The sequence below is a fragment of the Erythranthe guttata genome, chromosome 9 (genome assembly GCF_056151865.1).
Source record: "Erythranthe guttata isolate IM_541 chromosome 9, IM_541, whole genome shotgun sequence".
NCBI lineage: Eukaryota > Viridiplantae > Streptophyta > Magnoliopsida > Lamiales > Phrymaceae > Erythranthe > Erythranthe guttata.
Window position 1 is genome coordinate 6,592,116 of NC_142541.1, and position 72,089 is coordinate 6,664,204.

The 72,089-nt window shown below is 36.2% G+C and overlaps 2 protein-coding genes across 2 annotated transcripts; both read left to right on the forward strand.

Moving 5' to 3' along the window:
- Positions 1-498: 498 nt before the first annotated feature.
- On the forward strand, positions 499-2,247 carry LOC148767956 (uncharacterized). Its single transcript, XM_088822710.1, has one exon. The coding sequence runs from the start codon at positions 499-501 to the stop codon at positions 2,245-2,247; it is 1,749 nt and encodes a 582-aa protein (XP_088678836.1).
- Positions 2,248-33,134: 30,887 nt separating this feature from the next.
- Positions 33,135-34,746, forward strand: LOC148767957 (uncharacterized). The gene is made up of 2 exons (XM_088823276.1): positions 33,135-34,472; positions 34,620-34,746. The coding sequence occupies exons 1-2, from the start codon at positions 33,223-33,225 to the stop codon at positions 34,726-34,728; spliced, it is 1,359 nt and encodes a 452-aa protein (XP_088679402.1). The 5' UTR covers positions 33,135-33,222; the 3' UTR covers positions 34,729-34,746.
- Positions 34,747-72,089: the final 37,343 nt, after the last annotated feature.

Sequence of the window (72,089 nt, forward strand, 5' to 3'; positions counted from 1 at the left end):
ATGGTCCATTTATGTAGAACGAACATGTTGTTTTGATTATGGACTCTAAACCCTTTTATTACTATGTTTTATCAAGGTGACACCACTTATAGCCATTACTAGGGATTTATCGAGTAGTTAAATATATGTTCCTCCATCCCACTAAATCATTCGCTCGAAAATTCTTCCGAAGTCAACCCCGTTTTTAAGCCTTAGATTATGTGGAAAAAAATATCGGTTCGCTAACCCTTGGAGTCTACCCATATATCCCAACACTTATATAATACCTTTAAAGCTTCCGTGCATGGCAAACCCTCTCGGTTTGCTATACGTTTTCTAGGGGGTGTCACAGACATGGTATCAGAGCAAAATTTGTAGAAACTTTATACGAGCATCGAACCAGAATTCGGAAACCTCGAAGCGAGAAGACTCAGTCTGTCCGGTAATTATATGCTTACTTGTGTTTTATATTATTTTCTGTTGTTCTAAAAATTATTTTTGCAACACACACACTAAGACATGACAGGAAGACCATCTCGGAACACCGCCACCGCCAATAATCTCCCGGACACCGCTAACCTTATCCGCGAACAAGCGCAAAATCATCATGACCAGATCCAACAACTCCTTCAAAGCCAACGAACCCCACCTACGCCTCAGCCAAACCCCCAAAGCCTATACGAACGTTTCCTCCGTATGAAGCCCTCTGAGTTCCACGGTGATTCCGACCCGGTCGTAGCCGAGGAGTGGATCAAATCCTTGGAGGTGATCTTTGATTACATGCAAATGGATGACCGTGAACGAGTGCACTGTGCCCTCTTTTTACTTCGCAACGAAGCCCGGAACTGGTGGGAAGGAGCTAAGGAAGGTGTTGAACTCGAGAACTTGTCATGGGAAGCATTCAAGGTCCAGTTCTTCGAGAAATACTTTTCCAAGGACGTCCGGGCCAACAAACTCAAGGAATTCTTGGAGCTCCGCCAAGGGGATCTTACCATGACCGAATACGTTCGGTTATTCGAGCGAGGATGCCTGTACGCCCCATTCATCGCCAAGGACGTTGAGGAAAAGAAAAATCACTTCACAAGGGGTTTACAACCCGAAATTCGAAGGGACATCCGCATGTCCGACGCCACTACCTTTCGCCAAATGGTGGACAAGGCATTAACGGCTGCTCAAGACGAAAATGAAATTCAGCAAGGGAAGCGATCCCAACCACCCACACTACGACCATGGAAGAAGGCCAACTTTGGGAATCATAAATTCAAAGGAAAGAAGGTCCAGAGTCCAAACCCTAGACCGGTAACACCGACGACCAAGCCAACTTGCTCGAACTGCGGAAAGGCTCACTTTGGAATCTGCGTAACGGACACCGAGTTGTGTTTTCGATGCAAAAAGCCAGGCCATAAGGCGAGAGACTGCCCCAGCGCTCAAACTCGAGTCCCAGGCCGCGCGTTTGCCATGACCCGAGAGCAAGTACGTCAAGATCCGACGATGATCGCAGGTACCGTCCTTATTCTTGGAGAACCCGTGTATACTTTGATTGATTCTGGTTCTACACACTCCTTTATTTCCACCAATGTGTGCGTACGCCTTGGATTAATACCAACTCGAGTAAGCCACGAATATCGCATCTCTATGCCCTCGGGCGAAGAAATGATCACCGACAAAATGGTGAAGGATTGCCCTATTCAAATTCAATCCCAACCCATGGGGTTCGATCTCATCATCTTAGCAATCGAAAATTTTGACCTCATAATGGGAATGGATTGGTTGACCAAATTCAAAGCCCAAATCAACTGCGCCTTAAAGACCGTAAGCTTTTCTCTCCCAAATCACACCCTCTTAGAATTTCAAAGCGACGCCGAGACTCTAATTCCCATAATATCCGCAATCAAAGCCACCAAACTCATCAACAAGGGACATATCGGCTACCTAGTCGACCTTCTGGAGACTAGCTCAAAACCGCAACCGGTGATGTCCGAACTTCCCGTTGTCCAAGAATTTCCCGACGTCTTCCCCGATGACCTACCCGGGCTACCGCCCGATCGCGAAATCGAATTCGAAATTCATCTTATTCCGGGAACAGAACCAATCTCGAAGGCTCCGTACCGCATGGCTCCTGTGGAACTCAAAGAATTGAAGAGTCAAGTTCAAGAATTACTCGATAAGGGTTACATCCGCCCAGTCACTCTCCATGGGGAGCCCCGGTACTATTCGTTAAAAAGAAAGACGGATCTTTCCGCATTTGCATCGACTATCGAGAGCTAAATAAGGTGACCATAAAGAATAAATATCCACTACCCGGCATCGACGATCTCTTTGACCAACTCCAAGGGTCATCCGTCTTCTCCAAAATCGACCTCCGGTCAGGTTACCACCAGCTGAAAGTCAAAGAAGCTGATATTCCTAAGACAGCATTCCGAACTCGGTACGGCCACTACGAATTCGTAGTAATGCCTTTTGGATTAACCAACGCCCAACAGCAGCTTTTATGGATCTTATGAACCGAGTTTTTCATCAGTACCTCGACAAGTTTGTCATCGTCTTTATCGATGATATTCTTATATACTCCAGAACCCAAGAAGAACATGCCTCCCAATTACGAATAGTACTCCAAACACTCCGAGATCATCAACTCTACGCCAAGTTCAGTAAATGTGAATTTTGGCTATCCCGAGTCACTTTCCTTGGCCACATCATCTCTGCCGAAGGACTTTCCGTCGACCCCAGCAAAATAGAAGCAATCTCAACATGGCCAAGTCCAAAGAATGTAAGGGAGATACGAAGTTTCCTTGGCTTAGCCGGATACTATCGCAAATTCGTTCAAGATTTTTCAAAAATTGCATCACCCCTCACTCAACTCACGAAGAAAGGAGTCACTTACCGATGGACCCCAGACCGCGAGGCTAGTTTCCAAGAACTAAAGAAGCGTTTGACCACCGCTCCAATTCTTTCACTACCAGCAGGATCCGGAGGATTTGTGATTTATAGCGACGCATCCAAACTCGGACTAGGTGTTGTACTTATGCAGAACGGAAAAGTGATAGCTTACGCGTCCCGCCAGCTCAAGGAATACGAGAAGAATTACCCAACTCACGATCTGGAGCTCGCAGCAGTAGTCTTTGCATTTAAAATCTGGCGTCACTACCTATACGGCGATAAGTGCACCGTTTACACCGACCACAAGAGCCTGAAGTATTTCTTCACACCGAAGGAATTAAACATGAGGCAGCGAAGATGGCTCGATCTGGTGAAAGATTATGACTGCGAATTCTTATACCACCCCGGGAAGGCGAATGTGGTGGCAGATGCTCTTAGTCGGAAGTCAATGAACGCCCTAGTGGTGGAATCAGATCTCCGAGACCGCGTGAGGACAGCTCAAGATCAGGACCCCCAACTTCAGAAAATTCGCACAAATCTCGAAGCAAACCCTAATTTCCGAATTTCCAAAGACGGATTTCTCCTATTCCAAAACCGCACTTGCATTCCCAACGATGCCGAAATTAAACGGCTCATATTAGCCGAGGCACATCAGACCACATATACATGTCATCCCGGATCAACCAAAATGTACCAAGACTTGAAGAAACTATATTGGTGGCCGAGAATGAAGAATGATATAGCTCGATTCGTTGCCCAATGCCTCACCTGCCAACAAATCAAGACTGAACACCAACGACCCGGAGGATTACTTCAACCAAACCAAATTCCCGAATGGAAATGGGAAGTGATAACGATGGACTTTGTTCAAGGATTCCCAAGGACCCAGCGCGGATCCGACTCAATTTGGGTAATCATCGACCGGCTAACCAAATCGGCCCATTTTCTTCCAATCCGCAAAACGTTTAGCCTAGATAAACTCGCAGAACTCTATATGCGAGAAATCGTCCGACTCCATGGAATTCTGACGGCTATTATTTCGGATCGAGACCCACGATTCACCTCAAAGTTCTGGAAAAGTTTGCAAGGAACTCTTGGAACCAAATTATCGTTCAGTACTGCCTTTCATCCCCAAACCGATGGCCAGTCGGAACGTACGATCAAAACCCTAGAGGACCTACTTCGAGCCTGTATACTCGACTTTGGAGGCAACTGGGAATCTCGGCTACCGTTGATCGAATTTGCGTATAATAATAGCTTCCAATCATCAATCGGAATGGCGCCATACGAAGCACTTTATGGACGCAAGTGCCGATCTCCCCTTTACTGGGATGAAGTTGGAGAGAGAAAACTTCTCGGACCCGACTTAGTTCAACAAACGGTGAATCTAGTTCGAGACATCTGAGAAAATATGCGAATTGCCCAAAACCGAAAACAAAGCTACGCTAATAATAGGAGGCGAGATTTGGAATTCGAAGTCGGAAGTTTAGTATTCCTAAAAGTAGCCCCTTTTAAAGGAATTTTGCGATTCGGAAACCGAGGCAAACTATCTCCGCGATATATCGGACCGTTCGAAATACTCGAAAGAATAGGCAGTCGCGCTTACCGTCTAGCACTTCCACCAAATCTATCCAGAATCCATAACGTATTCCACGTCTCCATGCTTCGCAAATACATTTCCAGCCCCGAACACGTCCTCAAAACCGAACCTATTGAGCTAAATCCAAACCTTTCCCACGAAGAAAAACCCCTCCGAATTCTCGACTCCAAAACCAAGACACTTCGAAACCGCGAGATACACATAGTCAAGGTACAGTGGCACAACCACACCCCCGAAGAAGCTACGTGGGAACGCGAATCAGAAATGAGAAGTCTCTATCCCGAATTATTCGGGACAGGTAACAAATTTTGGGGACAAAATTTTTAAGGGGGGAAGATTGTAACACCCCACGTTGTCGAAACACGATAAATTCTAAATCATAAATCTCTAGTCGCGTAAATACTAAATGTTGCTATTAATAGGGCTATACGTGGATTATTATGTGCCGAATTACTAGATATCGAATTTTATACGTGACCTTATATGCCTATGTGTTTACGGGTAAATCATACATGCATGCTAGGACTTAGTATAAATATCATAATACATGATATATATGTATGTATATGTGTGTGCCGTATATGTGTGTATAATTAGGGGAGGATTATTAAATAATTAGAAAATAAATAAATGATTAACCTAAGCCTAGCCTAACCCCTATTAAGGCCACTCCTACACTCCATGTCAAGCATGCCTATTAAGAAGGCCAAGAGTCCTCTCTCTCTCCCCCATTCGGCTGCAACCTACCCTCTTTCCCTCACTTGTTTCTTTTCTTCATCCAAACCACCGAAACCACCATTGCCATCAGCTCCACCAAGCTCAAACCCTCTCCACATCAACAAGATTTTTATCAAGCCAAAGATGAGAATTCCCTATCTCACCCTTGCCCTTGAATTCTCCAAGAACACTATAAATACATGGTGCCCCTTCACTAATGAGAACACTTCTCACCTTGAAATCTATACCGTGTCCTTCCATATCAAGGTAGCTTGGCTGAATCTTCAAGCTTGAAGAAGGTAAGAAGCTGCCATTCAAAGTTCTTCCACCCCTCCTTTCTTCTTCGTTCTTTTCCCCTTCTAACTTTCGGCTTTTCTTTGAAGGTTCCCTAGAACCTTCCCCTTTTCAGCTAGCTTTCATTTCTTTCTATTTTGAGGTAAGGAATCGAAATCCTTGCTGCAAATGGAGGTATCAAAGTATCAAGAACAAATTTCGAAATTAATTAAAAGACACCCCTAATTCTTGTTTTTGTGTTAATTCATGCATTTACTTGTTCCTTTTTGTCAGTTCATATGATTTATGTTATTGCATGTATGATCAGAGGCTTTAAATGGTAGATTTGAGTTAATAACTTTCAAGAAATTTCAGCTATTTCGGAAATGGTGAAGAAAATTGAATTTTGGAAAGTTTTGGGGTTGCATGTATAAATCTGCATTCTTTTGGGCCAGATCTGTAATTTGTGAGAAGTCAGATTCATATGAGTTTTCAAAACTGTTCTTTTTGCATTCATAGAACGGAAATTTCCTGATTTTGGAAAGTTTTGCAAGAAAAGTATTTTTTTAAACTTCTAGTGGTCTTGCATGTATGGATCTAAAAGTTTTGGGGTGAAAAATGGAATTTTCGAATTTGTTGCATAAATCAACTTTTTAGTTGCATTCTTCTGCATAAATTGAACAAAGATTTCGGACTTTTGAAGGTTGTTTATGGAGAAATGGAATTTGAAATTTTAGCATGGATGCATGTGTAATCCGAAAGCTTTTTGGGGCAAATCTGCAATTTTTGAGAAATTAACTTTTAGTAGTTTTCCAAATCTGTTTTTCAGCATTTAGTGAAAGACAAATTCAGTTTCTAAGAAATTTTGTAAGAAAAAGGATTTTTGGGAATTTCTATGGGTCATGCATGTATAGATCTAGAAAGTGTAGGGTGAAAAATGTAAATTTCAAAAAATCTGCATAAATAGCTTCTAAACTGAATTTTTCCACATTTATTGAAACTTAAGATGGATTAAGGGTTTAATTCGTGAATATCTGAATTAGGAACTTCTAACTTGATTGCATGTGTGAGTTTTGAAACTTTTGGGGTCAAAACTGTAATTTCCAGAAACTTTGGGGTACCGTACTGAATACCCGAAATTCTCTAAGCTGATATGTTTTCTTAATTCTAAATGTGTTAGCAAAGAAATTTTGGGATTTAGTATCTTAAGGAGAAATAAGAATTTAATGGAACTTTATTAGTCTTGTTTAGAATTTTTAGTTATATGTGGGTAAACATTCATGAAGGCATAATTCGATGTGTGATGATTCTTGTGTGTTATGTGGTTACATGTCACTTGATTGATATTTGTGATGTTTTGTGGTATTTTATATTTCTTATGGGTTATTGTGGAATATCGATACCTTTATGTACTCAACCGAAATTCTAAATACTTCGGCCGTGCCATTTTGTAATTAAATAAAATAAATTGGGGAGATTAATGAAATACTTAGAAAGGATGAGAAAGCATACGGGGGGCCGGTATTCCAACCATAGATACTACAGTTGGGTGGTTTGATTCCACCGAAAACGGGCTCAGAATAATATTCTTATTTTCTAAGTAAAGGAATTAATTTCTCATCGGATCCGATAAATTGAAAAAGCTCTTTTACGTACACGAAATTTGGAATTCTAGAGATGTGCATTGTATTTAATTTCATTCCATTTGTGTGATTATATATAATATATGTAGTACGACTATATTTTTAAGTCTCGGTATCTTTCGAGATCCTTACTGAGTTTTGTTAGCTCATATAGATATTCTCCGTTTGCAGGTATTAGTGCTACTCACTCCACCGGATTGGACTAGTCGACGGTTCGAGAAGCCGACTCCGGGTTTTTGGCTCGTATGGAGGATCTACTTATAATGCTTGTAGTTTTGTCTTTTGTGTATATTGTCCTTAGGACAATTACTATTTCCGTAGTAGCCCATGTGTATTATTATCCGTGGTAAAGGAGGTTAACTCCTCCGATTATGGGCCCCTTTTTGTTAAACTATGGTCCATTTATGTAGAACGAACATGTTGTTTTGATTATGGACTCTAAACCCTTTTATTACTATGTTTTATCAAGGTGACACCACTTATAGCCATTACTAGGGATTTATCGAGTAGTTAAATATATGTTCCTCCATCCCACTAAATCATTCGCTTGAAAATTCTTCCGAAGTCAACCCCGTTTTTAAGCCTTAGATTATGTGGAAAAAAATATCGGTTCGCTAACCCTTGGAGTCTACCCATATATCCCAACACTTATATAATACCTTTAAAGCTTCCGTGCATGGCAAACCCTCTCGGTTTGCTATACGTTTTCTAGGGGGTGTCACACATGCTCAAATCGACTGAAATTAGATGCACCCATTACTAATTAACAATCATTCCTACCTAAAACAATCAAATCCTAATTACCCATATCAAACAATCAAATCCTAACTCAATACTAATGAAAAAAAAAATTCAAAACCAAATATTACTTGTGATAACGAAGGCGGCGGCGGCTTGATAACGATGGAGGTTTCGGCGGCGGCGGCGTTCGGCAGTGAACGACAGTGGAAGGGAAGACAAATAATGTAATTTTGAGGAGAAATAATGTAATACATGACAGATTCCAGGTGCTACCGAGAAGACAAAACGTTCAAGCAAAACAAACTGGTTTGGAGAAATGGAAAATCCTAATTCTAAGCTTTCTCAAATCCATGGAAGTCCTTAAAACTACCAAAGCAAATGATAAAAAGGAGCCTATCAAAGATGAATCTGCTGCCACTAAGATGAAAGCGTGAAAAAACTTCAGGTGAAGTTTGAAAAGAACTTTTGCCATATGGTATCAATAGCTAACTTAAACATGAACTTGAAGTATTTGTTTATCATTTTTAGGTGACAAGATATGATGCCTCATGTCACGTTGGTTGAGGAAAATGCACGGATACTTTTACTGAAAATATCCCTCGATATTTGAATTCGCTAGTTAATTAAGCACAATAAGTATTTTTTGTAGCAAACAAGAAAGATTAAATTCTGACTGTTTGTTCCCTTTTAAATTGGCCATTATTTTATTTAGTTTTTTGTGCAGGATTCAGATCATGCAAGCACCATGTGATCTAATTTCCTTACACGTATTGTTTTAACTATGGCTATCAAATTTTATGGTTTATGATAAAACAAAGTCATATCTCGTGTTGAACTGTAAAATCATGACATTATCATTTTAGTTCAATTCATCATCGAAGGTTCTAACCTCCGTAAAAACGTTTTTTTTCCTTTTTCTTGTCAAGTTTGCTAAATGGCCAAAACCTGGCTATGGGCTGGCTTTAAAACTTGCACTCTTGGAGATTAATAGGTATATATCCTCCTTTTGTCTTCAAAATAAATGTGATTGACAACATTCAATAGAAAACTTCTGATGAGGATCTTGAAAGCGGGGCCGTTTCGTCGAATTTCTCCATCTTAGAGATTATCCCCAGCAACGGAATGAACTGGTCCAATGGATTTGAGACGGCGGTGGGAATGTCGCAACTTTTGATTTCACCGGTGTGTTGGGGGGGGGGGGGGGGGGGGGAGATTTGTTTTATTTTATTTTGATGCTTGTAGTATATAGAAACAAAAGGGAAAAGCTAGAACGTCGAAGTCGTGAGCTCCATAATTTATAATTTCTTGTGTGCTATTTTTTTTTTTTAATCTTTTGTCACCACTGAAATTCATGCTTCATACTTTTTATTTTCTATGTTCTATGTTCAAAAGTTTTACTCAGAGGAGAAGTTGTACAGAGTAAAATGTCTATTTACTAACATGCTATTATCGAATGAGATTGCAACTCGAATTTAATTTAATTTAGACGAAATGCTACGAATAAAGTGATATTAAGGATAAATAAACAGTATAGGTAAAAAGAAGAGGTTAATGTGCATTTTAACGTGCACTTGCGTGTTAGGTATTTAGCCCCAACAGTGGTTGATGGATTTGGTATGACTGTGAAGATGATGAAAATGTGGGGTCGGGAGGGTGGCTTTTGTTTGACGGGAAAGATGAAAGAATAATGGATATGTTTGGTGAGCTTTTGGGCTTCCATTTCCATTTTATTCTGGAGAAAATATGTTTTGGGAGAAGAATTTGAAAATAAAATAAAGGTTGTTTGTTATTTGAGATGAGACAATTTATATTGTAGCAAGTTAAATCATGTTTAAAATGTGTTGGATAAAGGTATTCTGAAAGAAGAATTTGAAAGATAAAGTGATTTTAGTTTGTATTTTAGTAAAAACAATTTTCACTGTAGCAGTCAAATCATGTCTGTTAGATAGAGAAATATTTGAATTATTTTTTGGGGAAGTTTTTGAAAATATTTGAGAAAGATAATTTTATTTTGGGAAAATAATGAAAAGAATTTGAAAACCTAAACAAACATGGCGTTCTCTAGGGTCCGAGAGGGTTGTACTTCTCGGACCATAGCCGGCCAATACAAATGCTCCACATAGGATTAGTACCCACCAAAAAATAGTACGATACATACGTTACAAGTAAAATTATATTAAACACCTTTTTAATTAAATTGGAAATATTACGATCAAATCTAATCTAATGAAAAAGAAATATTACGATCAAATCTAATAGCTTTCCTTCAACTTTAGACCCACTTACATCAATCTCCTTAATTCATAAACAATTTTTCCTCTAAAAAAAATCATCATCGATTTTTTCCTTCTTTCTGGCAAAGTTTTCTGCGCAAGAAATCATCATGTGGTTCTTCTTAGCGTACGGCGTAGAGAAATGTGAGACAAATCTTTTCGTCCATACATATTGATTTCCCCATGATTGTTAATCCATTTTTATTTTGTCGGCAATTTGATCATCTGATGGTAACAGTGTTTGTATGATTTTGTAATGTATCTGCTAGAATCTAATTGGATTCTAATAAACAAGGGATGAGTAAAGACTTGTACAACAAGTCCTTATGTACCGTGAAACACAAAAGTGAAGTCTCCTTGTTTACTTTCATTCTTTAATTTGTCATTAATTGTTTCTTTTGTATAGGAAACTATCTTATTTTTTAAAATGAGTTATTCTTAACTTAATGACTTGTGTAGAAGTCTTGTGAAATAAGAGTTCTTTCATTCCATATATTTCACACAGACGTGTGAGAATCAAGATAAGGCAACCAATAATTTAATACAAATAATTTAATCTGTACGAAATAAATTCAAAAAATTGGCATCAAGAGCCTGTCACTAGATACACTTAGTGAGATTTTGGGATTTAATTTTTTTCTTTTTTTTTTTGTGCAGATATGAATAATCATCGTGAAGGCGGATTCCTACCACCTCTCTTGGGTGATTTGAACTACTCTGATTGGAAAATAAGGATGAAGATGTTCATCAAATCTATTGATGAATGGGCCTGGGCCTGGCGCGCGATTCTAATTGGTTGGACACCTCCTACCTCAATGAATGAGTCACACGATATCATTCAAACGCCAAAAGAGATGTGGAGTGATGAAGAAGTACGAATAGCAGATTATAATTCCAAGGCAACCAATCCTGTCTTGAGTTTTATCGACGATGACCAATTCAAATTGATATCAATGTGCAAATCAACTAAGGAGGCATGGGATGTTCTACAAGAAGCCTACGGAGGAACTACTCAGATAAGCGAGTGCAAACAGACTATCGCTGAAACTGTTGCAACTGTTGGACAAACAGTTCAGACAGAACTTAGGTATAACAAGTTGCATTATGGGCAACCCTGATAAAGGATTAACTCCGTTAAATCTTGCAGGTGATGATGGGCATTCAGAAAACAACAACGATGATGACGTGTCAACCTTGGAAGAATTAAAGGAGTGCTATGAAAGGATGTACGAAAAATTTCTTCAGGTATGCGAGTCGAATAAATTCTTAGAAAAAGAGAAGCTTGTCCTAATTGAGGAAAAAAAAGTGTTGAAGGTAAGAATTTCTACTCTTGAACAAAATGCTATTTCTACTAGTAGAGAAACAGATAGGTTGAAGGTTAAATTTGCTCAAACTACTGGTAGGGTAACTTTGAATGAAATTTTGAACAAAAACCAGCCGAACTATGGTCGTATATGTATAGGGGGTAATCAAGTATCTAATGATGCATTGAAACAGAAAGAGGATCTAAAAAGAAAAATCAATTTTGTCAAACAATCTACTGTTTCACAAACTGTTACGACAGTTGCATCAACACAATCATCTCAACGAAAAGTTTTTGTCCATACCTGTCATTTTTGTCATGTTCCTGGTCATATGTGACCCAAGTGTTTTAAGTACTTGAAAATGGTTAAAAGAATAATGGCCCGCTCACCACTTTCCGCTAAAATTGATCACACTTTTGTGTCGTCTCAAAAACCCAAGATAAAGTTTGATTAAGTGAATAAAACTCAACAAAAAATCTAGGTAAAGAAGTCTGATCTTAATTGTTTATCTGTCATTACTTCTTTAAAATCATATGATGATAGTACTAACTGTTCCAACAGTTCTGGTGACAAAGCTAGTTTGGGGAATAAAAAACTTGGTAATTTGAATTGTGATAATCTGTATGCGGAAAATGATTTATGAATCCAATTCAACATTCGAGAACTAAGCTTACTGATATTTGTCATTGTTTCATAAGGGGCTTGGTCGAAAAGGGGATTGTCTAAATTGATTATGCTGCAACGGATACTGAATTGACTGATGCTTTTGCAAAAACCCTTGATGCACAGAGATTTGATTCCTTGCGAAAATTGCTCGGAATTTATATTGTTTAATCTGATGCAGTTGCATGAACTGTTGCAACAGTCTGTGTGTCCAGACTTGCAACTTACTTATTTCTCTGAATAGTCTTGTCATGGTTGGATGTTTTTATAGGGAAAAGCTGCCAATTTTAATGAGTGAGAGCTACTCTTGAACTACTGGTACTAATATATATATCTACAACCATTTGGTCAGTGAATAGTTTGAAGCTTTTTTGAGTCGAGTCAGTAAATCACGTGGCCGAAAGCTCGTTACAAGGCTCAATTAGAAAGCCCAGGGGACTACACATTGCACGGCCAATATAAATTATATATATGGTCAGTGAATAGTTCGAAGCCTAGTTGAGTCGAGCCAGTAAACCACTTGACTGAACACTCACTACAAGGCTCGATTAGAAAGCCCTGGGGACTACACATTCAACGACCACCATAATCTCGTTCCTTTTAATTTCTCTATTTTCAATGGGAAAAAGCTACCATTAGACGTGTGTGTACGCTACCTAATAAGAGTATCTTTGTGTTTGACATGGGATTATTAAGTTTATTGGTTGCATTGGCAGTCGGATTTTCGGGAATTGCACTTATCGTGAATGTGAAGATAAATCCCATATGTTTTGTTTGTCCATGCAATATCCTATTCACATATTTCTCTTCACTCATGTTTATATCTCATGTTTACCTATTGTCTTGAATTAGGCATTTAAAAAAAAAAAGGACGGGATTTTAGTTTATGTGCCGGTTAAATTTAAGTTTTTGTTGGATCCGGATCTATTGAGCTTACTCCTCACATTTCCACGTTTCGTATGAAGTTTGGCAAAGTCTCTAGTATTTTTATTTAATGTCGAATTTGATATCACTTTGATTTTTGCATTGTAATTATCGTGTGCTATTGAGTTTATGAGTTTGTGATTTTGTGTGCACGTTATATATGGTGACTCTTCTCACTTGCTTTCTAGATTCTCTCTTCGTTTGATCTTTTTGTTAAGTGTTTGAGCAGATTGCTCGACACATCGAGATCAGTAGTCCATGTTGATTTATCTATGCATGGTGATTGCCCATAAAGAGGGAGAAAAGAACAGCTATGCTGGCATGAACACAGGGGGAGTTCCGACAACTGTTGCTACAGTGCATCAAACAGTTGCTGGAACAGTGCAGGAATGCAGGGGGAGTTCAGACAACTGTTGAGACAGTGCATCAGACAATTGTTGAAATTGCGCAGAAATACATGACAAATAACGAACATTGTGAAGAGAAGTTGTTTCTGCTACTGCTCTGATACTAATTGTTAGAATTTATTTCGTACATATTAAATTATTTGTGTTAGATTTAGTTTTTCGTTACTGTTGCGTGTAGTGTTGCAACAGTTCGTGAAACAGTTCATATAAATAGAAATAAACGAGACACAAATTTAATGTGGTTGGGATACAATTCTACCCTACATCCACGGGGACCTGCAAAAAAAATTTACTAATTTTTAGTTTTACGAATACAATAGTAGGACTTAATCAAAATACAAAGACTCCCTCTTTGTTGACGCCGTTCTTGTATACTACGCTGAATTATAAATATTCAATTTGTAGCACGTCCCTTGCTCCGCACGGTTGAACTCCCTTCAATGCCGAATCACTCAGTCGCCAGATCGATCTCCTCCCGAGATTTGTTTAAAGCCCCTCTCCAGAAGAACCGACCCCTCTCCAGAAGAACCGATCTTCTTTTTGTATAGAATAAGCAAACTTGTGATAATCCTTGAATCTTGGTGTCTTCACCACAAAGCCTTGAAGCCGATATATTTTCTATGAAAATCACGTATCACAATGGAGCAATAAAAACGAGAAGAAAAAAAATATTTTCTCTGAACTCTTGTCACGATAAAAAGTCGCTGGAAGAGCAACAAGGAAAAGAGAAATATTTTTCTCTCCAAAAAGCACACAACATCAACAAAGAAAAGAGAGATTTGTTTCTATCGAAAAAGACATGCCATATTCTGTTGCTACTTCTTTTTTTTATATAGTCTGGGAAAGACTCATGTATAAGCAAACTGATTAAGGTTAGATACTTACAGGAGATGTAGGAGATTTATAAGATACCTATCTAATAATATATTATTAAAATAAAAGAGAGATCCCATATAAATTATAATATTCCAATTAATGACAATGTAAGTAAAAAAATAAAAAGGAATTATCCCTTCTCTTGATTCCCACACGTCTGTGTGAAATATATGGAAAGACAGAATTCTTCTTTCACAAGACTTCTACACAAGTCATTAAGTTAAGAATAACGGTTTTTAATTAATAAGATATTTTCCTATATAAAACAAACAACTAATGACAAATTAAAGAATTAAAGTAAACAAGGAGACTTCCCTTTTGTGTTTCACGGTACATAAGGACTTGTTGTACAAGTCTTTACTCATCCCATGTTTATTAGAATTCAATTATATTCTAACAATCTCCCCCTTTGTCATTGATTGATTGTAATCATTTTCTCCATGTGAGTAAAATACCTGAAACAGAAACAATAAAGGAATAGAAGGAAGCAATAAAACCAATGATCATCCTCAACATCAAAGGAACAACTCATCATCATCATCTCTTTGAGCAACAAGAGTGGCATGAACTGTTGTAGCAGTAAGTGCCACACTTAGAGCAACTGTTCCAACAGTAGTGGCTTCGGCAGGCGGTTCACAACGGAGTCAGCTCCCCCTGCATGTGTTTCTCCTCTGTAGGTGGTCCTTGGGCAGCTCCTTTTGTACATGACTTCATTCTTCCCCTTTGTTTACTTGGCTTGGTAGACTTGGAGGCCAACGTGGTAAATCATCCACATGATAAAAGACTGAGCAAATAACTTCGGCATTAGCTCCTCCTTTTATATTCTTGTGAAGATTTAAACCAATTAATGACAATAAACACAATATTAAAAAGGTGAAATTCCTTCTATTTTGGAGATGCACGTTCAGGTGATGAGAGATAATAAATTTCTTCTCAAATTATCTAATGAGATAACTAAGGAAAAGATGTTCCTCATATTTATACACATCTCCATAGAATTTCACATAGTGTTGTGGACTTAGAATCCCATCGAGATTCTAACAGTATCGACACCCTAACATTTAGAGACCTATGAAATTATATACAACCACAGTTCAACTGATACCAATCACAGTTGAACTGATTTCCATGTGGTTGTGTTTGCTGCATTATATTTTATCAGGTCACGTTTCGTCTTCATAAATTGATAGTAAACTTATCAATTACACTATTTTGAATATGTAACAAACATTTGACTCATGTTGTAATTACTTTGTAATTACTGTGTGAAGAAGATATTACTTTGGCATTGAAATTATAATGTGTCCTTATTTGCCCGTTGTCGTTTATAAAACCAATATATTTGTCTTTTCACATAATTATTCTCACGAGTTAATTTCAAATACCTCCCCTGTGTAATCCTTAATTGGCAAATACCCCCCTGTCAAAAAAAAACTCACCAACGCCCCCTCGTGTAACCAAAGTCAATGCATCTAGACCCCTTAAGGCAAATCGTGTCTCTCATTCGCGGGCTCTGCGAATTTTTAGTTATTTCTAGGGTGAAATGTCATAGATACCCCTGTATAAATAAAAACATCTGACTGGTTAAATTATAAATAACTATAACTTATAGGACTAAATTTTAAAATTTCCAAAATTGTAAAATAAGGAACAAAAATTGAAGATTTTTCAGATCTTCTTCCTCGTTCAAGTCCGCCGCCAACCTCCCAACCAGGAAAAAATTCGGCATCGCCACCGCCTTCTGGCCTGTCTAGCACCACCGCCACCCACCTACTCCTTCAAATTTATCTCCCTCGTCACCGTCGTCTTCTGGCCCATCTCGCACCATCGATACCCACCTACTCCTTCAAATTTCTCTCGCTCGTCACCGCCACCGTCTAGCACCACCCAATTCTTAGCGAGAGAGAGTTGTGTATAGGTAAGGTTTTTCTTATCCTGCACATAATCACCGTCGTCGCCGCCTTTGTTCAAATTGCATATATGGGCTGCCATAGGAAGAGTGAAATTGGAGGACAAATGGTACTTCGCGAATTTGGAAAAAAAAAAAATCACGGTTGTGGGTTGTGGATCTAGAAAGAAGGTGGGACTGCAACAAAGGGTGATCTGGTGGTGGGGCAGCGGCGACCGGCGTGGGGCGAATAAGTGTTGAGTTGGGTGGTTGGTGGTGTGTAGTGTGGTGGAGCAGGGAAGAAGACGACTCTTTTTTTGCGGCTCCTTTCTTTTTCTTTTTTTTCTTTTTAATGTAAATTAAAATGTAATAAAAAAATATAAAACATATAAAATCTAATACAACAATATATGTTTAATTTATGTTTATATTTTATAATTACAAAATTATTAATAAATAGTGTTTATAAAATTAAAAATAACTAGACATCAAAAAATAATTAAAAATAATTGTGTAATAAAATTTTGTTTATATGTACAATATATATTTTATTAATTGCTAAAAAATCCTGTAGGGCATTTTTGACATTTCACTTTTATTCAATGCCTAAAAACATAGAGGGTGCTATGAGTTTTGAGGTTGATTACACGAGGGGGCGTTGGTGAGTTTTTTTTTTTTGACAGTGGGGTATTTGCCAATTAGAGATTATATAGGGGAGGTATTTGCAATTAGCTCTTATTGTCACAGTAAAATATATATAATGATCAAGAAACAATATGCTAAACACTAGAATCGAATACAAAATTGAGATGTAAATTATAATAAATTCAAACAAAGTTTTATTGTAAAGTACCATAATAAAATATACCCAAAAAGTATATTTTTTTCCCTTGGAGATTAAAGGCTACTGAAGTGGACAGTAAGAGAAGCAAGACGGTAACGGTCAAATAAACTGATGTAGAATCACAAGGCGGTGGGCCAGTAGGTGGAGTCATGGTGGTCGCCTAGGGGTTTCAACGTCTGTGGTTGGTGCACAGGCATCCGGCTGAGGAGTTGCCGACGAGGGGGTGATGGGGGTGGTTGCCGATGGATTTGCCCCGCCACCAGCCAACGAGTCTAGTACAGTTACAGTTTAATGTATGCCTGAATTGGCCGAGAGTGCATATATAGTGGTGGTCCTCGGTGCCTTCTAAGCTCCTCGAGGAATGATAATGGCACTTATCTGATAATACCATAAATTTAATAACACCTCATTTCAAATGAAATAAATCATAACCAAAGCATAGGGTAATGATACACAACATCAACAAGAAAAGTTTTATCAATTAATGAACAAACATGGACCTCGTAATCTTGTTAGATGATTTCATATTCTTATCATACCATAAAAAATGAAATAAGAGTACATTAGAACATTCAACATGATATACAATACCAACGAAAAGATTCGACTAATAATGATTAATAAAGCCTATTCCCCTGTTATTTTCATCGTGCTACAAATGAATGAAACCTCCAAAATATACCTTACTAATTCGACATTCCTGAAGCTTTAGCAATAGCCACAAGCTAAGAAAAAACCTCTTTATTTTTAAGAAATTTTTTTGTGTTCTTCATTTTCGTCAGAAGAGTCGCCGCCGCCGACCGGCAACACCGCTGTCTGCATAAGATCGGCTGGGATGGAGAGAAGTGGTTGCGTTCTTATATGAAGAATTTGGGGAGTTTTGATTTTATTTTTTTCTTGTAATTTTGTTAATTGATTATGATTATTGTAATATTTGTTTGATGGATATTTTACATTTTTTGGTTGAGTTTGTAACGTTAATTAGGTAATGTATATAACTGTACAATTTGTGTATGATGGTGTACGATCTGTTTTTACTGGGTTCGTACTTTTATTTTAAAAATCTTAGTATCGTACTAGATGGTACTGGGTCGTACAAAAAAAAATCAACGGATGAGATTAACTGATACGCGTTTTCCTCACGTATAAATTACCGCAAGTATACAATATCGCATTTTGCAGAACAGTGGTTCCGGATATCGATCCACAGGGACCTTGTAGATGCACATGCTAAGTAGTGTAATTATATTATCTAGCCGATCGTAAATAATTGGAATGGTGATAAACCCTAGTTTAAAAGCATGCAAGATCGTAAACATGCAAGTCTAGAATGTACGTAAATAAAATAGCGACAACTCAACACGGGAGGGCTTCGATTTAAAAGGGACTTCTAGGGCCAAATCCACCTATGTATAATCAACAACGATCTACAAATCCGTTATCTAAAGTCACATTCCTATTCGTTAACCCAGACGTTAAAGTACTCTAACCCCCATCTCCAATGTAGTTAGAGTCTACCCTCAGGTCCGACGTCTCCGTTCAGAACCTGCTATTAAGAGAGCATTTAGGTCAAGTCCTTAAGGGCTATCCGAAGTGGATCACGTCACCGTTTCCACACCCCGAGCTATGTTTTCCTAACTTCAAACAAGAAATCCTCTCTCGAGTTCATTCCTATTTAATATCAATCCAAGAGCTGATCAAACAATCAGAAGCATTTAATACAGGAAAACATAAACGACATCAAAACACGATAAATAGATAACAGAAATGACGATCGAAATCAATATATACAAGGTTTCATTACCCTAGAAGAAAATGTTCTTAGTTCATAACAAATATAATGTCAAAAGAATGTACACAAGAAATGAAGAACAAAACGTAAAGAAATTGCGTAAGAAAAACCCAAGTCGAAACCCCCATCGATGATTCCCGTGAAGGACTGTCGAAAATCGTAAAAAAGTCGAAGTAACATGAAGAATGAAAGGGCCTTTCTATTTATAGTGAAATGCAAAGCTTCCTCAATAAGCTTTGCAAAATAACTATCTTTCTCAAAAGTCGTGCCCAGATCGCGATCTGGGTTGGCTGGATCGCGATCTGGCAGCCTCGGGGAACTGCCCACCGCCATGCCACATCGCGATCCAGATATGTTTATCGCGATCTGGATCTTGATCAAAAAGTCTTCTGTGAACACCCCCAGATCGCGATCCAGCATGTCAGATCGCGATCTGGGTCTTGATCCTTTTTCGTTCTGTGACAACTCCCAGATCGCGATACGCAGTTCCTCTATCGCGATTTAGGTCTTCTTGGCCCCAAAATTGACTTGAAAATTCGGTTTCGCTTTCAAATGGCTTCGACACGGCAAAAATATCTAATAAAACCTAGAAATAGAAGTGAATTTAGAAACGGAATAATAAATACAAATAAAGCCGAAACTCGGACGAACGAAGACCAAAACTCGAAGATTTGATAAGCAAAAATCGTGCAAAACGAACACTTATCATTAACAAATAGTAATTTTGTACGCACTAGATTAAATATCTTACGGTCCGAGAAGTACAACCCTCTCGGACCTTAGACAACCCAACAAACATAGCTTATTTTCTCTCTTTTTTTTTTCTTTTTTTTTCACTTTTTTTTTGGGTTGGGATATTCCTGCATTATTTTTAAGTATGCATAATTTTGTCATTTCACCTAAGTCAACAATAAAATATCAAATGAGGGGCAATGTGTTTTTTAAAGAATACATTGGGTGATTCCTGCTATTTTTTTCAATACAATTGTTTTTGTGGCCATTCGAAATTACACAGGGATTATGTGCAAGTAACTCAATTAATAAAGCATCTTGAAAAATATAAAAGAAAAAACATAAAATAATATATAGAGAAAATCACCACGCACGTGCAACACATGTGCACCTTGCTAGTATATACAAATATACAAATCTGGTGGATATATATGGTGCTTCTCTTAATACCAGAGCAAGTATTACTCGCATAATGTTGAATTCATTAACTATCGAAATATTAAACATAACTAAAGGTCATGAGTACTAATTACCACCATCTAGACCAAAAAAAAATAAAAAAATTCATATCTACATTACATGCATAATGTTTCTTCAACTATTGAACTTTGGAGATAAACATGAAACTGAAGCTACTCAGATCATTAAGTCAAATAATCGAAGCTTGAATGGCCTTGCTAGCTTTTCCTAGATTGACGTTATTAATTGCGAATTTTGCAAGTTATTGAATGAGAGTGGCGGTATGCTCGATTGTACTTATATTATTTGTTGTGAACGAGTTCCTTCGTTATTAATTAAAAAAATCTACTGATCTAGTATATATATCTATACATGTGCCGATTTATTTTCATTAATTAATTTCCATTGCGATTGTTATGAGACCAATTCAGGGGACTGGACGGGCAGAACGGGAGCCACAAATGCTTGTGTCTTATTGGCTCAAAATATTTCGGGGTATGCAGGTATTGAACGGAGTAGCAGACGACTCAACTCCAACATAATAACTTTGATAGAGCTAGCTAGCCCTTTTAGGTACGTTAATATTTCCAAGCTGTTCTTCGGATACATTCACAGTTATTGCTTATGTGAACATTGTAGGTAAATAACCCCAACACGTTACATAAGGCAAGTATTGTAATCGTATAATTGTTCGATTTTCTGCAATTATGTCCATTTCTTTATGTAAATAACCCAATATCGGTTCACAGTCAATTAACACATCTTTCATCATTGAGAGATACGGAAACGGAGGATATCTATGTTGCTCAATGTCATAACTCTTAAACAAAACAAATGACTTGCAAATTTGCTTTACAAATAAGATTTTTTCGCCAATTTAATAATTAATAAAGACATGGTACAGGGTGTCTAGGAAATTATTAAACCCAATAATTGCAAGGTAGGAGGTTGTTAAGTGTATATTTATACACTTAATTGTACCTTTTAATTGGAGCTTTTGGTGTGTTTTAATGATAATTGGTGCTTAAAATGGCTATTATTTGTATTTTAGGTGCAAATTGGAGAATTGACAACTTTTGGGGTGAAAACTGCAATTTCGGAGAAAAAGTGGGCCAAAAGTGAAAAAAGCAGAATTCTGGAGAATTAAAAGACCGCACGGCCGTGCGGATTTTAGTTCTCAATCTCACACGGCCGTCCGGGTGGACGTGAAGGCGCAGTGAAGGAAACTCAATTACACAAGGAAACCCGCCCTATTATAGTTTTGCACCCTATTTAAAGGCCACAAGCACACGATTAGATGGATCTTTTATCTTTTTATCTTTTATCTTTTTCTTTAGTTTTTATTTTTCATCTTTTCTATACGCAATCGAGGAGCAAGAGAACGAAGACGAAGACTTGACGAATCTTCATCCTAGTTTCCCTTTTTCCTTTTCTTTTCTGATTTTTATGAATTTCCGTATTTTTATTATGCTTTTCGTTACGAACATGAGTAGCTAAGTTTTTATTCTAGGATTTTATTGGAACCCTATGTGGTGATTCGAACCTCTTATTCGACTTTTATGCAAGTTTAATTTTTCGATTATTTCTTCTATCTTGATCTTATTTAGTGCATGAGCGTAGCTAACTTATGTTGCTATTTGTTATTGTTAGAATTGATTGACATATCGTTTTAATAATTAGAACATGGATAGAAGAGCCTTCGAGTAGTTTTTCACCGAATGCGTGTGTTGATTGCATGTATTATCGTAGACATACAGATAATACCTTAGGTAGCCGTTTGCGAGACTTGTTATTTAATGCTTTATTTATATTAGGTTTGCATAGACATATAGTGAATCTTTTATGAATAATAGGTTTATAGCGCAGCGACAGCTGGTTATGAATAATTTCGTGTCTTGGGTTAATAATCGGGAATCGTAACTTGCATAATAGGAGATTAGTTGGGTGAAGAATTATCGCATAGGGGGAAGATAAAATCCTAGATCCGTTTATTATTGACTTTTTCTCGTGATTACTTGTTTTCTTAATTATTTTAATTTTATTAGTTAATTAATTTGACAACCTTGCGTAGGCTGGATAAAAATCACAATTGTTAGGATTTGGTACTTAGGATTAAATAATTTGCATATTCCCTGTGGGATCGACATCCGACTCTCACGAGTCTACTTTACTACTTGTTTGCGATACGTACACTTGCGTGTTGGTATTTAGCACCCAACAAGTTTTTGGCGCCGTTGCCGGGGAATACGGCTAAATTATTTATTTATCCTAATATTAAATTTGAGCAATTTTTCTTACTTCAGCCATTGTATTTATTTTATTTAATTATTTTTTTTTATTTTTTTTAGGTACTTTTTATGCGAAGAGGACACGATACGAGCTTGTTACCTCTCGATCCCGAAATTGAGCGAACGTTTAGGCAAGCCAGGAGAAATCAAAGGTTTGCCCAAAACACTCCAACAACGATGGAAGACGAGAATAATCGTGGGGAAGGTGACCAAAGGCAACCACCTAATGTGGCGAGAGAAATCGTCAACGAGCAAAACCAACGCCAGATAATTAATCCACCACCGCGTCAACGAGCCTTGCACGAGTACACCGTTCCGACACTCAATGGGTTCCAATCAAGCATCCAGCAGCCCCCCATTGAAGCCAATAATTTCGAAATTCGAGCGGGACTCCTCACGATGCTCCAAAACAATGGTCTTTTCAGCGGATTGGCTCATGAAGATCCACATCTTCACTTGGTCAACTTCCTCGAAACGTGTGACTCGCACAAGATGAACGGAGTAACACCCGAAGCACTGCAACTCCGCCTGTTCAAGCACTCCCTACAAGGAGCAGCCAGGGAATGGTTACAAACTCGCGCACCGCACTCCATCTCGTCTTGGGCCCAGCTAGCGCAACTCTTCATGAACACATACAATTCCCCAACAAAAACTGAGAGAATCCGGCGAGAAATACAAAACTTCATACAAGAAGCCGGTGAAGCATTATTTGAGACGTGGGAGCGGTTCAAACAGTTAGTAAGGAGGTGCCCGAATCACGGACTACAAGAGTGGCGCCAACTACAAATATTTTACGATGGACTGCAAGACAACTCGAGGACAGTGCTCGACTCTGCAGCTGGAGGTATGTTCATGAGTTTGACCTATGACGAAGCATGCGAACTCTTGGAGCGAATCTCTAGGAATAAATACATGCGAGCATCAGACCGGTCGAATAGCGGAGCAGTCAAGACGGGAGGAATTTTGGAGTTAGACGGAGTCACTGCAATCACGGCCCAGTTAGAGAAGCTATCAAAGCAAGTAGCGGCTTTGCAGACGCAGCAAGTCCATGCAGTCCAAGCTCCAGATCAAGGCGTAGACGAAACGGAATCGATAAATTATGTGCATGACGCCAACCGACAACAGAGAAACCCGTACTCCAACACGTATAATCCGGGATGGAAGGATCACCCTAATTTTGGGTGGGGAGGAAATCAGCAGGGACAAAGGCAAGCACCCCCTCAAGGCCAACCGCCTAATTATTCACGACCAGCGCCCGGATTCCAAAATCAGCCGCAAGCACCACCTCAAGGCGGAGACCTCGCAAATATTTTGGCCCAATTTATGACGACCACCCAAGCTTCCATTCGAAATTTGGAAACACAGATGGGCCAATTTGCGACCCAATTGAACGCGAGGCCAGCCGGTACACTACCGTCCAATACGGAAGACCCTCGAAAGGGCACCAACGAGCAGTGCAAAGCCGTAAGTTTGAGGAATGGAAGACAATTAGAAGAAGTGGCAAAGAAGGCAACAAGCAAGGATGGAGAGGAGCAACAAGAAAAAGAAGCAGAGATTCTGACAGATTCACCAGGTGAAAAAAGGGTCGTTGCGCCTAAGCCGACCCCTCAGGTACCTTATCCTCAACGCCAGATAAAGGCGAAAAATGAGTCGTATTACAAAAGTTTTCTTGAGCAATTGAATGAATTACATATTAATATTCCTTTTACTCGAGCGCTTGAACTAATGCCTCATTGGGTGAAATTTTTGAAAGACATGGTATCAAAGAAACGAAAATTCGGTGAACATGAGAAGATAGCGTTAACCGAACAATGCAGTGCCATTCTTACGCGCCCAATTCCACCAAAGCTTGGAGACCCGGGTAAGTTTACGATTCCAGTCGCTATCGGAGGTAAGTTCTTTGCAAAATCTCTCATAGATTTAGGTGCAAGTATTAATCTCATGCCTTTCTCGGTTTTTCAAAGTTTGGGATTAGGAGATATAAAATTGGTATCTGTGACGTTACAGTTAGCCGATAGATCACTCATATACCCAAAGGGAATAGTAGAGGATGTGTTAGTTAAAGTAGATAAATTCATCTTTCCTGCAGATTTTGTAGTTCTTGATATGGAAGAAGATAAAGAAATTCCCTTTATTTTGGGAAGACCTTTTTTGAGAACGGGTAGAACTATAATTGATGTGTATAACGGAATTTTATCTATGTCTTTGGGTGATGAAACGATTAAATTTGATGTTTTCCGTACAATGAAACACCCTCAAGAGGTTGATGAATGCTTTGCTTTTGATGTGTTAGATCAATTGAATTTAGATTTTGTTGAACCTTTAATTGCGGATCCGTTGGAAGCATCTTTGTGTGTAGGAACATCAGTTGAAGAAGAAGAAGTGACGGAACAATTATGTTGGTTGGATTCGGCAAAACCGCTGTCAAGACCACGCTTTGAGAGTTTGGAGACGGAGATCCCGTTATCTGTCACTTTTAAGCCTTCAGTGATCGAACCTCCGAAACTTGAGCTTAAAGTTTTACCATCTCATTTAAAATATATGTATCTTGGAGCTCATGAGACCTTACCTGTTATTATTTCTTCATCTTTGACAGGTCTACAGGAAAAGAGACTTTTGGAGGTATTGCGAGAGCATAAGCTAGCACTTGGATGGACAATCGCCGACATCAAGGGCATAAGTCCAACTTTTTGCATGCACAAGATCATATTGGAGGAGAGCCATAAATCTTCGGTGGAACAACAGAGGCGATTGAACCTCATCATGAAGGAAGTTGTGAAGAAAGAAATCATCAAGTGGCTAGACGCAGGTATTATTTTTCCTATCTCCGATAGTGCGTGGGTTAGTCCAGTACAATGTGTACCCAAGAAGGGGGGAATGACTGTTATAAAAAACGAAAAAAATGAATTAATCCCTTCTAGGACAGTAACGGGTTGGCGAATTTGCATGGATTATAGAAAATTGAATAAAGCCACTCGAAAAGATCACTTCCCGTTGCCCTTTATTGATCAAATGCTTGATAGGCTAGCTTGTCAAGAATTTTATTGTTTTTTAGATGGGTATTCCGGTTATAACCAAATTGCCATAGCTCCCGAGGACCAAGACAAAACCACTTTTACTTGTCCTTTTGGTACCTTTGCTTTTAGACGCATGCCTTTTGGTTTGTGCAATGCCCCTGCTACTTTTCAACGTTGTATGATGGCAATTTTTACGGACATGGTTGAATGTGGTCTTGAAATTTTTATGGATGATTTTTCTGTCTTCGGTGATACGTATGACACTTGTCTCCAAATACTGGCTAAGGTTCTTCGCAGGTGTGAAGAAACAAACTTGGTGCTCAACTGGGAAAAGTGCCTATTTATGGTGCAAGAGGGGATTGTGCTGGGACACAAGGTGTCAAAGAAGGGGTTAGAAGTCGATCGAGCAAAAATCGAGACAATTGAGAAACTACCGCCACCAATTTCCGTAAAGGGAATTCGAAGTTTCTTGGGACATGCGGGATTCTATAGGCGGTTCATCAAAGATTTCTCCAAGGTGGCCAAACCATTGTGCAATTTGTTGGAGAAGGATATAAAATTCGATTTCAATGACGAATGCCTCAAGGCCTTCGACGACTTGAAAACAAGGTTAGTAACTGCCCCTATTATTGTTGTGCCCGATTGGAATGAACCTTTTGAGCTTATGTGTGATGCCAGCGATTTTGCGGTAGGTGCCGTGTTAGGTCAAAGAAAGAATAAAATTTTTCATTCAATTTACTATGCTAGTAAAACTCTCAACGATGCACAATTGAATTATACCACCACTGAAAAAGAGTTGCTAGCAGTTGTTTTTGCATTCGAAAAATTTAGATCATATCTTATAGGCACCAAAGTCATTGTCTTCACGGATCACTCGGCTTTAAAATATTTGATAGAAAAGAAAGAGGCAAAACCTAGACTTATTAGGTGGGTGTTATTGTTGCAAGAGTTGGACTTGGAAATTCGTGACCGTAAGGGTAGCGAAAACCAAGTAGCCGATCACTTATCTAGGCTAGAAACGGAAGTCAAAGATCCAATTTGCATTAATGAAAATTTTCCGGATGAACAATTGCTTGTTATTAATAATCAAGAAGTACCATGGTATGCGGATTTTGTGAATTATTTAGTTAGCCATGTACTACCACCCGAGCTCACTTTTCATCAACGAAAAAAGTTTTTACACGATGTGAATTTCTACTTTTGGGAAGAACCCTTTCTGTTTAGACAATGCAGCGATTTAGTCATTCGAAGATGTGTACCGGAAAGCGAGCAAGGAGATATACTCTTCCACTGCCATGGCTCGGATTATGCGGGAAATTATGGAGGAGAGCGCACGGCAAGAAAGGTGCTTCAATCAGGTTTCTTTTGGCCAACTTTGTTTAAAGATTGCTATAATTTTGTTTCAAGTTGTGATAGATGCCAGCGAGTTGGTAATATTTCAAGGAGGCACGAACTCCCATTAAATACAATGATCGAAGTAGAGCCCTTTGATGTATGGGGGATAGATTTTATGGGACCTTTTGTCCCTTCATTCAATAACTTATACATCTTAGTGGCCGTCGATTACGTATCTAATTGGGTTGAGGCGGCCGCCTTTCCTACTAATGATTCTGCAGTGGTTTGTGCTTTCTTAAAAAGACAGATTTTCACTCGTTTTGGAACGCCACGAGCAATTATTAGTGATGGAGGCACTCACTTTTGCAATAAACAATTTGAAGCACTCCTAGCCAAGTATGGAGTAAAGCACAAAGTCGCGTTGGCATACCACCCTCAGACGAACGGGCAAGCCGAGGTAACGAATCGTGAAATCAAAAACATCCTCGAAAAGGTTGTGAGTCCTACCCGGAAAGATTGGGCGAGAAAATTGGATGATGCACTTTGGGCATATCGTACGGCTTACAAAACTCCACTTGGGATGACACCGTTTCGTTTGATTTATGGCAAGGCGTGTCATCTACCGGTTGAATTGGAGCATAATGTGTTTTGGGCAATTAAAAAGCTGAATTTCGATATTGAAGCGTGCAAGGAGAAACGGATGCTGCAACTCAACGAGCTCGATGAATTGAGATTGAATGCGTATGAAAGCAATCGTGTATACAAGGAGAAAACCAAGCGTTGGCACGATAACAAGATATTTCATCGAGAATTTCAAAAGGGGCAATTGGTTCTCCTCTACAACTCCCGTCTAAAGTTGTTTCCGGGAAAACTCAAGTCAAGATGGTCCGGACCGTTTACTATACTCGACGTATTTCCGCATGGCGCAGTCGAAGTATTGGACCCCGAGACCGAAAAATCGTTCAAGGTCATGGACAACGCCTCAAGCATTATCATGGAGGGGAATTCAATCGCCAAGTGACTTCGGTCACGTTAGCTTGAACAAAGAAGCAGACAAAGTCCGGCTGAAGACTGTAAACTTAGCGCTTCTCGGGAGGCAACCCGAGCTTTCGTTTTTATTTATTTATTATTTTATTTTATGTCACTTTATATTTTTAGTTTTTCTTTTATTTCATTTTATTTATAAAAAAAAAAAAAAAAAAAAAAAAAAAAAAAAAAAAAAAAAGTTTCAGGGCCACTAATAAGGAGTTTTTATTTTGCAGGGACCTAATTGCAATTACCCACACGGCCGTGCACGAAAAAGAACTGGAATCTCGGACGGCCGTCCGAGAAACGGAGGAGGCTACTGGACAAAAACGCACATTGGTGCGGCTGTGCGGATTTATACTTAAAATCTCGCACGGCCGTCCGAATTTCGGAGCAGCTTCTGCCCAATTTCGAGAATTGGTGCGGCCGTGCGGATTTTAGGCCAAAATCTCGCACGGCCGTCCGAAAGTGAAAAAACGGGCAGATTTAAAGAGGGGTTTTCACACCCCAAATTTCCACAATTTGAAATCCTCTTCACCCCCCTTCGAACCCTTGTCTTTTCTTTCGAATTTTTTTCTTTTCTTTGCCAAATTTCAACAAAAAATTCACCAATTATACGCATCTATTACTCAAACACAGGTGATTGTTGTTGATTTGCGCAGGGAGGCTTCAAGAACAAGCAAATTTCTCCAAAAATCCATTCCACCAAGAACGCCCACAAGGTGTTCGACGAATTGCCCAAGTCAAGTTTGGGGGAAATTTTGCACACCAATTCATTCCAAATCTCCTTCACAAGCATTCTCAAAGTATGGGGAAACGAGGACGTGACGGAGAGGGCACTTCTCAAGGCGAAGGCACGTCAAAAGGCAAAGGGAAGGGCAAGAAAACCGACCAAATTCCGACCCCCGACGAAGATGCCTTTTGTATCGAAGGCGCTAGTGCTCGCTTTGAGAAGCAAAAAGTGAAGAAACTTGTGACCGAGCGCGCCTACGAGATCACCCTTCCACAATTCGCCCCGTTACATCAAGAATTCATCCGACGAGGGTGGCAAGCACTATTAGAACCGGAGAGTTCGATCAACCTATCATTGGTCCGCGAGTTCTACGCCAACAACCATATCCTCCTCACAGAGGATCGGAGCTCGAGCACGGTTCGCGGCAAGCAGGTCGAGTGGAATGCCTACGCAATCAACTCTTTCTATCACCTCCGACACAAGACGCCATTCAATTGGGGGCAATTGCAACTTGCAGTCACACGAGATCAAATCGCCGAGGTGTTGTGCGATGGACCCCCCATTTGGTCCGAACTATCAACCGAAGAAAAGTACGAGTTAGAGTGGAAATGCATCAACCAAGTAGGCAAGGCGTGCCTTACGTTCATATGCGCCAACCTCATTCCCACCCACTCGTGGACTCGCGTGGACCCCGAACGGTGCGCTTTGGCATACTACATCCTCAAGGGCACACCGATCAACATTGGCGTAATCATATCCGGCCGATTTTGGACCTCTATGGTCAACAACTCCAAGGGGTTTTATTTCCCGTGCCTCATTACCGGCTTATGCAAGAAGGCGAAAGTCCCAACCAAACCGACGGACATTTTCACATCAATTCGGAATCCGATGAATGACCTTGCGGCCCGGCAATACAAGGCACCCATCCAAGATGGCGAGCAACCCGTCGAGAACCAACCAATAGCTCCGCCCGAGGGTCCAAGCACAAGTTCGGACCGGCGATTTCAAAGAAGAATGGAGCGAGAGTTGGTAATCACGAGAAATCGGCTTGCTACGGTGGAGCACAAGGTGAGCACGATCGAATCCCTCCAACGGTGGTCGGGAAAGATGCTCCAAGCCATTGTGCGCCATTTGGCATGTGGCAATCCCGAGTGCGAAGAACCGGCTCCGTTGCCCGCACCGATTCTTGAGCCGGTACCCGAGCTTTCGGATGATGAAGGAGATGGTAATGCTCATGCGCAAGGCGGAGTTGACGAGCAGCCCGACGATGGTCCCGACGCGTAAACAGGTGTTTTCTATCCTTAAACTCCGGGCAAATCACATTGAGGGCAATGTGAATTTTAAGTTTGGGGGTGGTTAATTACTTGTTTTCGTTTATGTGCGCTTTATTTGTGTTTTAATTTTTTTAGTTTGCATGCTTCTTTTGCGTGTTTTAATTTTTCCGTTTTTTTTTATTTGCTTTGAAAAAAAAAAAAAAAAAAAATTTGTGTCCGATGCATCGATGAATTATGATGATGATAGATGGTCAATGTTTGATGATGAGACTACTTGTTTTATGTTGATAAGGAGTATGTATTTGTTTAGCTTTCGATTCAACGGAACGTAGAAGTGAATTATTGCTAGGAATCACACTTTATGCATTGCTTTGGTTGAATGTTTTGCATTTTAAATTTGATACGAAGTGTTGGGTAGTAAGCGATTTGGGAGATGATTTTGGCTTTCTTTGAACCGTTTGAGCCTTTCAAGCCTACCTTTAAATTTTTATCCTTAGAACCTTGATTTGAGCCTCGGAGAGAAAAGGTGTTCTTTCTTTTAGCCAATATGTAGAAGGTAGAAAAGTGGATATTTTTGAATAATTATCCCTTGGATTTCGGTCGAAATGTTTTATAAGATCTTTCTTCTTCTTCGAAAAAAAAAAAAAATAGATAAAAAGAGAAATAGATATATATGTGCATCTTTATATATAGGGTTAATAAGATATAACCCCCTCATTAGAAAAAATATTAGGACTAACCACCTTACAATATTTTTAATGGGTCAAACCCCCTCAGAAATGTCAATTACTGAAATACCCCTATAATTTGTAATAGCATAGACCCCCCTCCCGTTTACCCCAAATACTGCATATCTTAAACCATCTTCTTCAACATAATTTCACCCCAATTTCCGTTCGTCTGCTACATTTATGCCGATAAATTCGCCGAAAAACAAACTACAATATATACACCGCATATTTTCCCCCTTCAAAAATTGCCCTAGTTTGCTATATTTTCACAGGAAAAAAAAACCCAGAACTCCATTTTATTGTGCAATTCGTCCAGCAACACAGGTTGACAAGCAATGGTGAAGAGCGGGAAGAAGAAGAAAGGTAGTTTGCTATATACCCATCTCTATCGTCGACTTTATATTGACCTAATTTTGTGCATTTACCCCACAATTCCTATTCCTGACACCATTATCAGCGACTCCGGAGGGCAAATCGAAGACTTCTACAGAAACCGTATGCAAAGGTAAGTCTGGAATAGACAATCAATTTCACTTCGATTTGTTGTAAATTTCATAGCAATTTTGATGACTTTTGCTATGTTTCATACATGGGCCACTGAAACAAATTTTTATTGATTACAGTCAAACCAAAATCGAAGAAACGAATGGGAGAGAAGAACACTAATAGAGGTATTAACAAATCGTCCATATTGATAGTTCACTTGATTTAAATACTTGTACAAAAGAATTAATCTATGTTTTATTTCTATTCCCAGGAACGCCACATAGCAAAATGAAAGTTGACTTACTGCATCTAAACGCTGGTAATAATTTATGCAAATTGGTTTCCAATTGAACTATGTTTTTTTGGGCATTGTAGTTAACTGCATAATTATGAATCTAAAAACAGTGTGGGTGGTGTTGTAGTTGAACTGTGAAGTTGATTACAATTATATGTATGCATTGTACAAAAAAATGTGTTGATCTACAGCAGACATTTGCAATGAAATATAGTTTGTCTGAGTACACCATTCATATGACAATTGTTTAATAGTTTACTACTGCAGAAACTCAGGGTCAACTCATTAAGTCAATTTGATATCTAGTCCACTTGTATTCTTTGTATGTTAGTCCACTATGATACATGATTAACTGTCAACTGCTTAGTAAACTTAGAGTCAACTTGCATTGTAAACTTAGTTCATTATATATAGTTCACTGCATTTGGATGTCTAATAAGTTGTGTCCACAACTTAATTTACTACATACAGTTTACATTATAGTTTACTGTATTCACTGAAATTTGACAGTGTACAATAAACACGGTTTTACTGAAACTTAGTTTAATCCATATTGTTTATTACATTATGCTGTGTATTAGGATATGCTCACTAATTAGTGTATACAATCTTGTTCACTACATTCTGTTTTGTGTTATTGTTGTTCATTTGAATTTACAGTTTCTAAAAAAATGGCACTGAGTGTACTACCAAACCTGTTCTGTGAAAATTGCTTGGAAAGCAAACTGGCAAACAAAATCATAGTAAACAAAATCATAGTAAACTACATTACAGTTCACTACATTACAGTTCACTACATTACAGTTCACTGCATTAGAGTTCACTGCATTACAGTCCACTGCATTAAAGTTCACTGCATTATAGTTCACTACATTACAGTTCACTACATTACAGTTCACTACATTACAGTTCACTACATTACAGTTCACTGCATTAGAGTTTACTACATTATAGTTTACTGCGTTACAGTTTACTCCAATATCTGAAATTTGACAGTGTGCTACAACATGGATTTATTTGTATTGTATACTTCATTTAAGTGTATCTAGTTGACTACATTGTTGTTTGTATACTGATGTGTGCATGTTTTCTAATGCAGTGCAAACAAAGCAGGTGATTAAAGAACAAAGAGAAGAATTGGGGTATATAAAGCAGTACAGATCGACCCTCACCTCAACCATCACTTTCTTCAATGGCATATCTCTAAGGCCAGCCCATATCCGATGCCTCAAAAAAACGCCATTCTACTACTTTGTAATGCAATTTGCAGATAAGAAGGTCGATGCCAAGTTTGTCAAGTGCACACAGATTGGGACTGCACAGTTACTTTTGGCGTTTGACAAGGAAAAAGACAAATTCATTATTGGGGGGGAAGAGATAACCATTAGCCCAGAGGAATGCCAGTTGATATTTCGCATAAACCCTGGTCACATTGAAATCAACACCAACAAATCTAGCAAACCTCGTGAAGGCCTGGCACAGCGTAAATTCCGCGACCACGTGAAACTGAAACGGAAATATCTCAAACCAGAGTTGATGAAGTGCATTGGTAATGAGGACCAAGAGAGTGTTGAAGATGTTGTAAGACTAATAATTTTGTATTTGGTCACCAACTTCTTCTTCGTAACTAGTGGATCTCTCGTGGGGTGGTGGACATTTAAGTATTGCGAAGATATAGATATGATGAGTCAATACAACTGGGGGAAAGCTATAACAGAGTTCTTCATGAGCAGCGTACGCAAAGACAAAGCAATCGATGTAAAGGGTTGCAGAGCATTACTATTGGTAAGTTTTTCCTCTTTTGTTTCATACACGCATTATACCTACGTCACCTACTGAGTAATATTTAGTTAACTATGTCTGCGTAGTACAATATAATCTATCTACATTGAACTGTGTGCTAACAAATGCTCTAAAATTAAACCCAGTTTTGGTTTTGCGAAAGAACGAACATTGTAAGCCCCGCGAGAGAATGCGCATTCCCAAGATTTCAGCGATGGAATCTACATGCATTGTCGGAGTCGCTACGAAATATTGCAATAATGGACATTCCCAGAAAAGATGTTCATATCACACCATTGGAACCTTCATCCAAAGAAAAAGCCGTACTCAATTGGTATGAATCCACAGAGACCCAATGCACATCCAACAGTGATGATGTTGTAGAAGACAGTGTTTCAGAAGACAGCGACCATGACACTACAAACAGTGACACAGATGGGGGTTCTCCAGATATTGGTGATGCCCATGGAAATGCAGATGATTCTCCGCCGCACGACCCAGTTGACCATAATCCCGAGATCCATGACTTAAATGCACGGGGATGTGGTTCAGAGCCCAATATGCAGACCAGACTAGCAATTTTGGAAGCAACCGTACGTCAATACGAAACTGAAATAAAAGATCTAAAAGACGCTCTACAGTCGTCCAAATCTGAAGCAGATGAGTTACGAACCAAGGTTTCAAATATCCAAGCGGCGTCTAACAATCCAGATTTGCATGTTGACCGATTATCATCATTGAAAGCCAAGAGTCAACATGAATTGGATCGTAGACTTACAGTCCAACTGAATGAAGCGTATCTTAATCTGCAAAATGAACGCCAACGCAATTTGGACCTCCAAACTGAGCTCGTGAAGGTTAAAGCTGATAATGAACGATTGTTGATGAATAATGCTACTACACAAGAGCTGCAAGCTGAATTAACCGTGCTAAAGACTTGCAATGAATCCCTTCAATCAGCCAACACCAACCTTGAAGAAGAAATATCAAAACTCCGAAAACAGACTACTTCCGGGCCTGCAATCAACAACATCCCGCCAAGCAGAGACGATACACCGTCCTTCGAGCTGTTAACCCCAACTCAGCAAAACTCCGATGATATAACGCTCACCAACATGCCCGTAGCAGATCTCACAATAATGGAGCTACAAGCAACTGTCCAGGTGATGCAAAAACAGGAATTAGTGGCAAAAAGGAAAATTACGGAACAGGAGCACACAATTAAAGAGCTCACCACAGCCCTCGACAACTGTACCAAGACAATTCCAGTGCTCGATGAGTCCGATGATGATTTCGAAGAAGCTGGTCCGAGTTCAAAAAAGCCAATGAGGGGGCCTAACTCCGTAGTTGCCAACAGAACGAGATCAAAAAAGCAACATGTAACCCCTTCCACACTCAAAACAATCCCAAAACCAAGGAACAGCTACAAGAAATACACCACTTACAAGAACCTTTCGGATGAGGATAAGGAAACTATCAATTCACTCGCATCTCAAAGGGGACAAGTCGAGTAAGTAAACGTTTAAATTTCTCAAAAGTTCAATTTATTTGATTATTGTCGGTGCACGATTCATATAGCGTTCTATTCACACTTTTAGTAATCTATGTTATGTTTTTTAGTTACATATCAATTTCTTACAACTGTCACCACACGCAGCACAATTATTTGGAGGCCACCAGATAGCAACCAATCCGTACTTTCAAACGACCTCTTTGCGCTCATCGAGAACAAATCAATATGGAGCTCTGTAAGCATAACTTCATAGTAAATCACATTAACATTTTTCAACTGATTATAATGTGCGTAACTGGTATATATATATCTATATATATATATTTGTGAGCCCAGTTCATCGATTGTTACTGCATGAAGCTTAGCATGGACCAGTCAAATGGGTTGTTCGACATTGCCCAATCTGAAGATATGAAAGGAACGAGCATCGTACTCCCTTCCATGTTATTGGTAATTCAAAAATCTTTTCCTCGTTGTTGTAAAAAAAATTGATAATTTTATAATAATATTTCCCCAAATCAAATTGCAGTACTGTCTGAGGAGTTCCGGTGATAAGACATTTGTGCCACCTGTGCACCTGTGCGCACATCGCTACCTAATTTTTCCACTACATTCCAAGGGCAATAAAATTAAAAAAATAGACCACTGGACACTTCTTGTGTTTGACAAACTACTGTGTGATTGGAGATTTTACAACTCCCTGCAACCACGAAAGGGTCACAAGGATGCATACCTCCAGGACGCGGAAGATATGGTAATAAACATCTGAATAATTCAATTGATGTACTGAAATCATACTACAAATTATACAAATCTTATATGAATCCTAACTTCTTCTTTTTTCAGAAGGAATTCGTTGAAAAAACTGCTGCAAAATATGATCTTGATATACCAAATGACGAAGATATTCAAACGATGGAAGACGCTCCCCAGCAAGCGTGTGGAACCAATGATTGTGGTATAGTGGTGTTGTACATCATCAAGAAATATTTCACGCAACAGCCAATACCATCACAAACTGCAACAATGGAAATAGGTAACATGCGTCGTGAATTGGTGGAACTGTTCTTGCAACTGGGAAATGGGAAGGATTACAGAAATAAACGCTTCAAAACTAATAAGATGTAGCTAGTGACACCCTAGTTTTGTAATATCTCCAAACATATCTCTTTTGTTCGGATTATTAGTTTTTTGCACAACCAGTTATACTTCTTTTTATTTTTACTGTTTGATGTTCTGGATTATGCACATTGGTTACTATATTGCATCCAACTTGTTTTATCTTTCGTATCTATGTCTTCTTTTGTTACTAGTAAAATTGTTTTACCAGCATCGGGGGCTTAAAAAGTGAGTCAACTATGTTAACAATCTATACTATTGTTCATATAAAACTATAGTAAACTTTAGTTCACTATTTATAGTGAACTAGCTAAATTGTACAGTACAGTTCATAAAAAACACAATGCAGTGTATATAGTGCAGTGTACCATATATAGTGAGTCAACTATGCATTTTTTATACAATATAGTAAACCATTTACAGTGAACTATAATCACTGAGTCAAGTAAACTGACTATTTACATTATAGTAAACTATTTACATTATAGATTACAGTAAACCATTTACAGTGAACTGTAAACCATGAGTCAACTATGCCACAATTATACAATATAGTAAACAAATTACATTAAAGTAAGAATAATTTTATAGTAACCCAATACTGTACAAATCATCGTACAACTTACAGTGAACTAAGAAGTTACAGTAAACTGCCTCTGTTGTTATAAACTTATTACGTTTCAGTAAACTGCATATTCGTAGTAAAATTAATATATAATGCAAAACCCCATTTAAAAAACAGTCAACGATCATATAAAACATAGCAATTGATATAAAAACATAGTTCAACAGAACATGTGCATTGATATAAAAACATAGTTCAACAGAACATGTGCGGAAAAATGTCCACAAACAAAACAGAATAGTTCAACAAATGCAAATAAACTAAAGAAAAATAACCATTTGCATACAATCATCTTCCTACATAAAAATTCATCCTATCCGCTTTGTGCACGTCTTCTTATTATGGTGTCCATATTCATTGCAACGACCACACTTCATCTTCCGAGCAATATGCTCTCCCCTAGAAGGAATTCTTTTCACTCTTGGCCTACCACGTCTTGTATGATAATCTGGGGGACCCACCAATTTTTGTTGATTGTCAACTACCACTTTACCAAAAGGCTGTATTAACATAGCATATGTACTCTTGAACATCGACACGTGGAAGTACTCATCAATGTGCTCATAACCATCATTTCTGTACAAAAACAACACAGCTGCAGCATGTACGCAAGGATATCCATTGATTTGCCACCATCTGCACGAGCATGTTCTTGCCTGCACATCTACAACAGCATTCGGCACCGAGTACACCTCATACACAAATTCAGACGCCTTTTTAACCGTCAATGGTCTACCCTCATTCACAAAACTATCAACAATTGTTTCAAGATTCGGGCATATAGCAGTTGTCCACGTGTCACCCTCCTCGTGCCTTATACACATCTGCACCATTAACAAACTCCGAATTGCATCAATGAAATTGGTGATGGGAAGATGTCTATACCTTCGAATTTGGGCATTCCATGACTCAACAGCATTTGACGTGGTCTGACCATATCTACCAGCCTCAAAATACGAATGCGCCCAATTCTCATAAGGAAGGTCAGCTAAGAAATTGAAAATTCTTTCCGCTCCATTGGATCTTAAGTCACCCATTCCAACCTCAAATTCTTCCTTCGATGCAGCATAAACACAAGAATCGAACTGAAGTACAATTGCTTTCCGAAGGTTGGCACCAACACCCCTAAAATGGTTCTTCAAATTCCTCTTCAAGTGAATTACACAAAATGCATGACGAGAGCCTGGAAAAATGTTCTTCACCCCCTCAACAATGCCATGGCACCTGTCAGATATAAATGTTAGTACACGCTCCGTACCTACTGAGTCTCTCAAATGTTCCAAGAACCATGCCCAATTAGCATTTGTTTCTTCATTCACAATAGCAAATGCAAACGGGAATAAACCTGCGTATTAAACATTACGTCAATAATCTAGTTGCTAATAATTTAAACATGCATTATGATTGACTAATACAATTCCAAAAAAAAATATGTAACTACGTCAAAACATTACCATCATTGCCATCTTTCGCAACGGCGCTGAGCAATATACCCTTGTGTTTTCCCTTCAAAAAAGTACCATCAACACATACAACGGGACGACATGATTTGAAACCACTCAAACATCCAGCGAAAGCGAAAAAACACCGCACAAAATTGTTGGAAAATTCATCAACATCTAAATGGAAAATACTACCCGGATTAGTCTTTCGCATTTCTTGAAAATATGATGGAAGGAATGAGTACGATGTGGTTTGATCACCATACACAACCTCCCTGCCCGCATCTACAGCCCTCCATGCAACAAAGTAACTAATATCAATACCATATTTATCTTTAGCTTGGTGAATTACATCTTTAGGGGTCGTTGTAGGCATAGCTCGAATATCATCCACAATAAGCTCTGCAATAATATCGGACGTGATCCTTCTTCTACTGCAAGTTCCAAATGTCATGCCACATGTGTGATACTTATGATATTTCCTAATATAACAAAATTTGTTGCACTTCTCAATCGATGCATGTATTCTCCACATGCATTTCTTCGAGTCTCTGTACTTGCACTGTGCCGTGACTCGATATGACTCATTTTTCACGTAGTCAAACTCAAAACCAGATTCAACAGAAAATTTGCACAATGCTTTCCTAAACTCAACAACGCCCCCTTTAAAAACCTGTCCCACATCCCTAATCAAAAAAAGCCAATTGTGGCTCAATAGTTGCTTACCATTCGATGGCACACCCATGATTCGTTCTTCACATAAACCATCATTCTCAACCAATAATGCAGATGGTGCATACGCAGATAAACTCCCAACTAGGGCATTTTGAACCTGAAAATCGTTATCAACGTACGCCAACGACCTTCCCCTATTTCCCAATTCAGCACGCTTCTCCTTTTCCTTCACGTTAACAACAATATTCTGCAAAGTTAACTGTTGTACCATGGCAAACATTGACAATACATCTTCATCATCTCCGAGAATGCAATCACCAAACATAGGCAAATTGTACGTCAAATACAGATTATCGGCACTCAAACCGCTCCATTTCGAACAAATAAAGCCAGACAATGCTTCATACCGCATACCAACTGTGAAACGCTTCAATGCTTTCACACCCGCATAGTTTAGCATCAGCATCACACTAATCGCCATTTGATTACTGCATGAGGAGACAAAATAAAAAAAATGTGAAAAGTGGAAACTCATCATAAGCAAATATCACACCATAGAAAATATAAAAACATAGCACACTACATTAACAACTGTGACACATAAGCTATAAACATACCAAATTTCATTCTATATGAACAATTTAATTGTTCTTTTTGTATGAATTCATAATAATGTAATTTGTAAGTTAGATTACTACGTTCGTCGCGCATAATATATTTTATTAAAATTAAATTGATCAGTGTTATTTATCACACCAGAGAAAACATACAGACATAGCACACTACGATAACGACTGTGTCACAGAGCTATAAACATAGCAAACTGCCAAAAAACAACCACCTGTTTTAAAATCACTTCTAATCCTAACAGCAATAAATCACCCCCGTCTGGATGACCACCGTAAGTCCCATTGTAATTATGAACTGACTAATTAAACTATGCAATCAACCCAATCAAATACAGTAACTTGAAATTCCAATTCCAAAACGAAACTGTATATACAAACCCCCATCTCATCTGATAAGCCGATTTAGTACTAATATCATACCTTCTTTTAAACAATCTCTCGTCGTTAAATTCTATTCCACACTCTGTAATCTTCACATGTATCGCCTGTGTCGAAGAATTTATGACGAAGATTTTTGACTGTGAAGATTAGTTATAATGATATAAACAGAACGGTTTATGATTATGCAGTTGGCACTAATCACGTAGGGCGAGATATACGGAGGTACAATCACAGATTTCACGCCAATTCTGATTGATACGTTGTTTGGGTATTATATTTACAATAAGGGCAGAATAGGGAGAAAACATCCGTAAGGGGGGTCAAGCAATTGATGAAAAAATATATGGACTTCTATACAATAGCCCAAATACAAATTGGACCTGGGCTAGGTAATTTTCCCTAATGGGGGGGTTTTCCCTCATTTTCCCTTATATATATATCTAAATTCCTCGATTCGAAAAAAAAAAAAAAAAAAAAAAAAAAAAAGAAGAAGAATAGATTAGAAGGGAGAAATAAGGACTAGTGGATGAATTGTGTTGAAAACTCGAGTCATTGCCTCAAGGCAAAAGTGTTGACGTGTGAATTTTGGAGAATCGAGTTTATTAAAGTCCCTAGAGGTGAATTCATTGTTTCAAACGCCTATCTCTCAAATTTTGGCGTAATCACCTCAATTCAAGAAAAATTAGCCACACATTCCCATATTACCTACCTCGGACCAAAGAGCCTAACAATTGAAAGCCACAAAGTCCCAATGATCCCAAGAGCTTATTGTTCAATATTAGTTGAGTAGAATAATTTGGTGAGTATTTGGAGTCAAATATATGCATGTAAGTATAAATTCTTTCTTTCTTTAACTTGCAAATATTGGATACTTGAAGCAATTGTATGATTTGTGGTTTTTGGTAATAATGAGTGACTAAGTGCCGTTGAATGTTAAGCTTGCGAATACCTATGAATTATCATCATAATTGCAAGTTCTGAAAACGCGAAGTTGACCCATCGATCTATGTAATGAGATGTATGGTTTTGTTTTGTGCTATTTTATTTGATTTAACTTGAGGACAAGCAAAAGTTCAAGTTTGGGGGTGTGTTAAGTGTATATTTGTTTTGTACCTTTTAATTGGAGCTTTTGGTGTGTTTTAATGATAATTGGTGCTTAAAATGGCTATTATTTGTATTTTAGGTGCAAATTGGAGAATTGACAACTTTTGGGGTGAAAACTGCAATTTCGGAGAAAAAGTGGGCCAAAAGTGAAAAAAGCAGAATTCTGGAGAATTAAAAGACCGCACGGCCGTGCGGATTTTAGTTCTCAATCTCACACGGCCGTCCGGGTGGACGTGAAGGCGCAGTGAAGGAAACTCAATTACACAAGGAAACCCGCCCTATTATAGTTTTGCACCCTATTTAAAGGCCACAAGCACACAATTAGATGGATCTTTTATCTTTTTATCTTTTATCTTTTTCTTTAGTTTTTATTTTTCATCTTTTCTACACGCAATCGAGGAGCAAGAGAACGAAGACGAAGACTTGACGAATCTTCATCCTAGTTTCCCTTTTTCCTTTTCTTTTCTGATTTTTATGAATTTCCGTATTTTTATTATGCTTTTCGTTACGAACATGAGTAGCTAAGTTTTTATTCTAGGATTTTATTGGAACCCTATGTGGTGATTCGAACCTCTTATTCGACTTTTATGCAAGTTTAATTTTTCGATTATTTCTTCTATCTTGATCTTATTTAGTGCATGAGCGTAGCTAACTTATGTTGCTATTTGTTATTGTTAGAATTGATTGACAGATCGTTTTAATAATTAGAACAGGGATAGAAGAGCCTTCGAGTAGTTTTTCACCGAATGCGTGTGTTGATTGCATGTATTATCGTAGACATACAGATAATACCTTAGGTAGCCGTTTGCGAGACTTGTTATTTAATGCTTTATTTATATTAGGTTTGCATAGACATATAGTGAATCTTTTATGAATAATAGGTTTATAGCGCAGCGACAGCTGGTTATGAATAATTTCGTGTCTTGGGTTAATAATCGGGAATCGTAACTTGCATAATAGGAGATTAGTTGGGTGAAGAATTATCGCATAGGGGGAAGATAAAATCCTAGATCCGTTTATTATTGACTTTTTCTCGTGATTACTTGTTTTCTTAATTATTTTAATTTTATTAGTTAATTAATTTGACAACCTTGCGTAGGCTGGATAAAAATCACAATTGTTAGGATTCGGTACTTAGGATTAAATAATTTGCATATTCCCTGTGGGATCGACATCCGACTCTCACGAGTCTACTTTACTACTTGTTTGCGATACGTACACTTGCGTGTTGGTATTTAGCACCCAACAGAGGTGTTTAGGCATTTTTCCCAAGTAATATAAGATACAAACATATGCAGAAAAACGAGGATCAGAAGAGATCGACAATATTGACCCCTTTTTACTTTAAAATGAAATTCTGGATTGATTTGCAGAAGAAATAACGTACCAATTTTTTGATGTATTCGTAAGCAAAAATCGAAACTTCGGTTGTTTGTCCAGCAAGAAGGTCAACAGACTTGCAGCTAACTTTAAATCAATGAGGTGGTCTTGTAATATGTTTTCTGCATGTAGAGCTAAAATACCAGAGCAAGTATTTTATGCTAAAACACAACCAGAATAGTCGGGGAAAAAAAAAAAGAACAAAAAAAAGTAATTTTATATCGTGTTACTCGCCAACAAGGTTTCAATTGAGAAACTTAATCTGAATTCAATTAATGTACGAAATAACATCTGATTAAATGAAACCCTCAATTCCAAACCCATGTTGTGACTCCTATCATCACACATCATGAATTAACAATCAAGTCAAAATTAAATGAATACGTGTAAAATTCACGAACATACAAACATAGACATGAATAAAGTCCAACTATTACAAAAGCAAACTAACTCCAACAGAAATAAAACAAGCACGCACGAAGTAGAAAAAACGGGTCACAACTACATGCAGAGTTCAAGAGAAACAAAACACATTCCATTGTATACCATTGGATATAAAAAAGCAAGAATTTATCAAAGAGAAAATAATGGCATACACGGTACTCCTAAGGAAGGCCTCTTGCAATGAGATGATAAAGGAATAAAGGAATAAAAAGATTTAAAGATAGAGAAAACCAAACAGAAAGCAAAACAAATACCAAATACAACCTACTCCATAATTCCAAAAAAGCATAAAGACCGAGGAAGTAAGAAAAATCGACAGCAACTAACTTTGTTCGAAACAAATTTAAAAGGAGTTTTTTGACTGAAAGAGGAAATTTTAAGCTTTTCAATCAACGCAGAATGATAGAAGTCTTGCTTACTGTTTAAGTTCTTGCATATAGTATACAATGTATTCTATTCTCGTCATCAAATAATGGTCATCAAATCTAATGTTATGCCTCACGTAATTAGCCCACCTCAATTTGCAGCCCTCTCCACAAATTTTCAGACCTGATATATACGACCAACTGAATAAATGAGTAATAACACAAGACAACGTTCATATACATATACACACCCAAATTAATCTAGTCCACTTCTCATTCTATTATGTTATATATTATTAACAAGCATGTTAAATGTGGTATTGCCATTTCGGATAGTAGGTGGGAATTTCTTTAATATAATTTCATATATATATATATATATAAAACAATTTTCCAAGATGACACAAATAGAAGAGGTCGGAACTTGGACATCATAAAAATAAAACAACAAGTGTGTGCAAAAGGATAGCAAAAACTGTGTCTTATATTTCCGAAATTATGAGAAAAAAAGAGCATTTTGGGTGCACAAGAAGTAAAAATTAGGAAAATATTTCTACACACGTAAAATAGTTTGAGTGATTAAAGAAATAAATAGATGCATGAATTCAACTTTTACGAATCTAGTCGATACAAGGAAAGTTATTCCTATGTAATGCCAATCTAGTAATATTTGTAAATTCTATGACAAGGCTAATTCACCTCTATATTCTAAAAAAAAAATAACTTACTTCCTCAAATATGAGCACACTTCAACATAGTTTGTCATAATAAAGAAAATGAACATTAAAAGCCATATAAGGAAATGATTAAACGCCAATAAATACATGTGGCCGGAGTATTTTGCCGTTGCTCTATGTATCTTAGAGCTTTAACTTTTGACCGGAATGCTCTTGAAACACCCGGTGCGTAGTATTTATGCATAAAAACAAAAACATCAATTCATCATTAACTCTTATTCTATCATGGCCGTCGATAATTTTTTCGATATCATAACTATTATTCTATCATGGCTGTTGTGAATCAACTTTTCAGTTCTCATCATTTAATCTAGTTACTGTAATTTAAGTATCAACCGTTTACCATGTAACAATTTATTTGATTTCTTTAAAGTAATAGTCATATTTTAAAATAGTTTCAATCTCGTATTGTTTTCTTGTATAATTTTGAGATTTGATATATTTATTTTTAAGAACTGAAAAATATAATTTTAGTTTAAATCACTCTAAGCCCACCTATAATAAATTGATGGTAGAGTACCATGTACCGATTATGCCGTACCGAAATTAACGGTACATCGAACATTGGCATACCGCAATTTTTGGTAAGGCAATAGTATTAAATTATTCAATACCATAAGATATCATAGGTACGCAGTACTGCGCCAAATATTCGGGATACTCATACACATACTCGAGACAAATACATATTTTGTCAAAATGTTTTGGAGTTTTTATGCCTTTGAATGTAGAAAAATTATTGCAATTTCTGACAAACTAATAAACATATAAGAATTAATATAGCGTAAATTACCTTGTCTTCGTATCCGGTAAATTTTCTAGTCAACGGCCTTTTGTTTACTCGTTTCACCGATCCTTCGGGCATCCACGAGTCGTCATCCACTTCTCTTTTGTTGATTGGCTTCTGCACAAAATGTTAAATAGAATTAAGATTTCAAAAAGTGAAGCCTCCATTCACAGTTGACAGGTCATTGTTTCCATGTCCAAATCTCTAATTCTATTCAATTGCCGCAAGCAAGAATTAATTAATTTAATACAACGTAGATAGCAGGATTCATACGCGACAAAATGACCCTTGCATGCAAGGATAAAATAGCTACACGAGAAGGCATACCTTTGTTGCACCACCTAATTTTGTTTTTTTCTGCTTCGAAGGTCCACAAGGCATCACATAACCTTCTCCGACTTGTTCTCGCTCCATGTTCTGTTCCAAAATAAGTTGAAAGTACAAAAGTTGATAAAAATTATGCAAAACCATATATCAATGTCTATGGTAATAACATGATAAAGTCCATGATGCAACAAATAGATAAAAAGATTCGACAAAATTATATATATATATATATATATATATATATATATATATATATATATATATATATATATATATATATATATATATATATATATATATATATATATATAAATATATATGTATATGTATATGTGTGTATATATGTACACATCATCTAGATCATCTACTTTACCTCTCGAGGTTGATTTGCTGCGGAAATTCGCAAAACCAGCGAGGGTTGTTGAAGCATCTGAGGGTTAGGCACATAAAAATAAATCAGCAAGTGTGTGCAAAAGGATAGCAAAAACTGTTTCTTATATAACCGAAATTATGAGAAAAAAAGAGCATTTTGGGTGCACAAAAAATATAAATTAGGAAGATATTGCTACACACGTAAAATAGGTAGAGTTAGTAAAGCAATAAATAGATGCATGAATTCTACTTTTACGCATCTAGTCGATACAAGGAAAGTTATTCCTATGCAATGTCAATCTAGTAATATTTGTAAATTCAATGACAAAGCTAATTCACCTCTATATTCTAACAAAAAACTTACTTCCTCAAATATGAGCACCCTTGAATATAGTTTTCCATAAGAAAGAAAATGAACATTAAAAGCCATACAATGAAATGATTGAACGCCAATATATACATGTGGCCGTAGTATTTTTACTGTTGCTTTATGCATTTTAGAGCTTTAACTTTTGACCGGAATGCTCTTCAAACACCTAGTGCGTAGTATTTCTGCATAAAAACAAAAACATCAATTCATCATTTACTTTCTATGTTGCACATCAATTATATTGGTGATATATCGTTGCGTAGCCATTTACTTTTTGGTACCCCTCTTAGTTTGGAAAGAAATACATTCCTTTCAGTGGAACCTCATTACACTAGCTATACCTACTAAAACAAGGAGACGTGGAAAAAATAAAACAAGACAAAACAACGAAAAGTGAAGGCTAAGAGATTATGCAATGGTGCCATCGCTATAATATACCAGCCACAAATTACCGAAAAATAACCAAAAGAATGGTTACCCTAATATTCGGTACGGAATTACTACTGTACCGCTATCATATAGTACGATAGTGGTATTGTATTTTCAATACCACCGTAATATTGTACCATACCATAATTCATATATTTTTATGGGTTTTTGTGCATAAGTCCCCAACCAAGCATCTTTATTATTCTAGGTTAAGGGGTTATATCTCTTTCACAAATAAGCCCATCACTTTAATATTTATTAGGGGAAACTACAGTTTGCACCCCTGAACTATGGGGTCTATCGCAAACACCCCCTTGAACTACAAAATGTAACAAAATGACCCCTCTGTTTCGAATCTGTTAGTGGATGATGACATGGCGCATTGACTTTATTGTACTGGCCGTTTTTATACCTATTGGAACCTTTTTTGACCCTTTTGCCCCACAGACTAGTATATATATGCTTGTGTGGGTTAAAGAGGTTTTATATTCTTCTATCTCAAGTAATTCCTTTATCTCATCACATTTACTTTTTATAAACATTATTTATGTATGTATTTTTAAAATTATCTCGTATTTTCAAAAAAAAAATCAATTTACATTGAAGTAACCTTTTTAAATTTAAATAAAAGATAAACAAATAAATTAATGAACTAGGAAAAACAATATGTCCAACTCTTTCCACCTCTGTTATTCATTTTTTTTTTAGTATTTTTTTTTATTTTCATTAATTTTTCGAACTAAAAATAAATGAAATTACAAATACACAAATGGCCACAAGCCTCTCTTTCATTCTCCTCGCCAAAACACTCCTCTCTGCAGTCTTCATCATTCCCCATCCAAAGCCACTTCAAAATCCCCCAAATAATCCCATCAAATTTCAAGTTCGAATCGCAATTAACCCAAAAGAAAAAAACAATCAAAATTGGCATCTGCATTAAGTACCTGATTCCTCATTCGCCTTATTCATCGTCGGCGCCGCTACTGCTCCATTAAATGCACAGTCAAAATAGAAAGTGGTCCTCGTAATATCTTTGACTGATTTTGTTTTTCTTTTGTGTTAGTTGCCATTCGGACTTGAAATTTGATGGGATTATTTGGGGGATTTTGAGGTGGCTTTGGATGGGGAATGATGAAGAATGATATGTCTGATTTGGGGTCTGATTTGTAAGAGGAATACAACTCCATGACCAACTAAATAAATGGGTAATAACACAAGACAACGTACATATACATATACACACCCAAATTAATCTGGTCCACTTCTCATTCTATTACGTTATATATTATTAACAAGCATGTTTAATGTGGTGTTTCCATTTCGGATAGTAGGTGGGGCTTCTTTAATATAATTTCAGATATATATATATATATATATATATATATATATATATATATATATATATATATATAGGATGAGAGCAAGGAAAATCGATATTAAATCTAAAATATGATTTGACTTTTCAATTCTTATCTAGTTTAAGTCTATGAACATGATGTAATATATATTAATTATTAATTAATATAAAGCAAAATGTATGTTAAATAAATAAAAATAGGGGTCATTGCAAAGGGGATCACTAGAACAAATCCCAAGTTTTGCTTAGTTGAATACCAAAAAAATAAAAAATAAATAATTAATAGTAAATTACTTTAATACCCTTAATGAAAATTAAAACCAAAAATTATTACAAATATTAATTTTCTTTCTTCAATTCTAAATAATCAAAACCCCTCAAAACACATTTCCCTCCTCACTCTCACAAACACCTCAGCTCCTCCACCTCCTTCTTCTCTCCCCCGCCCGCCCCCCCCCCCCCCCCCCCCCCCCCCCCCCCCCCCTCCCCAAAAAAAAACCCTCTTAAAAGACCTCAAAACTAAAGAAATCAAAACCTTACACAACTTGCAAAATGGCGTCAAATGACAATAGAATGGTAGTTTACGAGCAAGGAAAACCCATTAAAGTATGTATCCATGTATTTTTTGAGCTAAAACGTTGATTTTGATTTTATTTTTTTTTTTTAAATCCGCCAACAAATTTCGACACATACAGGTCGAAATTGTGCTTATTTTTCGACATGTATGTGTCGAAACACATAATAATTGATATTATATCTTTTCGACGGGTAACTGTCGAATTTATCCTCATATTCGACGCTTAAGTGTCGAAAATAGTGGTGAAATTTGACAGTTACCCGTCGAAAACATATAATATCAATTATTATATAAGTCATATTTCGACAATTAAGTGTCGAATTTGTCACCTATTTTCGATACTTAAGTGTCGAATTTGTCGATTATTTTTGACACTTCGGTGTCAAAAATAGGGGACAAATTCGACACTTAAGTGTCAGTTTTTTCGTGTTGCAAATTTACTTGTCTAATATTTCTCCACTTTTGTGTAGATCGATTGCACCCATTCATTTACCACGTCAGAAAAATTCCCAACAAAAGAAGCTTTATTGAAATCAGTTCGTGGAAGTATACTGTTTGACTTTTTTTTTTATGTTTTTAATAATTTGCAATTTTTGTTTTTTGTGAAATTAACCCTTTCAATGTAACATAAACAACATATTCTATGTGTTTTTGGACAAAAAAAAATAAAAATTGCAAATTATCGATAAATTAAAAATTGCAAATTATCAAAAAACCCTCTCCAGATTTCTTCTTGGTCGTGGTCTTTTTCTTGGTCGTGATTGCCTTGCCCTTGCCCTTATCGGATAATTCCTTCCTCTTCTTACGGTTCGAGACAGTTGGGGGTATACGAGGTTCACGTGGTTCTTCCACTGCAAAATAACACACAAATAAATAAATATACATAATATAAAAACAAACAAATAAAAATAGGAAAGAAAAAAAAATTAATACAGTCAGAATTCGACAGCAACCTGTCGAAAGTTGTAGTAAAAATCGACAGCTAGCTGTCGATTTTTCCAACATTTTCGACAGATTGCTGTCAATTTAACAAAAGTTAAATTTCAAAATTTTCAAAAAAATCGACAACAAGGTGTCGATTTTTGCATAATTTTCGACAGCAATCTGTTGAAACTTTTGCAAAAATCGACACTTTCAGGTCGATTTTTGTGAAACGATGAACAACCCACGAATTCTCAAATCAATGCTCAAATCGACTGAAATTAGATGCACCCATTACTAAGTAACGATCATTCCTACCTAAAACAATCAAATCCTAATTACCCATATCAAACAATCAAATCCTAACTCAATATTAAAGAAAAAAAAATTCGAAACCAAATATTACTTGTGATAACGAAGGCGGCGGCAGCTTGATAACGATGGAGGTTTCGGCGGCGGCGGCGTTCGGCAGTGAGCGATGGTGGAAGGGAGGAGCGGTGCCGGTGGGTGACTTGAAAGGGTTTTTTTTCTTTTATTTGGTTTTAAAAAAGGTAATTTCAAAAAGTTTTTGATATAATTGATATTTTGTATGAAAGGGTGTTTTTGTACTTTTCCTTTCATTTTGGTATTAAAGTAAGAAAAAACTTATAAATATGTACTCAATTGTGGTTTTAAACTTGGTAGTATTGAACTGAGCAAAAGTTGGAATTTTTTATAGTGATCCCCATTGCAAATAAGCCCAGCCCATCAATATATATATATATATATATATATATATATATATATATATATATATATATATATATATATATATTACTGTAATTTAAGTATCAACATTTTACCAGGTTACAATTAATTTGATTTCTTTAAAGTAATAGTCATATTCTAAAACAGTTTCAATCTCGTATTGTTTTCTTGTGTAATTTTGAGGTTTGATATATTTATTTTGAGGAGAAAATAATGTAAGATATGACAGATTCCGGTGCTACCGAGAAGACAAAACGTTCAAGGAAAACAAACTTGTTTGGACAAATGGAAAATCCTAATTCTAAGCTTTCTCAAATCCATGGAAGTCCTTAAAACTACCAAAGTAAATGATAAAAAGGAGCCTATAAAAGATGAATCTGCAGCCACTAAGATGAAAGCGTGAAAAAACTCCAAGTGAAGTTTGAAAAGAACGTTTGCCATATGGTATCAATAGCTAACTTAAACTTGAACTTGGAGTATCTGTTTATCATTTTTAGGTGACAAGATATGAAGCCTCATATCACGTTGGTTGAGGAAAATGCACGGATACTTTTTCTGAAAAGTTCCCTCGATATTTGAATTTGCCAGTTAATTAAGCACAATAAGTATTTTTTGTAGCAAACAAGAAAGATTAAATTCTGACCGTTTGTTCCCCTTTAAATTGGCCATTATTTTATTTAGCTTTCTGTGCAGGATTCAGATCATGCAAGCAGCATGGGATCTAATTTCCTTACATGTATTGTTTTAACTATGTCTATCAAAATTTATGGTATATGATAAAACAAAGTCATAGCTCATGTTGAACTGTAAAATCCTGACATTATCATTCTTCGTTCAATTCATCATCGAAGGCTCTAACCTCCATAAAAAAGTAATATTTTTTGTCAATTTTGCTAAATGGCCAAAACCTGGTTGTGGGCTCGCTTCAAAACATGCACTCTTGGAGGAGATTATTAGGTATATATCCTGTTTTTGTCTTCAAAATAAATGTGATCGACAACATTCAATAGAAAACTTCTGATGAGGATCTTGAAAACGGGGCCAATCCATCTTTTATTTTATTTTGATGCTTGTAGTATATATAAACAAAAGGAGGAATTAGAACGTCGAAGTTTTGAGCTCCATAATTTATAATTTCTTGTGTGCTATTTTTTATAATTTTTTGTCACAATTGAAATTTCATGCTTCATACTTTTTATTTTCTATGTTCTTTGTTCAGAAGTTTACAAGTTTTACTGTGAGGAGAAGTTGTACAGAGTAAAATGTCTATTTACTAACATAATGCTATTATCGAAAGAGATTGCAACTCGAATTTAATTTGGACGAAATTCTAAGAATAAAGTGATATTAAGGATAAATAAACAGTATAGGTAAAAAGAAGAGGTTAATGTGCATTTTCACGTGCCTCACGTGACTTTTCCATCCAAACTAACGGCAATTTCAAACGGTAGACGAAAATTGTAAAAAAACTGGTTATTTGAGGACCAATTTCGTGCTAGAAAAAATTTATCGACCAAAAACGAAAATGGTATATAATATAGGGACGAGAGTTGTAATTATTCCCTTCCAAACCCTAATCATATTAATCTTTTCTCTTTTTTTCCCGTCTCACCCATCTTCTCTCTTGTCATTTTCTTCTATTTTTTCTCTTCTTCATTTTTTCGTCCACATCCTTCTTCTCTCGCACAGAAGCAAGTGGTCGGACAAAGAATTGTCGGCGCCCCATATCTTCTATGCCCTCATGGCGGCGCTCCACGAGGCCTGAACCACCACGATGCTGCTGTCGTGAGCAACAACAGCCCCTTCTCGCCATGTGAGTCGATCTATTATTGTCGTCCGAGAAGAATGAGTTCAGTCTCCATGCGGGTGGAAATTAGACGGTGTTTTTGTGGTGACGATGGTGGGGTTGGTGATGGTGTGGTGTGACGACGGTATGGTGACAATGGAAAGACAGATCTAGTGTTTTTGGTTAGATCCGGCGGGGCGCAGAAAGTCGCGCATGCTAGACCCCTAATCGACTATGTTAATTTTTAATCGACTATGCTCAGTAGTCGATTAAGGTTTAATCGACTATGATCAGTAGTCGATTAAAGTTAATCATTACGTTTTTTAATTCATTTTTGAACTTTTGGTTATTGATTCCCGATTTTGCCACGTGTAGTCGGACTTTTGGCATTTAGGTAATGTGTTTTTGTTCTGTCATTGTCATTCCATCATCCAATTTCTATAAATCAATACAATTTTTGTATATCTTGTGTTTTGTAAAAAATAGCTGATTTTCATTTTCTTTTTTGTAGTTGTTTTTGTTATTTATTTCGGTTGGTTATTATTTGGATACTTTTGTTGAATCATGTTGGTTTTGATTGAATGTATTACGGTTGTTTTTGTTGTTACTTTAAGTAATTAATTTCATTAATTAACCATAATTTTATTTGTTAGTTCGTTAATCAACTATTCCCTTAGTCGATTGATTCCTGACGGAGAAAAAGTATTACAAAAAATTTAAAAACAATAATAATAAAAATAGTAATTTTTTTTTTAAATTAAAAAAGATATTAAAAAATTAAAAATTAAAAACAAAAACTAATTAAAAAAAAGGGGATGAACAAAACTTGGGATGTGTGTAGTTGGAAAAAAGATAGTGGATTATTGACGAACAGAAAGGAGCGTGGGTTTACATGAAAGAGTGAAATATGGGTTGGACATATCCCTATTAATGAAAGTTTTTGGACGTTCTCAAAGTGCCCCATTTAATAAAGGCAAAAATCAGCCCTTTGTAATTTGGAATTACCGAAAAAATCCTCATGTTAAATAAATCAACAAGGACCCTCCAATGAAAATCAGTCAAATCAAAATAGGTCCTTGACAACTTATCTTGGACACCGCGCGCAGAGTGGGCTATTGGGGATGACTTTTTGACCCGAAAGACCAAAATATCCTTTAAATTATAATTTTAAAAAATTACATATTCAACCCAAAATGAAGTTTTTGAAATTTTCAATTCAATTTTTCCAATTTTCAAAGCGCCATCTCTCTAAATTAACTCAAAATTGGAACATCAATCTCCATTTTTAATTCAATCCTTAACACAACATCTTCTCCTCATCGAAAAATGTCTATCTTGACCTCATCGAAAAATATTTTTATCGAGAGAAGAAAAAAAAATATTTTCTCTGAACTCTTCTCTCGATAAAAAAGTCGCCGTAAGAGCAACAAGGAAAAGAGAAATATTTTTCTCTCCAAAAAGCACACAACAACAACAAAGAAAAGAGAGATCTGTTTCTCTCCAAAAAGACACGCCATATTCTGTTGGTGCTTCTCTTTTTTATATAGCCTGGGAAAGACTCCTGTATAAGCAAACTAATTAAGGTTAGATACGTACAGGAGATGTAGGAGATTTATAAGATACCTATCTAATAATATATTATTAAAATAAAAGAGAGATCCCATATAAATGATAATATTCCAATTAATGACGATATAAGAAAAAAAAAAAAAAAAAAGAATTATCCCTTCTCTTGATTCCCACACGTCTGTGTGAAATATATGGAAAGAAAGAATTCTTCTTTCACAAGACTTCTACACAAGTCATTAAGTTAAGAATAACTCTTTTTAATTAATAAGATAGTTTCATATATAAAATGAACAACTCATCATCATCAAAGGAACAACTCATCATCATCATTTCTTTCAGCAACGAGAGTGGCATGAACTACTGTAGCAGTAAGTGCCACAGTTAGAGCAACTGTTCCAACAGTAGTGGCTTTGGCAGGTGGTTCACAACGGAGTCAGCTCCCCATGCATGTGTTTCACCCCCTGTAGGTGGTCCTTGGGCAGCTCCTTTTGTACATGACTTCATTCTTCCCCTTTGTTTACTTGGCTTGGTAGACTTGGAGCCCGACGTGGTAAATCATCCACGTGATAAAAGACTCAGCAAATAACTTCGTCATAAGCTCCTCCTTTTATATTCTTGTGAAGACCTAAACCAATTAATGACAATGAACACAATATTAAAAAGGTGAAATTCCTTCTATTTTGGAGATACACGTTCAGGTGATTAATATGGAGAGATAATTTATTTCTTCCCAAATTATCTAATGAGATAACAAAGGAAAATATGTTCCTCATATTAATACACATCTCCATAGAACTCCACATGGTGTTGTGGACTTAGAATCCCATCGAGATTCTAACAGTATCGATCCTAACATTTCTAGACCTATGAAGTTATATAAAACCACAGTTCAACTGATACTAATCACAGTTGAACTGATTTCCATGTGGTTGTGTTTGCTCCATTATATTTTATCAGGTCACGTTTCGTCTTCATAAATTGATAGTAAACTTATCAATTACACTATTTTGAATATGTAAAAAACATTTGACTCATGTTGTAATTATAGTGTGAAGAAGATATTACTTTGGCATTGAAATTTTAATGTGTCCTTATTTGCCCGTTTGTCGTTTATAAAACAAATATATTTGTCTTTTCACATAATTATTCTCACAAGTTAATTGCAAATACCTCCCCTGTGTAATCTCTAATTAGCAAATACCCCTCTGTAAAAAAAAAAACTCACCAATTGTTTATAAAATAAAAAATAACTACACATCAAAAAAATAATTAAAAATAATTGTGTAGTAAAATTTTGTTTAATTAAATTAATTTCAGAGTTGAGAAAATATTAAAAAATAAATATGTACAGTATATATTTTATTAATTGCTGAAAAATCCCATAGGGCATTTTTGTCATTTGACTTTTAGTCAATGCCTAAAAACGTAAAGGGTGCTGTGAGTTTTGAGTTTGATTACACGAGGGGGCGTTGGTGAGTTTTTTTTTTGACAGTGGGGTATTTGTCAATTAGAGATTACATAGGGGAGGTATTTGTAATTAACTCGTATTCTCACAGTAAAATATATACTAAACACTAGAATCAAATACAAAATTGAGATGTAAATTATAATAAATTCAACCAAAGTTTTATTGTAAAGTACCATAGTAAAATATACCCAAAAGGTATATTTTTTACCCTTGGAGATGAATCGCTACTGAGTTGGACAATAAGAGAAGCAAGACGGTAACGGTCAAATAAACTGATGTAGAATCAGAAGGCGGTGGGCCAGTAGGTGGAGTCATAGTGGTCGCCTAGGGGTTTCAACATCTGTGGTTGGTGCACAAGCGTCCGTCTGAGGAGTTGCCGACGAGCGGGTGATGGGGGTGGTCGCCGATGGATTTTCCCCGCCACCAGCCAACAAGTCTAGTACAGTTACAATTTAATTTCTGCCTTAATTGGCCGAGAGTGCAGATATAGTGGTGGTCCTCGGTGCCTTATAAGCTCCTCGAGGATTGATAATGGCACTTATCTAATAACACCATAAAATTAATAGGGGTAATATGCCCCACACCCCTCAAACCAAACTTAAATAGATATGAGTGACAAACTCAAATAGAAAATTTTAACTACATCCCTATTTCAAAATAAAAATTGATAAATATCCTTTGATTTTTATTTAACCCAAAAATACCCTTACAATAACAAATAAAAGTCACGTTTTCTTTTTTCTCATTTATTTCTCTCTCTCTTCCCCTCTCTCTCACGCCGCTCAACACCACGCCGCTCAACACGTTCTCTCTCCCTCTCACTTTCTGGTATTTTTTTCTCTCTCTCTCTCACACACACACACGTCCTCCTCCCCCCTCTTTTCTTTTTCTCTTCAATTATAGTGGAATAGTATAGAGGCTCTGAAGGTGGTTATGGTGGCGGCGGCGGTGGCTATGGCGGCGGCTATGGCAGCGGCTATGGAGGCACTCAGTGTAGAAGTTGCATCTGGAGGCTTTGTGACACTGGCCAGAGGATGGCAGGCTCATTTTTGTTTGCAACCATTACGGATGAATCGTGAGGTGGGTCTGGGTGTGGGGGGAGGGAGTGGGGGGAGGGAGAGGGGGGAGTAGTGGCGGTTGTGGTGGTGGGGGCGGCGGATCGGATCTAGGGTTTGGTAGGGAAAATTTAAGATTTTTCGATTTGGATGTCTACAGATGTCTATGAGTGTCTTTGGGTGTCTACGGTGTCTGACGGCTAGGGTTTCATGGCTAGGGTTTCAAGATGTCTGTGGGTGTCTACGGATTACTACGTTTCCTATGGATTTTTGTAGATGTCTATTACCGAAAAATAATTAAAAAAACCATAATTTTCAATTTATGTAGAAAAGAAAGGGGAAAATAAATTTTTATCTAATTGAAAAATATTAAAAATGAAAAAAGAAAAAGAAAAAACAATTGAAAACAAAATGATTTAAAAATATTAAATAACTAGTACTTCACCCGTGCGTTGCACGGAGGTAAGTTTCAAAATGAGAAAAATAATAATATTTAAACGATTATCTCTCTTAACAACACCAATTCAAATAAAACAAAATGGAAGGAAATAAAAAAAAAAAGTTATCTCTTAATTCAGAGTTGTAACATATGAAATTCAATTAAATATTACAAAGAAGAATACGCGAAGGGCGCAAAACACGATATAAAGATTAAGTGAAATCATTTAAAACATATGGTAAAACTCTATTATGCATCTACTACACCATGTGAATCTTCTGCAAAATAACTAAGTTAACAACAAACACAATAGTATAGAGGTAACACAATAGATATTCAAATAACCTGCAAGTTTATAACTAACAACATTCAATTAGTGATGCACATTACTCAAACAACAAAACAACTTATACTTATTGCAAAAGAGATAAGATGTATATCCCAATACGACAATACCAATAGTAATACCAATACTTATATCAATATTGATACTAATATTGATAGTAATACTTATAATAATACTAACACTAATACTAATACTAATACTAATATTAATACTAATACTAATACTATTATTAATATTGATAGTAATAATAATAGTAATACTGATATTAATATTAATACTAATACTAATACTGATACTCGTACTAATACTAATTCTAATCTTAATATTAATACTAATACTAATACTAATACTAATACTAATACTAATACTAATACTAATACTAATACTAATACTAATACTAATACTAATACTAATACTAATATTAATACTAACACTAATACTAATATTAATATTAATACTAATACTAATATTAAAACTAATACTAATACTCATACTTACTGATATTGATACTGATACTGATACAAATACTGATATTGATACTGATACTGATACTGACACTGATATTGATACTAATACTGGTACTGATGTTAATATTGGTACTGATTTTGATAGTCATATTGATATTCATAGTAATATTAATACTAATACTAATATTAATATTAATACTAATACTAATACTAATACTAATACTAATACTAATACAAATATTAATACTAATACTAATACTAATACTAATACTAATACTAATACTAATACTAATACTAATACTAATACTGATACTCATACTAATATTGATACTCATAATCATACTGATACTCATACTAATACTGATACTAATATTGTTACTCATACTGATACTGATATTGATAAAAATACTAATACTAATATTATACTAATAATACAGATACTAATACTAATATTGATGCTGATACTGATACTGATACTGATACTGATACTGATACTGATACTGATACATGAATTGATACTAATATGTTACTCATACTGATACTGATATTGAAACTGATACCGATATTGATACATATATTGATACTTATACTGATACTTATACTGATACTGGTACTGATACCGATACTAATACTAATTAGGATATTTGTACTGATATTAATACTAATATTAGTACTAATACTATTATTAATAGTAATATTAATACTAATACTGATACTAATATTATTATTAATACTAATACTGATACTAATACTATTATTAATACTAATATAAATGCTAAAACTAATTTTAATGCTAATGATCTAATGCTAATGATACATATACTGATATTGATACTGATACAGATACCGATACCGATACCGATACCGATACCGATACCGATACCGATACCGATACCGATACTGATACCGATACTAATGTTGATGCTGATACTGATACTGATACTGATACTGATACTGATACCAATACTAATATTGATATGGATAATTATACTTATGTTAATACTAATATTTGTACTAATACTAATACTAATACTAATACTAATACTAATACTAATACTAATACTAATACTAATACTAATACTAATACTAATACTTATATGAATACTTATATTAATACTAATACTATTACTAATACTAATATGTTAATATTGTTAATGTTAATGCTAATAGTAATTTTAATGCTAATGCTACTTAAAATTGTAATTCTAATATTATCCAAATCCTTGTCATATTCCTAATCTTATTCATAACACTAATCATAATTCTAATCCTATTCCTAACACTTATCATATAATAATTTTAATACTAATAATGCTAATGCTAATGCTAATGTTAATTCTAATTCTAATCTTAATTATAATTCTAATCCCAATCCTAATGCTAATCATAATCCTAATACTAATGCATGTCACTAAATATCGTACTAAGCATAATCATAATCTTAATTATAATTCTAATACTAATATAATCATAATCCTAATATTAATTTTAATATTATATTAATCATAATTACAATCTGAATCCTATTTCTAGTATTAATACTAATAAAAATTCAAAGAATATTAATTATAATTCTAATTCTAATACTAATATTAATCACAAATTCTAATCTTGCAACATTTTTTTTTTGCAATGATCTATTATTTAGTATAAAAAACAATTATATTCAATCTCGAACCTTTATATCAAATTTCTTATGTGTGGTAGCTGAAGCATAAAAAAACACATATTAAATATATTAAAAATTAATATTTAATTATATTTTCAAACTGACATTAAAATTATTTAAAATATTATAAGGGTATAAGCAAACGTTAAGACGTAAAAGAACAATAATTGTTGTTAATAAGATAAATTATGAAAATTCTCCTAAACTTAGGCTAAATTACAGAAAACACCCCCACTTATCGGTGATTACCAAAATCCCCCTGATGTTTGTTTCGGTCTTACACGACCCCCTTATGGTGTGATTTTTTACGGAATCTTTTTTATTCCAAGTAATGTCCCAAAAAATATGTACTCTACCCTTGCAGACGTGACATTTCTTTTATAGTAATTTTTATTTCCAATTGAGTGATGAAATAAGGATTGTAGTTTGATATTTCATCTTTCAGTATGTAAAAAATATATTATGCAATCATGCAGAATAAAATATCAAACATGAGTTATGAATTTAACCACCTCAGTGTCAATTTAGAAAATAACATGTGCAATTAGATATATTTAATTAACAACTATTTAATACATATGGTTGGAGCAAATAAATTTAGATAAATATTAAAATAAAATATTAAATAGCACATAAATATTCGGAAACTAATTTTGATACTTTTGGGTTGGAGTTTCTCTATATATTTACTTAATTATTATAATATATAGTATATACGACCATTATACATTTTAAATAAAACAATTGATATTCTTAATGTTTGGTATTAAATAAAGTGGATAAACGAATTTAATACCAAAGATTTAGAATAACATTATTATATTTTGAAATATATACAATCAATTTGTTTTGTTTTTTTTTTTTTGTTTTATCAATTGTTAAACTTAACTTAGGTTATTCAACTTATTAGTATAATCATGATAAAATTTTTATTTTAATTAGTATATGATTTAAATGGTTAAATCAATCGTAAAATTTATTTTCACTAGATTCAGTGAAGAGAAAATATTTTTTTTTAAATAATAACACGAAATTCATGTAGTATAATTTTCAATATGGTAAATAATTGGGAGTACATTACACTACACATGGAAGAAAAAAAATAGTGTCAATTTTCGCAATATAATAAAGTCGAACATGTATCTTTCTTTTTTACAGTTAATATTAATATATAATATTAAATTAGTAAAAAAAATGCATATTCTCTGGTCATGTTCATGTGAAATGTATAATATCAAATAATTTATTCTGCAATTTTTTTTTTAATATAAATCCAAATTTATGAATTAAAACTCAAAATTTCCGTAACACCACCAATAATGCAATAATAAGTGAAGAATTTAAATCGAATTTAACTAAATTAAAATTAAATTAATTATAAAATTAAATTCAAAAATAAATTTATTTATAGTTTCTAAGAAAGTTGATATATTTAGAGCATTTTATAAATGGTAGGCTATAAATATATTAATAAAATAATTAAATATATTTAATTAGCTTCAATTTTGGAAAATGATGACATGTTTTTTGATGATTTATTTCCACCAATCAATTCGCCACTTGGGATGAAATTGATGACATGTCGCCAATTGAAATTGCCAAATGTCAATCAATTAGCTATGGAATTCAACTTTTATATATTATATAGATACCATAGTTCATCATAGTATATTTACAATCTGCTATAATTTCGAATTTGTGAGTATAGGGGCATTTTTGGAATAAATTTCATAAAGGATGTGAAACATATTTTAATTAGAGTTGTCATTTAGTTCTAATAAGGTTTGTCACCAAGGACTTATATCTTGAGACAGGGTAATGATACACAACATCAACAAGAAAAGTTTTATGAATTAATTAACAAACATGGACCTCGTAATCTTGTTAGATGATTTCATATTCTTATCATACCATAAAAGATGAAATAAGAGTACATCAGAACATTCAACATGATATACAATACCAACGAAAAGATTAAACTAATAATGATTAATAAAGCCTATTCCCCTGTTATTTTCATCGTTCTACAAATGAATGAAACCTCCAAAATAGACCTGACTAAGTCGACATTCCTAGAGCTTTAGCAATAGCCACAAGCTAAGAAAAAACCTCTTTATTTTTCAGAAATTTCTTTGTGTTCTTCATCTTCGTCGGAAGAGTCGCCGCCGCCGACCGGCAACACCGCTATCTGCATAAGATCGGCTGGTATGGAGAGAAGTGGTTGCGTTCTTATATGAAGAATTTGGGGAGTTTTGATTTCATTTTTTCTTGTAATTTTGTTAATTGATTATTATTATTGTAATATTTGTTTAATGGATATTTTACATTTTTTGGTTGAGTTTGTAACGTTAATTAGGTAATTTATATAACTGTACAATGTGTGTATGATGGTGTACGATCTGTTTTTACTGGGTTCGTACTTTTATTTTAAAAATCCCAGTATCGTACTAGATCGTACTAGGTCGTACAAAAAAAAATCAACGGATGAGATTAACTGATACGCGTTTTCCTCACGTATAAATTACCGCAAGTATACAATATCGCATTTTGCAGAACAGTGGTTACGGATATCGATCCACAGGGACCTTGTAGATTCACATGCTAAGTAGTGTAGTTATATTATCTAGCCGATCGTAAATAATTGGAATGGTGATAAACCCTAGTTTAAAAACATGCAAGATCATAAACATGCAAGTATAGAATGTACGTAAATAAAATAGCGACAACTCAACACGGGAGGGCTTTGATTTAAAAGGGACTTTTAGGGTCAAATCCACCTATGTATAATCAACAATGATCTACAAATCCGCTATCTAAAGTCACATTCCTATTCGTTAACCCAGACGTTAAAGTACTCTAACCCCCGTCTCCAATGTAGTTAGAGTCTACCCACAGGTCCGACGTCTCCAATCAGAACCTGCTATTAAGAGAGCAGTTAGGTCAAGTCCTTAAGGGCTATCCGAAGTGGATCACGTCTCCGTTTCCACACCCCGAACTATGTTTTCCTAACATCAAACAAGAAATCATCTCTCGAGTTCATTCCTATTTAATATCAATTCGAGAGCTGATCAAACTATCAGAAGCATTTAATGCATGAAAACATTAACGAAATCAAAACACGATAAATAGATAACAGAAATGACGATCGAAATCAATATATACAAGGTTTCATTACCCTAGAAGAAAATGTTCTTAGTTCATAACAAACATAATGTCAAAAGAATGCACACAAGAAATGAAGAACCAAACGTAAAGAAATTGCGTAACAAAAACCCAAGTCGAAACCCCCATTGATGATTCCCGGGAAGGACTGCCGAAAACCGTAAAAAAGTCGAAGTAGCATGACGAATGAAAGAGCCTTTCTATTTATAGTGAAATGCAAAGCTTCCTCGAGAAGCTTTGCAAAATAACTATCTTTCTCAAAAGTCGTGCCCAGATCGCGATCTGGCAGCCTTGGGGAACTGCCCACCACCATGCCAGATTGCGTTCCGGATATGTGTATCGCGATCTGGATCTTGATCAAAAAGTCTTCTGTGAACACCCTCAGATCGCGATCCAGAATGTCAGATTGCGATCTGGGTCTTGATCCTTTTTCGTTCTGTGACAACCCCCAGATCGCGATACGCAGTTCTTGTATCGCGATCTAGGTATTCTTGGCCCCAACATTGCCTTGAAAATTCGGTTTCGCTTTCAAATGGCTTCGACTCGGCAAAAATATCTAATAAAACCTAGAAGTAGAAATAAAACAAGAAACACAATAATATATACAAATAAAGCCGAAACTCGGACGAACGAAGACCAAAACACGAATATTTGATAAGCAAAAATCCTGCAAAACGAACACTTATCATTCACAAATAGTAATTACGGTCCTTAGACAACCCCAACAAACATAGCTTATTTTCTCTCTTTTTTTTTCAATACAACGGTTTTTGTGGCCATTCAAAATTACACAGGGATTATGTGCAAATAACTCAATTAATAAAGCATCTTGAGAAATATAAAAGAAAAAACATAAAATAATATATAAACAAAATCACCACGCACGTTCAACACATGTGCACCTTGCTAGTATATACAAATATACAAATCCGGTGGATATATATGGTGCTTCTATTAATCCCTAGAATTCATTAACTATCGAAATATTAAACATAACTAAAGGTCCTGAGTTCTAATTACCACCATTTAGACCAAAAAAAAATAAAAAAAAAAATTCATATCTACATTACATGCATAATGCTACTTCAACTATTGAACTTTAAAGATAAACATGAAACTGAAGCTACTCATATCATTAAGTCAAATAATCTAAGCTTGAATGGCCTTGCCATCTTTTCCTAGATTAACTTTATTAATTGCGAATTTTGCAAGTTATTGAATGAGAGGGGAGGTATGCTCGATTGTACTTATATTATTTGTTGTGATAGAGTTCCTTCATTATTAATTAAAACAAATCTACTAATCTAGTATATATATCTATACATGTGACGATTTATTTTCATTAATTAATTTCCATTGCGATTGTTATGTGGCCAATTCAGGGGACTGGACGGGAAGAACGGGAGCCACAAATGCTTGTGTCTTATTGGCGCAAAATATTTCAATCAATGTAAGAAATAACATTTGATTAGATGAAACCCTAAATTCCAAATCCATGCTGTGACTCCTATCATCACACATCAAGAATTAACAATTAAGTCAAAATTAAATGAATACGTGTACAATTCACGAACATACAGACATAGACATGAATAAAGTCCAGCTATTACAAAAGCAAACTAACTCCAGCAGAAATAAAACAAGCACGCAGAAAGTAGAAAAAACGGGTCACAACTACATGCAGAGTTCAAGAAAAAACAAAACACATTCCATTATATACCATTGGATATAAAGAAAGCAAGAATTTATCAAAAAGAAAATAACGGCATACACGGTACACCTAGGGAAGGCCTCTTGCAATGAGATGATAAAGGAATAAAGGAATAAAAAGATTTAAAGATAGAGAAAACCAATCAGAATGCAAAACAAAATACCAAATACAGCCTACTCCATAATTCCAAAAAAACAAAAAGACCGAGGAAGTAAGTAAAATCGACGGCAACTAACTTTGTTCGAAACAAATTTAAAAGGAGTTTTTTGCCTGAAAGAGAAACTTTTAAGCTTTTCAATCAACGCAGAATGATAGAAGTCTTGCTTATTGTTTAAGTTCTTGCATATAGTATACAATGTATTCTATTCTCGTCATCAAATATTGGTCATCAAATTATGCCTCACGTAATTAGCCCACCTCAATCTGCAGCCCCTCCACAAATTTTCAGACCTGATATATACGACCAACTCAATTAATGAGTTATAACACAAGACACCGTACATATACATATACACAGCCAAATTAATCTAGTCCACTTCACATTCTATTATGTTATATATTATTAACAAGCATATTAAATGTGGTGTTGCCATTTCGGATAGTAGGTGGGGCTTTCTTTAATATATATATATATATATATATATATATATATATATATATATATATATATATATATATATTATTAACAAGCATGTTATATATATAAACAAATGAACATTAAAAGCCATACAAAGAAATGATTAAACGCCAATAAATACCTGTGGCCGTAGTATTTTGCCGTTGCTCTATGTATCTTAGAGCTTTAACTTTTGACCGGAATGCTCTTGAAACACCCGGTGCATAGTATTTTTGCATAAAAATAAAAACATCAATTCATCATTGACTCTTATTCTATCATGGCCTTCGATAATTTTTTCGATATCATAACTCTTATTCTATCATGGCTGTTGTGAATCAACTTTTCAGTTCTCATCATTTAATCTAGTTGCTGTAATTTAAGTATCAATTGTTTACCATGTAACAATTTATTTGATTTCTTTAAAGTCATAGTCATATTTTAAAACAATTACAATCTCGTATTGTTTTCTTGTGTAATTTTGAGGTTTCATATATTTATTTTTAAGAACCAAAAAATATAATTTTCTCTCACATTTTTAGTTTAAATCACTCTAAGCCCACCTATAATGAATTGATGGTAGAGTACCATGTACCGATTATGCCGTACTGAAAGTAACGGTACATCGAACATTGGCATACCGCATTTTTTGTTAAGGCAATAGTATTAAATTATTCAATGCCATAAGATATGATAGGTACGCAGTATTGCGCCAAATATTCGGCAACTGTACAGAATCCACCCCTAAGTAATACTCATACACATACTCGAGAGAAATACATATTTTATCAAAAATTTTTGGAGTTTTAATGCCTTTGAATGTAGAAAAATTAGTGCAATTTCTCACAAACTAATAAACATATAACAATTAATATAGCGTAAATTACCTTGTCTTCGTATCCGGTAAATTTTCCAGCCAACGGCCTTTTGTTTACTCGTTTCACCCATCCTTCGGGCATCCACGAGTTGTCATCCACTTCTCTTTTGGTGATTGGCTCCTGCACAAAATGTTAAATAAAATTAAAACTTCAAAAAGTGAAGCCTCCATTCACAGTTGACTTGTCATTGTTTCCATGTCCAAATCTCTAATTCTATTCAATTGCCGCAAGCAAGAATGAATTAATTTAATACAACGTAGATAGCACGATATATACGCGACAAAATGACCCTTGCATGCAAGGATAAAATAGCTACAAGAGAAGGCATACCTTTGTTGCACCACCTAATTTCGCTTTTTTCTGCTTCGAAGGTCCACAAGGCATCACAGAACCTTCTCCGACTTGTGCTCGCTCCATGTTCTGTTCCCAAATAAGTTGAAAGTACAAAAGTTGATTAAAATTATGCAAAACCATATATCAAAATATATGGTAACAGCATGATAAAGTCCATGATGCAACAAATAAATAAAAAGATTACACAAAATTATATATATATATATATATATATATATATATATATATATATATATATATATATATATATATATTGATGCTGCTCCAAAATGATGGGTCAGCCCAATGGTCTTGAAGCCCACTGGTCTCCTAAGTCCGGGAATCTTCAAGCCCAATATCGGGAATGTCGGGCGTCCTTGCCACGTGTCCAAAGGGATCAAAGGTGTGGGTCCGCCGAATAACCTACAAAACAAATCAAGACACTAAGTGACTCGCCGGGGCGGCCCCGGCGATTACACTCCGACGCTCAAGTCAGGTATTGGAAGTGATACTTTGCAAAGGCTAAAACATCACCCAAATTAGAGATACTTCAACAAATGAATCATACCTTGTCTTTATAGTAGGACTTGACTATTAGTTTCTTGTAAACTTTCAATGTGGGACAAGTGTAGAAGTGTGAAACTTCTTGTAGAGATTCAATGGGGGAGAAAATTATAGAAGTGGAGTTCTAATTGGACTTTTCCCTTAATTGGGCCTTTAATGGACCAATTGGGTTTAAGATCCAATTATACACATCATTAAGCCCCCCACTCCCAAATTGGGCCACGGTCCGTGGGCCGGCTTGGGAGTAGTAGAGAACGAGTTTGGAGTTGTTGCTCCGTGACCTGGAGAGTTGCGCTACGGCGGATGATCCGGAGGGCGGGGGGGGGGGGGGGGTGTCTTGGGTGTATTAGGACAAAATTTGTCCGTCTCTCGTACGCGCGCTTTGAGGAGTGGTGGCGCTACGAAAGTGAGTGGTGGTTGGGCGGTGGGGATGACGAAGTGGCCGCTTGGGTGCCCTCGGGAAGACTCTTAGTCGGGTCCGAGCTTGGGTGGCCGAGAGCCATCGGGTTCAACCTTGGTGGGTCGGCAGCCGTCGGGTCGAGAACCTCCGGGTCGCGAGGTAGTGGGCCGGAAGCCGTTGGGTCGAGGACCTCTGGGTCGCGGCGTAGTCGGCGGATCGGGGGATGCCGGGTGGGGAGCCGGCGGGCCTGGGGATGCCGGTTCGCGGGAGCCGACGGGGCGGGAGTTGCCGGTTCGGGAGGCGACGGGCCGGGAGCCGGCGGGTCGGGGGATGCCGGGCCAGGAACCGACGGGCCGGGAGCCGGCGGGTCGAAGGATGCCAGGTCGGGAGCCGGCGGGCCGGGGGATGCCGGGCCGGGAACCGACGGGCCGGGAGCCGGCGGGTCGGAGGATGCCGGGTCGGGAGCCGACGGGCCGGGAGCTGGCGGGTCGGAGGATGCCGGGTCGGGTTCCGGGTAAACGGGGTGACGGCTGGCCCGGGTTTGCGGCTTCGGCCGACATCAAACCGTATGAGCGAGCCGTCGGGTGATTGGGATGGACATGGAAAAAATTCTCCTGTCTTTTGTACAACCCCGTCGGCGTTGGGTGTGGGTGATTTTGGAAAGACTTAGCCAAAATTCGCCCGTGTTTTGTACGGCTGCGTCGGCATTGGTAATGGAAGACGGGATAATGACTGAAACTAGAGGTGCGGCTAGAGTGATCGACTTGGATTCTAGTTTGGAAGATGACCCATGAGAAAAGATTTGGGGTGGAGAGCGTGGGTTGGTATTAATGGAGTGTTTAGACACCAACTCCTCTCCTATCTCTTTATCTCTACCTTTTTTTTTTTTTTTTTTTAAAAGATGCCGACGGCTAATTTGCCGGCCATTACGCCAATGGTCGATTTTCTTTCCGAAAATATCAATGGCAAGAAGCCTTTCTCTCGCAAATAATGAGTTATAATCTGTCTTTTTTTGGGTAAGACGATATCTCATGGTTATTGCATGGTGGGAAGTCCGACCTTCGTAACGGATGAGCTACGCTTTATCTTTTTAAGCATGGCGGTATCCCTTGGCTTAGCCTAGTGGGAAATGAACTTTTTGCGAAGAATGAGTTTAGCTTTATTTTTTTAAGGCGATGCCGTACCCCTTGGCTTTTTGCCTATTGGGAGGTCCGACTCTCGCAAAGAATAAGCTAAGCTTTATCTTTTAAGGCGATGTGGTATCCCTTGGCTTTTTGCCTAGTGGGAAATGCACTTTTTGCGAAGAATGAGTTTAGCTTTATTTTTTAAGGCGATGCCGTATCCCTTGGCTTTTTGCCTATTGGGAAGTCCGACTCTCGCAAAGAATAAGCTAAGCTTTATCTTTTAAGACGATGTGGTATCCCTTAGATTTTTGCCTAGTGGGAAGTCCGACATTCGTTAAGGGTGAGCTATGCTTCATCTTTTTAAGAAAGGCGGTATCCCTTGGCTTAGCCTAGTGGGAAATGCACTTTTTGCGAAGAATGAGTTTAGCTTTATTTTTAAGGCGATGTCATATCCCTTGGCTTTTTGCCTATTGGGAGGTCCGACTCTCGCAAAGAATAAGCTAAGCTTTATCTTTTAAGGCGATGTGGTATCCCTTGGCTTTTTGCCTAGTGGGAAGTCCGACATTCGTAAAGGATGAGCTATGCTCTATCTTTTTAAGCAAGGCGGTATATCCCTTGGCTATAGCCTAGTGGGAAGTCCGTCTTTTTATTTTCTCTTGGTGTTTCAGGGAACGAAATTCCAATTTCGATATGTTATCACGTATGTAAATTGTAGTTTTACGGGTAGTGGGTTGAAAGGTAACGAAAGTGATCAGCAGATACATAAAAATAATGAGTAATTAGATAAAGGTTCGGCGGGAAGTATGCCCCTGATTAAAACATTCAATTATCATTGTAGCTGACAGTACATAATATATTGCGGTGACCGACATGCCCCCGGCGATTACACTCCGACGCTCAAGTCAGGTATTGGAAGTGATACTTTGCAAAGGCTAAAATATCACCCAAATTAGAGATACTTCAACAAATGAATCATACCTTGTCTTTATAGTAGGACTTGACTATTAGTTTCTTGTAAACTTTCAATGTGGGACAAGTGTACAAGTGTGAAACTTCTTGTAGAGATTCAATGGGGGAGAAAATTATAGAAGTGGAGCTCTAATTGGACTTTTCCCTTAATTGGGCCTTTAATGGACCAATTGGGTTTAAGATCCAATTATACACATCACACACATATATATATATATATATATATATATATATATATATATAAGTATGCATATGTATATGTATATGTGTGTATATATATACACATCTAGATCATCTACTTTACCTCTCGATGGTGATTTGTTGCGGCAATTCGCAAAACCAGCGAGGGTTGTTGAAGCAGCTGAGGGTTAGGCACCATCTTGTCTGTGGTCAGAAAAGGATGGAGTTATAATTACTTCATATGGCCATAAACTTGCTCGATTACTTGAGTGAATAGTAACTTAAGACAACAAATTAACATGTGATTAAAACAATTTTTCAAGATGACACAAATAGTAGAGGTTGGAAGTTGGACATCATAAAAATAAATCGGCAGGTGTGTGCAAAAGGATAGCAAAAACTGTTTCTTATATAACTGAAATTATGACAAAAAAAAGCATTTTGGGTGCACAAAAAGTATAAATTAGGAAGGTATTTCTACACACGTAAAATAGGTAGAGTTAGTAAAGCAATAAATAGATGCATGAATTCTACTTTTACGCATCTAGTCGATACAAGGAAAGTTATTCCTGTGCAATGTCAATCTAGTAATATTTGTAAATTCAATGACAAAGCTAATTCACCTCTATGTTCTAACAAAAAATTTAGTTCCTCAAATATGAGCACCCTTCAACATAGTTTTCCAAAAGAAAGAAAATGAACATTAAAAGCCATACAATAAAATGATTCAACGCAAATGTATACCTGTGGCCGTAGTATTTTTACTGTTGCTCTATGTATTTTAGAGCTTTAACTTTTGACCGGAATGGTAATTAGTGTAATTATATATCTTGTTACTCGCCAACAAGGTTTCAGTTGAGAAACTCAATCTGAATTCAATCAATGTACGAAATAACATCTGATTAGATGAAACCCTAAATTCCAAACCCATGTTGTGACTCCTATCATCACACATCAAGAATTAACAATCAAGTCAAAATTAAATGAATACATGTAAAATTCACGAACATACAGACATAGACATGAATAAAGTCCAGCTATTACAAAAGCAAACTAATTCCAACAGAAATAAAACAAGCACGCAGGAAGTAGAAAAAACGGGTCACAACTACATGCAGAGTTCAAGAGAAACAAAACACATTCCATTGTATACCATTGGATATAAAGAAAGAAAGAATTTATCAAAAAGAAAATAATGGCATACACGGTACACCTAGGGAAGGCCTCTTGCATGAGATGATAAAGGAATAAAGGAATAAAAAGATTTAAAGATAGAGAAAACCAATCAGAAAGCAAAACAAATACCAAATACAGCCTACTCCATAATTCCAAAAAAGCAAAAAGACCAAGGAAGTAAGAAAAATCGACGGCAACTAACTTTGTTCGAAACAAATTTAAAAGGACTTTTTTGCCTGGAAGAGAAAGTTTTAAGCTTTTCATTCAACGCAGAATGATAGAAGTCTTGCTTACTATTTAAGTTCTTGCATATAGTATACAATGTATTATATTCTCGTCATCAAATAATGGTCATCAAATCTAATGTTATGCCTCACGTAATTAGCCCACCTCAATCTGCATCCCCTCCACAAATTTTCAGACCTGATATATACGACCATCTCAATAAATGAGTAATAACACAAGACAACGTACATATACATATACACACCCAAATTAATCTAGTCAACTTCTCATTCTATTATGTTATATATTACTAACAATCATGTTAAATGTGGTGTTGCCATTTCGGATAGTAGGTGGGGCTTTCTTTAATATAATTTCATATACATATATATATATATATATATATATATATATATATATATATATATATATATATATATATATATATATATATATGTATGTATGTATGTATGTATGTATATAATACAATTTTCCAAGATGATACAAATAGTAGAGGTCGGAACTTGGACATCGTAAAAATAAATCACCAAGTAGGTGCAAAAGGATAGCGAAAACGGTTTCTTATATTTCCGAAATTATGAGGAAAAAAGAACATTTTGGGTGCACAAAAAGTATATATTAGGAAAATATTTCTACACACGTAAAATAGTTTGAGTGACTAAAGCAATAAATAGATGCATGAATTCAACTTTTACGAATCTAGTCAATACAAGGAAAGTTATTCCTATGCAATGTCAATCTAGTAATATTTGTATATTCTATGACAAGGCTAATTCACCTCTATATTCTAACAAAAAAATAACTTACTTCCTCAAATATGAGCACACTTCAACATAGTTTTCCATAATAAAGAAAATGAACATTAAAAGTCATACAAAGAAATGATTAAACGCCAATAAATACCTGTGGCCGTAGTATTTTGCTGTTGTTCTATGTATCTTAGAGCTTTAATTTTTGACCGGAATGCTCTTGAAACACCCGGTGCATAGTATTTTTGCATAAAAATAAAAACATCAATTCATCATTGACTCTTATTCTATCATGGCCTTCGATAATTTTTTCGATATCATAACTCTTATTCTATCATGGCTGTTGTGAATCAACTTTTCAGTTCTCGTTATTTAATCTAGTTACTGTAATTTAAGTATCAACTGTTTACCGTGTAACAATTTATTTGATTTCTTTAAAACAGTTTCGATCTCGTATTGTTTTCTTGTGTAATTTTTAGGTTTGATATATTTATTTTTGAGAACTGAAAAATATAATTATCTCTCACATTTTTAGTTTAAATCACTCTAAGCCCGGCTATAATGAATTGATGGTAGAGTACCATGTACCGATTATGCCGTGCCGAAAGTAACGGTACATCGAACATTGGCATACCGCAATTTTTGGTAAGGCAATAGTATTAAATTATTCAATACCATAAGATATGATAGGGACGCAGTACTGCGCCAAATATTCGGCAACCGTACAGAATCCACCCCTAAGTGATACTCATACACATGCTCGAGAGAAATACATATTTTATCAAAATGTTTTGGAGTTTTTATGCCTTTGAATGTTGAAAAATTATTGTAATTTCTGACAAACTAATAAACATATAACAATTAATATAGCATAAATTACGTTGTCTTCGTATTCGGTAAATTTTCCAATCAACGGCCTTTTGTTTACTCGTTTCACCCATCCAGGAGTTGTCATCCACTTCTCTTTTGCTGATTGGCTTCTGCACAAAATGTTCAATAAAATTAAAATTTCAAAAAGTGAAGCCTCCATTCACAGTTGACAGGTCATTGTTTCCATGTCCAAATCTCTAATTCTATTCAATTGCCGCAAGCAAGAATTAATTAATTTAATACAACGTAGATAGCAGGATATATACGCGACAAAATGACCCTTGCATGTAAGGATAAAATTGCTACAAGAGAAGGCATACCTTTGTTGCACCACCTAATTTCGTTTTTTTCTGCTTCGAAGGTCCATAAGGCATCTCAGAACCTTCTCCGACTTGTTCTCGCTCCATCTTATGTTCCTAAATAAGTTGAAAGTACAAAAGTAGATTAAAATTATGCAAAACCATATATCAAAATCTATGGTAGTAGCTGAGGGTTAGGCATAAGGTCTATTCTTTCTCAATCTTGTGTGTGGCCAGAAAAGGATGGAGTTATAATTACTTGATATGGCCATAAATTTGCTCGATTACTTGAGTGAATAGTAACTTAAGACAAAAAATTAACATGTGATTTAAACCATTTTTCAAGATTACACAAATAGTAGAGGTTGGAAGTGGGACATCATAAAAATAAATCAGCAGGTGTGTGCAAAAGGATAGCAAAAACTGTTTCTTATATAACTGAAATTATGAGAAAAAAAGGGCATTTTGGGTGCACAAAAAGTATAAATTAGGAAGGTATTTCTACACACGTAAAATAGGTAGAGTTAGTAAAGGAATAAATAGATGCATGAATTCTACTTTTACGCATCTAGTCGATACAAGGAAAGTTATTCCTATGCCATGTCAATCTAGTAATATTTGTAAATTCAATGACAAAGCTAATTCACCTCTATATTCTAACAAAAAACGAGCACCCTTCAACATAGTTTTTCATAAGAAAGAAAATGAACATTAAAAGCCATACAATGAAATGATTCAACGCCAATATAT

Coding starts and splice junctions, on each gene's coding strand:
- LOC148767957 (XM_088823276.1), top strand. CDS start 33,223: ATGGACATTCCCAGAAAAGATGTTCATATCACACCATTGGAACCTTCA. Junction 34,473..34,619: donor TCTCAAAGGGGACAAGTCGA/GTAAGTAAACGT, acceptor CACCACACGCAG/CACAATTATTTGGAGGCCAC.
- LOC148767956 (XM_088822710.1), top strand. CDS start 499: ATGACAGGAAGACCATCTCGGAACACCGCCACCGCCAATAATCTCCCG.